Source organism: Lactuca virosa, chromosome 9 (genome assembly GCF_052849685.1).
Source record: "Lactuca virosa cultivar CGN04683 chromosome 9, Lactuca_virosa_CGN04683_v6, whole genome shotgun sequence".
Lineage (NCBI taxonomy): Eukaryota > Viridiplantae > Streptophyta > Magnoliopsida > Asterales > Asteraceae > Lactuca > Lactuca virosa.
In genome coordinates, this window is record NC_136434.1 from 151800091 (window position 1) to 151871834 (window position 71744).

Here is a 71744-nt window from a genome sequence, read left to right on the forward strand (position 1 = left end):
TGTTTACGGACTCTACCCTTCATTAGTTTTATTTTGAGTAATAAAACTACTTTTATATATATACTGATAGTATTCAGGGATTTCTAAACTGGCATCTCTACCTCTAGGACAGATAACATGTTTTCTAAAACTGATGGTTTATCATCTACTAATAGATACTCTTTCTAAACTACCTTTCATAAGAAAATATAGGATTTTCTTGACGAACACTCTTCAAAGGAATCAAAGAACAATTTTTCTCTAAAACTAAATGCTTATGAACTCACCAGCTTTATGCTGATATTTTTCAAACTGCTTGTATTCTCAGGGCAACGATAGACAGGTACCTTCGCTCACTTTTGGAAAAGCCGGAGCAATAAGAGCCATGTTTTCTATATTATACACACTTTTGATGTATTTAAAACAAGTTTCAAACTGATGTAAATACTTTTCATATTTGTATTCAATGTTTGGTTGTGTTTACTATGCTTGCTATACAAATGTTGTGATACTACGCATGACGTCCTCCACCCCGGAACAATTCCGCCATTATGGTTTCGGGGTGTGACAGCATAAAGCCTAAACTAGCATGCAATGCAACATTTGAATCATAAAACAGTTAGAGGATTACCTTGTGTAGTAGCTTGCTTGTCTTTGACCTTTAGGAGCCTAGCACCTCAAGTGTGATGCCTCAAATGTCTTATAACAAACCAAGAACAAGAGAATGGACTTGAGAGAGAAGCTTTGGAGCTCAAAATCGGCTAGCCACTACTTTAGCATGCATGAGTGCCGATTTTAGGTGTTAGGGTCTTCTTATATAGCTTAGGATTACAACCATGCAAAGCTTAATGACTCTTCATATTACATAAGCCTTTTGGGCTAAAACTTTCATGGACTTTCATGTAAGTTTAGTCCAACCCTAGTTAACATGAGTCATGAGTCCAACTAGAAGAATTACTGATTTACCTAATCAGTCCCTTTAACTTTAATTAGTTTCTTTCGATCACTAAATTAATACCAAATTAATTCTTGATCAATACTAATTAAATAATATGATTCCTCAATTAATATATTATACTTATAATATATTAATAAATCACAATAACCTCTTTCTCAAGTATCCATCCTATCAAATTGTTCCAGAGTGTTACAACCCAAATGGACCATGCTATCATCGGGTCAAGTACATACCAATTATAGTTATGGTCTTAGACACCTAATCCAACAGTCTCCCACTTGCATAAGTATAATAACTATAATTGCCAATGTAGCTTCAGAACCCAAGTAGCAATCGTAGCTCTCTAAAAGCCAATGTCGAATCCTGACGCGCCATTTAGATAAGGGATCATATAATCCTCTGTTCTTCAAGATATCATGCGGACAAATACATGGAACATAGTCATACTTATTGTCCAGCAGTTTGTTTCCCGATTTCTGATTTGTCTGACATAGAACTTAATTGAACACATCAATTTAGTCCTGAACGGGCCCGACACCTAAGCCAAAACAAAATCATCGAGGGGCCCAAGATATCACTTTTAATTCTCTTAGGATAAAAGGAACAGATAAACTTCGACTTATATGCTTGCACTAACTATTAGTTAAATCATACACAACAGCACGTTTTATAACATCGAGTTACTGATGCGTTTTCGCACTGTCAATGTACAACCAACTAATAATTGCCAACTCATATATCTTGGTTTCAATATTATACGATATTATTATCTCACAATCACTCGTGATAAATTCCATGAAGTGATTCATGTGAGTGTGGGTTGATCCAATACTCAAATCTTATTTCAAGAGTACTCATGAATGTTGTAGCAAACCTTTGCAATGTCTAACTCCTTAGACAATCTTACAAAACCCATTCATGACAGTCTACTTACATAACCTACTTCCAAAGTATGATCGACTGTGTATAGTTTGAATAATCTTATTATTATGGAAGTCAAAACATGCGAAATGAAACAATAGTAAATAAATGAAAGAAGATAGTAACTTTACTTATAAATAAAACTCCTTTTATTCAATCATCAAATGTCAATTACATTGTAGCTATTACAAGTGTCACACCCCCAAACCTGAACGGCGGAAACGTTCGGGGGCGGAGGACGTCATGTACAGTATCATAACAAATGAATAGTAAAGAAAGTACACACGACCATCATATACATAATTGAAAAGTTTACATGATTGTAGTATTACATGTTTGCAAAAGTCAATTACAATATGATATCCAAAAGATTAAACTAACGCCTGAGCGTAAGTCTTCAAAAGCAGTTGCTAACCTGGTTTAGCGATTTCCTGAGAATACAAGTTATTTCAAAGAAAAAGTGTCAACATTTAAGTTGGTGAGTTCATAAGTAGTGTTTTGATAAAATGTATGTCATTCGAAAGTTCGTGTATGTTTTCCAGAAAATCCGATATTTTCTTAATAAAGTGGGTTGTGAATCATTGTTGTATAAAGTGAATGTTTGAACCAGGAAAACCCTATATTTTCCTAAATGAGATGCAGTCTTAAATGACCAAGACTGTAACCTGTAAACAAATATGCCATGCTTAGATATGAAGATGTATAAAGTGAATGTTTGAACCAGGAAAATCCTATATTTTCCTAAATGAGATGCAGTCTTAAATGACCAAGACTGTAACCTGTAAGCAAATATGTCATGCTTAGAAATGAAGATGTATAGTTTTATTATTAAGTAAAACTAGTTGTGGAAGTGTTTATCCTGAATTCTGAACATGCTGATAATACCCTATAATATAGTTATTACCCCCCGAGCATGATTGAGTTATGTATTACTACGTGCATGAGTCATTGTTTCCGCGTGTTGTGAGTTCCTCATAACCATACTAGACGCAGTACCTATGTTGACATTTGTCACCCCGGGGACTGTAGCTAACAGTCAGGGTGTGGAGTCGCCAGCCCCGTATAGATCTATACACACTTGTCACGCTCTCCCTCCAAGAGACTCTGGTTATAGGTGGGGACTTTCGTTTGGTACAAACAAATCCATATGACATCACATGATTGCTAACAACAAGTTCACGAGTAATATGATGAAAAATCGTTTGTATGAAATGATTTCCTTTTCTACCGTGTTACAAAGCTGTAATGATGAGTTGAGTTTTCTTGTAAAAGCATCATGTTCTAGTTGAAAATGGTTACCCTTGATATGATGTAGTATGCAAACGTATAAATAAAACATATTATATCCCAAGAGGGTAAAGTTGTGTTGTGAGGTGTTTTGCATGATAACAACTTCATATGATAGTTAAAATAACAGTACGAAAAGTATATTAAAAGATTGGTGTTTCACACGATTTTAACCGTGTGTTTACTTGTATCCCCCCCCCCCCAATAAAAGTGTTTCAAAAGCATTTTAAAAGCATTTAAAGTGTGGTTGTAGGGGTATGAACTCACTTGTTAGGAGTGACGATTTGATGAAAATGAGGCTTTGCTTGGGCAGCACTTCGACTGGAAAGAAGTCGATTTCTCGGAAATCTCGGGACTTCGGGACTTGCGTCGTGTCTCGGGATGATACTGGGGCTTCGGGGGTTAAAATAGGACTTAGAGAGAGTATCGGGAGTGGGAGAGTAAGAGATGAGCAACCAAACTCGGCTGACCCTCGATTTCTATTTATAGGGTGAATTTTCTGAGTTCACCTCGTGAGTTTCTAATATTCACCTCGTGAACTGGCTCACCTCGTGAGTTTCTAATATTCACCTCGTGAGCTCGATACGTCATTGCGTTTCGTCATGGCCACTTGCCCTGGAAGACGTCCATCATCTGTTCACCTCGTGAGTCACTAATGCTCACCTCGTGAACTGACACAGCCTTGGGGTTTGCGCCCCGAACTTCAGAAATTCATATCTCTCGCATACGAGCTCTGATTTTGGCGTTCTTTATATGCACGCGTAGGTGAGATTATGCTCTACAACTTTCATTTAGACTTCATCGGCTAATTTTGACTTTATTTTTAATATTATATTTTTAACAGGTCGGGACAGGAAAAGTCCGTTAAAAATCCATAACTTCTTCATCCGATGTCCGTTTTCGTCAGACTTCTTACCGTTGTAATACCATTGATGAGATCTTCTATTCTCATTTAGGTCATGTTGGCAAAAAGTCGCTCGATCTCTATTTCGAGTTTTTAGCTGTCTACTACTACGTCCGGAACTTCGAAAAATCATAACTTCCTCATATGAAGTTAGATTTGGGCGTTCTCTTTATGTATGTTCACGGTTTTGGGATATCTACGACTTTCATTTAGATACCTAAGGTTGAAAAGTATTTTATTGAAATTTCTCGTTTTATGCTTAATAGTGTTTATCAGTATTGTCGCGTATCTTCGATCAGTCATAACTTCTTCGTTATAACTCGGATTTTAGTGTTCTTTATATTTTGGAAACCTAGTTACGATATCTACCACTTAGTATACTCAATTATGGTTTCTGAACAAATTTATTTTTGACCTAATTTTGCTGGTGTTACAACAAGTTTCTAAATATCTATCTAATCATTAAAACTAATATCGTCCTTTAGCCCAATACTCTTTGCATGCAGCAAGTGCTTTTCCCTGCTGAGTCCCTCTGTAAGGGGATCTGTTGGCTTCTTCTCTGACGATATCCTCTTCACTACGAGTAGTCCTTCTTCTACTTGATGTCTTATAAAGTGATATTTTATGTCAATGTGCCTGGATCTGCCATGATCCCTTGGTTCCCTGGATAAGGCAACTACACTTTCATTGTCACAAAAAATATCCATAGGCTCATTTACAGCTGGTACAACTCCAAGGTCTCTAATGAAGTTCTTCAGCCATATTGTCTCCTTTGCTGCTTCGCTTGTTGCTATGTACTCTGATCCACACGTTGAATCAGCCACAGTTTCCTGTTTGGAACTTTTCCAAGTTATTGCTCCTCCATTAAGGGTAAATACCCAGCCCGACTAAGAGCGGAAATTATCTATGTCGGTATGAAAGCTGGCGTCACTATACCCTGTTACTCTTAAGTCATCACTCCCACCGAGGGTAAGGACCCAGTCCTTATTCATCCGTAGGTACTTAAGAATGTTCTTTACCATAGTCCAGTGAGTTTTACTAGGGTTCCCTTGATATCTGCTGACCATGCTCAAAGCAAAGGCCACATCAGGGCGAGTACATGTCATAGCATACATGATCGAGCCTATTGCGGAAGCATATAGAACTCGACTCATTTCTGCTATCTCAGACTCTGTACTCGGACTCGGAGTCTTACTCAGTTTGGTATTGCTCTGGATTGGTAAGTCTCCTCTCTTGGAATTCTCCATGCTGAAACGTTTCAACACCTTATCCAAATAGGTTCTTTGACTAAGTCCTATTAGCCTTTTACTCCTGTTTCCCAATATCCTTATCCCTAGAATGTAAGCAGCTTCTTCGAGGTCCTTCATAGCGAAACACTTCCCAAGCCAGGACTTAACCTCCTGTAAGGTTGGAATGTCGTTTCCTATGAGCAGTATGTCATCCACATACAACACGAGAAAGCTAACTATACTCCCACTAGCTTTGACATATACACAGGACTCATCCTCGCTTCTTGAAAATCCAAACTCTTTGACTTTCTCATCGAAACAAAGATTCCATCTGAGAGATGATTGCTTCAATCCATAAATGGATTTCTCAAGCTTACACACTCTATTAGGTTACTTTGCATTGACAAAACCCTCTGACTAATTCATGAAAACATCTTCAGCCAACTTCATATTAAGGAAAGGGGTGTTGACATCCATTTGCCATATTTCATAATCATGAAATGCAGCTATGGCTAGCATAACCCTTATAGATTTAATCTTAGCCACTGGTGAGAAAGTCTCATCATAGTCAACTCCAGGAGTTTGAGTAAAGCCCTTCGCAACCAATCGTGCCTTATATGTGTGTACTTTCCCATCCATGTCGGTCTTCTTCTTGAAGATCCATTTGCAACCGACTGTCTTTCGACCCGGTACATTGTCAACCAAGTTCCAGACTTGATTGTCATACATGGACTGAATCTCGTTGTCCATCGCCTCTTTCCATTTTGCGGACTCGGGGCCTGCCATGGCTTCCTTGTAGTTGTTAGGTTCATCCAGATTTACCAGTGTACTATCACTGATAAATGTATCACCTTCAGTAGTAATATGGAAACCATAAAACTCAGGTGCCTGTCTAACTCTACAGGAACGCCTCAGAGGTAAGGACTCGTTAATCGGTTCAACAGGAGTTTCCTCCTCGGGTTGAGCGCTAGTGTTTGAGGTTCCTTCATCGCTTAACTCTTGAAGCTCTTCAAGGTCAATTTGCCTCCCACTGTCCTCTTGGCATATGAGTTCTCTCTCGCGAAAGACTCCTCTCCTCGCAACGAAGACAACATTGTCACTCGGTCTATAGAAGAGATATCCAAAGGATTTCTGTGGGTAGCCGATAAAAATACATCGCTCACTTCGAGGTTTGAGCTTGTTGTGAGTTTCTTTTCTCACAAAAGCCTCGCAACCCCAAACTTTGATGTGTGCCAACAAGGGAACCTTCCATGTCCACATCTCGTGAGGTGTTTTGGAAACCTTTTTAGTTGGGACTAGATTAAGGTTATGGGCGGCAGTCTCTAAGGCATACCCCCAGAATGAGATAGGTAACAAAGCTCGACTCATCATAGAACGAACCATGTCTAGCAAGGTTCGATTGCGCCTCTCAGCTACACCATTAAGTTGTGGTGTCCTAGGCGGCGTCAATTGTGAAATAATTACACATTCCTTAAGATAGTCGTGGAACTCAATACTAAGATACTCTCCTCCTCGATCGGATCGGAGCTTCTTTATCTTCCTGCCAAATTGATTCTCCACTTCTTGCTTAAACTCTTTGAACTTTTCAAAGGTTTCTGACTTTTGCTTGATTAAGTAGACATACCCATATCTACTATAATCATCAGTAAAAGTCACATAGAAGTGGTTAGCATCCCTTGTGTCGGTTCAGAAGGGTCCACACACATCGGTGTGTATGAGATCCAACAGACCCTCGCCCCTTACACAAGTGCCAGTGAAGGTTGACTTGGTCATCTTTCCAAGCATTCAAGATTCACAAGTGTCATCTGACTTTAAGTCAAATGACTCCAAAACTCCATCATTTTGGAGTTGGGCTATGCGCTTCTTGTTAACATGTCCAAGACGACAATGCCATAAGCATGCTTTATCCAAATCATTGGATGAATCAATATGCAATACATTATTTCCTAAGTTATCTACAGCCATCACAGTTTCATATATGCCATTACAAGGTAATGCTTCAAAATAAAATACACCATTATAATAAGCATTAATACTACCAATTTCATTATTAAAAGAAAAGGTAAAACCTTGTTCATACAAAATGTGAAAAGAAATAATATTCCTCGCCATATCAGACGAGCAGCAACAATTATTCAAATCTATTTTTAAACCATTATTAAGCAATAAATAATAAACTCCAATCTTGGTGACAGGCGACTTTCCCCTATTCCCCATGATTAAGTTCATCTTCCCGTGCTCCACATCCCTACTTCTTTTTAGACCTTGCAAATCAGAACAAATGTGTAAACCACATCCTGTATCAAGGACCTAAGAATTAGCATGTGATGAGTTATTAGACAGAATAGTATAAATACCTGCAAAGGAGGATTTGATCTTCCCATCCTTTATGTCCTGCAAGTATTTGGGGCAGCTTCGCTTCCATTGCCCTTTATCATGACAATGGAAGCACTCTGCTTCCCTTGGGTTTAAGGAGGGTGTAGAAGGACCACCTTGGGACCCACTAGAAGAGGATCCAACATGGGACTTTCCCTTGTGGCTCTTTCAGGAAGCTTTCCTCTTCTTTCCCTTCCTATGTCCAATTGCCAAGACAGTGGCAGTAGCAGTAAGAGTAGAAACAACAGATTTTCCTTTAAGACTACTTTCAGCAGTCCTTAAAAGACCTTGAAGCTTACTTAGAGTCACCTCCTCCTTGTTCATATGATAAGTCATACGAAACTGATCATAACAAGGAGGTAAAGAGTGTAGGATAATGTCAATTGCCAATTCTTCATCGAAATTGACATTCACCTTTAGCAAGCGGTCCACAAACCTTTGCATCTTTTGCAAGTGGGTCGTGATTGACTCTCCATCCTTCATTTTGGTAGTAATCATGGAGGCGATTATTTCATACCTTTCTTGTCTTGCACTTTGATGGTACCTTTCCATCAAGTCTTAGTGCATTTCATAAGGCCAAAAGTCCTCATAGGACTTCTGAAGCTCAGCAGTCATGGTAGCAATCATAATACACAACACTTTTCTCGTGTCCCTCTCATGGGTCTTGAACTCAGCAATCTGTTCGGGATTAGTGGTAGATTCATCAATCTCCTTAAGCTCTTTATCCAGGACATATTCTTTGTCCTCATAGCGAATGGCCATTCGGATGTTTCAAATCCAATCATTGAAGTTCGATCCATCAATTATGACCCTCCCATATAGGTTCATGAGGGAGAAAGAGCCAGAAGCAGTTGAGTATGAAGCAGTGTTGGAAGACATCTAAAAAGAAAGACAAATTTAGATTAGATAAGGATCCTTAATATAACACCCAAAATGAGATCTAAAGGCTAGGACCCAACACAATATTTTACAATTCGGAAGAGGGATGTCGTAATCCAATTGCAAAATATTTTAAGGTAGGTAAATGACGATTTACCAATTTCCACCATTAAAACAAAATTGATTATTAAGTTCTAAATGAATTGAAATTCCTAGATTCTTTTGAGATTCATTGAACTTTTTCAATGGCATGTTTAAATCTCGATTATGCCCTTCAAGTTTGTGACTGGGACGCCGAGGATCACAAACAAGGTGTGAGTAACCATGCAAATTAGCTTGGTACACTTAATGTTACAGATCATCCAATCAATGTGTCGGTTAACCACACACGCTCTATTGATCCATGATTAACATCAAGCTACCCTTTGCCACACATTGTCAGTCCCAAATTAGTGTGCCGGTTAACCACACACGCTCCACTAATGACTTAACAAGGTGCAAAGTGCAATTTCATGGAATAGCACCATTTTCACATTTTTCCTAAAGTAACTAAGATTGGGAATTTATAAAAGTTTAGTTACTTTAATAATTATCATTATACTTATTAATGAGAATTAATGTCTTATCCTACCCGTTCGGCTAACGACCCTCCACCAGTCAAGGAAGCGGTGGGTGAGAGTGGACACCCATTAAACCACCATTTTATAGGCAGTAACCTTATACCCCCCTTATAGACCGGCTTCGTGAATGAGGCCTACTAACGGTAAGACCGACTTGTCTTATACATATATATATAAGTATTAAACTTTAATATTATAATAGTATAAGGGTTGAATTCTAAACTTTTAAAATTCTAGGGTTTGGAATTAAAGTTTCATTAATGTAACTTTTCAAGTTCCAAAACTTGAGGGCAAGTTTTGTAACTTGTCAAAACTTTTGAAATTCATAACTTATGAACTTTTATGTTTCATGAATGAGACCTTTCCAATTCCAAACTTGTGTACAAGTTATGAAACCTTCCAAGACTCTTAGAATTCTATAACTTACACTAGTTAATGGTTTCATAAATAAAGACTTTTCATATTCCATAACTTGAGGACAAGTTATGGAACTTTTCAAGAACACATATGGATCAAATTAACTAGTCCAATTATGATATGATGATCATTTACCAATTTGACCTAATTTGATTCATATTCAAGATAGTTTCAAATTTTACAAATAACTAGTATTTCACAAAAATCAAGTAGTTATCTTAGAACTTGACAAACTTCATGTTTTTGGATGGGGATAAACATTATCATATCATTAAAATCAATCTTTATGAACCAAAACAGTTTGTGGTAATGATCCTAATCCAAAACATGCCAAAAACTTGAAAAATATGCCACCAGATGAGCCAACTCGTCGAGCCAGGCTTTTAACTCGTCGAGTTCATGGAAAAACTCATCCAACTCGTCGATTCCATATATGGGCTCGTCGATTTCATCAGACAGTGCCCAGAAAATTCATTTTTCCAACTTTGAAAATCACACATTTGCATCAATAAAATAGAAAACATCCTAGGCTCTGATACCATTGATGGGTTTTATGTACTCTAACAATCCTATGGTGCACATACAGACCTAATGCTTTGGATCTAATTTTTCTCTAATTATACATGCAACATTGTTTTTCCAAAGCATAAAGCCTAAACTAGCATGCAATGCAACATTTGAATCATAAAACAGTTAGAGGATTATTTTGTGTAGTGGCTTTCTTGTCTTTGACCTTTAGGAGCCTAGCACCTCAAGTGTGATGCCTCAAATGTCTTATAACAAATCAAGAACAAGAGAATAGACTTGAGATAGAAGCTTGGGAGCTCAAAATCGGCTAGCCGTTACTTTAGCATGCATGAGTGCCGATTTTAGGTGTTATGGTGTTCTTATATAGCTTAGGATTACAACCATGCAAACCCTAATGACTCTTCATATTACATAAGCCTTTTGGGCTAAACCTTTTATGGACTTTCATGTAAGTTTAGTCCAACCCTAGTTAACATGAGTCATGAGTCCAACTAGAAGAATTACTGATTTACCTAATCAGTCCCTTTAACTTTAATTAGTTTCTTTTGATCACTAAATTAATACCAAATTAATTCTTGATCAATACTAATTAAATAATGTGATTCCTCAATTAATATATTATACTTATAATATATTAATAAATCACAATAACCTCTTTCTCAAGTATCCATCCTATCAAATTGTTCCAGAGTGTTACAACCCAAATGGACCATGCTATCATCGGGTCAAGTACATACCAATTATAGTTATGGGCTTATACACCTAATCCAACACATACGACTTTGTGCCATTCTATCAACGCCCAATTCCTAAAATGCTCAAAGTTGCAATTGGTGTATAAGGTAAGTTTATCAATCATCCCTTTGCTACAGACATCATGTTGAACTTGAGATACGGATCGCTAACAATCTCATTAGTTGTATCTCAGGTGTTAAGGATACAAAGATAGTACATTTTAATCAAGTATCATTCATAATAACGATCCATGAGATGATCTTGATGCGGGTCAGTTCAATACTGGTTCTCTAACAAGTACCGATGAAACTTGGTTACAACCACTTGCCTACTTTCATCTAGTCAGAGTCAACCAATCCAATTCATATTAGTCTTACTTTATAATTGCTCCCACAATTTTAACCGACTATGAACCTTTAAAATAATAACATTATTCATGGATTAAACATGTTAATATAGAACATAACAAGTATTAATGTGATGACTATATCCCAATAAATCATAACATTATCTAATAGTTGTTGTTATAATGTTCCAATATCCAAATACTAAATCCAAATCAAAAACTCATTTCTAGAATAATAAAGTCTTATAGCTGAAGTGTGACCATTCATACTTAGCCAAACATAATGACTTTATCAATGGATCTAATAAAATTTAATTTGTGTGAATTATGTGAATACTATCATCTCCATACTTTAACTTTACTCTAAGTATAGTTAAATATCCTGGAGAATATGATTGGTGTTCTTTCGTGACATGTAGCATCTTAGCTTGATTAAGTATACTCTCGAAGTCACAAAGATTTCTATGTGATCCTTGAATGGCAGAGATCAACATAGTTTTTCAATGATCTCATTCATCCAATCATATTTGAATTCAACTTCTAAAGTAGTGTATTCTTATTATAATTCATTCCAAAAAGACTTACCCTTCATTCCATAATGAAGTCAAAATCCAATTAAGAATAAAGAACGGAGTAAGAGATAGAGAAGACACAGAATAAAGAAGAGGCTAAGAAAGAGTAAGAGAAGAGTATGAGAACTAGAGTAGAGGACAGAGAAAGAGTTAGATGAGATGAGAAAGAGTAGAAAGAAGGATTAGAGAAGAAAGATAAAAGAGACGAATGAAAGAAGTAAGAATAGTAGTGTATGCTAATAGAGAAAGATTGTAGATAATAGAGTATTAGAAAGAGAAACAAGAAGAAAGAAAAGAAAAGTTATAGAAACATTCGCTAAACACATAATGTCTGATGTTGTAGATATGTTTTATGTTTTGCTGGTCCAGATAGCAGCATCTGTGGTACCAGAAGAGAAGACAGAAGCACAAGGTCAAGACTCAGATAGTCAGTTGTTATTTATTGTATTCTTTGTTGTTCATGTAAATATATAGATTTTTATTGTAAATACATGATTTGTCCCGGGAAGTAAAGTGTTTTAATTTGAGTAGAATTCCGCAATTGTAGATAAAACTCTGATATTTCCCTTAAATTAGATGTTAGAAAATTCGGGTCGTTACAACTTGTATCAGAGTCATAGTTCAAGTGAATTAGGTTTGGTGTATCCATTCCTAGTCTTAAAGTCTTAAACTGTGGAAGATGGATGAGAAACATAAAGTATGAGTTGGTTTTGTGATAAACCATGTTAAGAGATCAAGGTACACGTTTGAAGATATGTGAAGATAAACCGATAAAGAACCTGAAAAGTATGAGTTTCGTAGATTGACCAACCTTGAAGGTTTTGGTCCAGAATGTTAGAATAGAAAAAAAAATTGTCATTTTGCGAAATGACAAGAAAGGGCCCTCTAGTTAAAGAGATGCCACGAGTATATAGAAAGAGTGATATTGCGGTATCATGAAAGAAAGATGTAGTAGAGATGATATGTCCTAGTAGATAGACAATGGATAGAGTATATGACCCAATAAAGAAACATACAAATGATTCAACCTATAACACTTTGAAAGTAGGTGATAAATAAAAAAGAAAGACTTACAGTATGAATTGTAAGAAATGTTTAAACTATTGATTTATCCCGCCTAAAGAAAGAAATTCTAACACGAGGAAGAAAGCCTACGGACAGCCTAATCTTCATCTCTAGAGGTTTGGAAGGAGATGTCTATGTAGTGACATACAAAAGATTCAACCTAGAACACTTTGATTGGGCATCATAAAGTAAGACTAATAGAGAAATATACAAAAGATTCAACCTAGCACCATATCAACGATTGCCATGTTAAGCATTCACTTGTGAATCATCAACAACAATGTATATATATACCACAAAAAGGATACATAAATTTCATCATTCACATATCAAGAGCTACACAAACAAACAACATCCCACAAATTACCTCCAATAATACACCACAAACAACATTCTTGTAATATTGTTCCTTCATAAAGTTGTTACTATCAAGAAGAATAAGAACACCACAACATTATTGCCAAAATTCACGATTCTTGATGATGTATCCACCTTTTTCGTGCTTTTGACTGCTCTTTTGGTAATCAAGAGTCCACTTTTCATATGTACAATCTATAAAGTTATAATAGCCACCATGTAGAGAAAGCAAACCTTTTGCCACTCGTTCTTCTACCCATGGGTATGTAAGCAAGTTCAATAGTGAATGATTGATTGATTCCTGAAAAGTTAAAGTTGTCAGACAATGTTTGGCATGTATTGGACTGGACAAATGACCAAATTACCCTTACATTCCAAAAAGAATCATAATACTAACGTAAGAGAAGTTGTAAGGAAAAAAGGAGGACAAATAGGTAAACTGGTAAAGGGTTAGTGTCTTAATACATTAAGCTATGTTTCTTTACTTAACTCATTAAGTCATTTTGTCCAGATTAAGAAGAAAATAAATAGTCATATATCAATGGGACAAAAATAGCAAAAAAAATCCACCCAAAAAGGTGGGACAAGGACTCACTCTTGATCTCTCGTCTGCACAAAAGACGAGAATACCCTCATCCTCATATCAAAATAGAAAGTTGGTAAAAAAAATGATAATCATAAGCACCTTTTCACAGTGTTTGCATTGCTGGTCAAAGCTGAGATTAGAAGTGATGGCTTTTGTGCTTGATCTTGCTGATTTTCCAACCACCACCCAATTCTTGATAAAGCTACTGAAAAATCAAGAAAAGCTATATGAGAAAAATATAACATGAAAAAACTTTAAAGAAAAAGATTTTGTAAGTCAAAAGTCAAAACCTTGAGTTTTCTTCATCCTCCATGCTCATTAGGGCACGGATGCCTCCACAACAGCTATGGCCAGTCACCAGTATATTTTCAACCTGCAATTAATTTTATTCTCATTATCATTAATTAGAATTACGGTTTTATATCCATCAGTAATAATAATTATTATTATTATCAGAAAGTAATACTTACTTCAAGTGCATTGACTGAAAATTCAAGTGCAGCATTTGTTTCACATGGTCCATTCTGCAAATGAAATCAAGAAGATGATAAAACTTGTACAAAAGAAGCATGAAACTCTCAAAATCAATATATTTTCAAATAACTTGTGCCTATTAATGAAAAATTTTATAATAATACCTCAAATGGTGGAACAAGATTAGCAATATTGCGGACTACAAAGGCTTCACCAGGTTGAAATCCTAGGATATAAGAGGGGCAAACTCGGGAATCTGCACAAGAAATCACCAGAAACTGTTCTTACAATTGTTAGTCAACCAAACAGTTCCCATTCTAACAAAAAACAATAAGGTTATGTTTCATTTTGCACTTGTGTCATTTACAGACCAAGGGTAAAATGGTCATTTGGTCATACCTTTGGGGCTTGAGCTTCAGCAAGTTCTTGATAGCACTCCAAGTTTCCCCTGTCCAAGAATAACAATGTCTCAGATTAATTAAGAATCTCCATTATTTGAAACTTTCAGGTGTGATACTCTTGTCACTTACAAGTATTTTTCTTTTTTAAAACGCAGGAATCTTTGCTTCATTTCAGTGAATGAATCACTTCCATCTTTTGATTTCTTTATAAGATTTGGTGGATCCACTTTAGTTTCTTGAACCAAAGCGACCCCCTCCATTGAGGCTTTCAATTTTAAAGCCAGATTGCTCCTGTAAATGAATGAGGTGGATAATTTTAGAAAAAATATATATAATATATTTTTTGTTATTGCAGCATTAGGCCATTAGCTAACATAAACCAAAATAAAGACATGCTTATCTCTTGGGTTCAATCCCGAAGGTTGCAATGATGTCTGTAATGTTAAATATATGTTTTTTTCCTATATAAATAAATCATCAAACGTAAGGATATATATATATATATATATATATATATATATATATATATATATATATATATATATATGGTGTCATATTGCAATCTGCACCAAATGGGAATCTTATTTTGGATAATAAAAAGATTTTGCGAGTAAGATATGATGAACACTTGAAACATACAGAGAATTTAAGAAAGAAGTTGTAAGCATAGCTTTAATAATATGAACTGAAAACTTTTACATGACCTACTTGGAAGAATTCAGAAATCCGAGGTGTGTCTGCTCAATTCCCAAAAACTTCAACTTGGAACCTGAGATCTGCCACGGAAATCAATACAAAAACAATAATCGGTCAAAAAAAACAGAAAAACATTTCATCGAACATCTTATCTGCATACGACATATACATCTAAATAGAGAGATAGAGAGAAGGGGGTTACTGTTGATGTTGATGCAGCCGATTTCGAACACTCGGATTTGTAGAGAGGAGAAGATCCAAGAATTGACTGCGCCATTTTCGGATTAATTAGAGGGTTTCCTGCTGGTTATATAGAATGCTAAATGCTAATTCTTTTTTATCAAACAAATTAGAGGCGATACATGCGAATATATATAGAGAAACGGGAAGTATACCAACTGGGTGTTGGTGGCGAGATCAAGAACAATCGTTTCATTCCAAGAAAGGCGGAGAAATCTATGTTGCCATTACTAAAAATAGGAAAGCTGTCTGCTCAGGCCAACTCATCAATCCAATTGGAATAACTAGGCTTCGACAGGTGTGAATGTGATGTAATAAATAGATAAGTCCAAATTCCCATTTTGGGATTTTCAGAAGAACAGTAGTTTCGTATTTTTCTAATTATAGTCATCAAACTCGTTTTATATCACTTTTTATAACATAAAGTAGTGTTTTCATTTTTATTGGTAATATTTATTTATTGTTATAAAGCCCTTCCATATCTAATAGATTAAAGATCTAATAGATTAAAGGTTTATTGGCAAAATTAGTCAAGATGTAGCTTTTATTTATGGAGAAATTTTTGACAAAAGTAGTTTATAGCTTTTATGTAAAATTAGTTAAAAACTAAAAATAAAAGCTATCAAAAACTACTTAAATAATTTTTGGATTCAAAGTTTTTTATTAAAAAGTAAAAACTTGTCAAACAAAAAAAATTCCAGTTTCTCAAAAGATCGGCTACTAAATACATTTTATAAATTTATAACATGAATTTCAGTTAATCTCGAATTTTGTGAGCTCGTCTAAAGTGTAATGTTTCACCAAAAGTCTTTTGATTTTGATATTTTTAAAAGTATTTTAATTACTTGATCATAAAAAAGTATATTTATATGTCAGAAGATTCATGTGATTCAAGCTCCAAAGTCCCAACCCAATGAAGAAGGAACTAGAATCAAGCATGACCAATTGAGCATTGGCGATGAATACGAAGAACAATATTTTAATTTCTAAATAAAAAATGAAAAAATTCACCCGTTTGGTGTGGTCTCAAATCCTCAATTATTTTGAGCCCAATCACTATTTTAATTATATATATATATATATATATATATATATATATATATATATATATATATATATATATATATATATATATATATAATTTCTAACATTGTTAATTGTTCTTTCTAGTAATTCGTAATTCGTTTAGCAAAGCTTGTCTACTAATGCCACAATTGTGTTTTTGAAAAGCTTGCCTACTAATGTCGTACTTGTGTTTTTGAAAAAATATATATATAAACATTTAAGTTTGTAATTATTACAAGTTAAGTACATATTGTTGAATTTGGTTAAAAAAAGTTAATTTTTATTTTTAAGAACGGTTAACTATGGTGATTGCTAATTTAAGTTAGATTTTGTTGAAAATGATTTGTTTATTTAGTAGTTAATATTTTGTTATAGATTGTTGAAATCGTTACAATTTAATTCTTATTTTTTGTTAATTGAAATTTTTATAGTAATTTGGATCGAGGATGCATGGTATATTGGTATGTCATTATATTTATATGGTTTGGGTCTGTAGCTGTCTGTGGGACCCCATTTTACTTCATCAAAAAGACTACCATGTTCTTTTAACATATTATGGTAGCAGTCTGGTCACCATTTGATTGTATTTTAATGAAAGATATTTTAGATTTACAGAAATAAAAAAAAATTAATAACATTAAGCTATATATTTAGTAAAGTTTTACATGTATTTTAATCCTTAATATTCTTGTCTACCATGGAAAGAAAATATGATAATTTTTGCTCGTTCATTTCGAAACAAATATAACGTTTAACATAACATTTAATTTTTGCTCATTCAATAAAGTTTTACATTTATTTTAATCGTTAATTTCAAGTCTACCAACAAAAAAAGGGACTGATGATTTTTGCTCCTTCACTTCGAAACAAATATAACTTTAACAGGTCATATAATTTAGTCAAAACAAAATTGATTATTGATAATATAAAATTAAAATTTATAAATTAACATATATTTAATATGTCAATAAAGTTTTTTTTAGATTCTTATTTCTATTATTAAAGTAGATTTCAATAGTTAAACTGATGTTGAATTAATTCATTTATATCTTTTCTTGAGTTCTGACTATAGTAATAGTTCATTTTTCAATTTCTACATCGACATTCATTTCTACAAAAAGTCCACAGACTTCTTCCATGTAATTACCCACGTCGACATCCCTAACAAACAAAATCGGAATCGGAGTTGTGATTATGATTATGATTGTATCGAAAAGAAGAAGTAGAAGAAGGGATGAAAATTAAACGGTTTTTGACTGAAGTTGTTGATCTTCCATAACTTTTTTCTCAATTTCGAGAGCAATTAATTGATATGCAAATGGTGAATTGATTGTGGGGTGAAGATTAAGTGGTTAGGGAGAAGATTAGATGATGTCTGTAAGCAACTCAATTTTGCCCTAATTAAACTATCTGCTTCATCAATGGCTTAAATAACAAGAACATCTCAGCAAGCAACTCAATTTTACCCTAATTCAACTATCTGCTTCATCCATGGCTTAAATCAGCTTCGTTTATCTCTCTCAGAAGGTACAATCATCTTCTTTTGCTAACCACATACACACACGATGATTGTTTTGATTCTTTTTTGCTCAAATATGATGTGTTTTGACATGATCATATTTCAATATTTCAAAAAATGGTGGAACAATAAATATTATTACATAAAAGTAACAAATTAAGAAATAGTATACTTACAACTCTGATAGAACGCAGAAATGGTCGTAACCCAACCCTCATCTGTTCATCAAGTGTACTACTGTGTAAGCACGATGTACAACCTCTGTTCTCTCTTTGCCTTCTAGAGTTCTAGTCTCTCCCAAAACTTTGGAAACCCCTTTTGTGAATCTCCTTATATGCTTTTCGAAAACAGTCTCTCTATTTTTCTTATACACGTAAAGTTATTATATTTTTTTAATTAAATTGTTTTTTAAATCTGTTTTTATATTCAACAATGCAATAATGCATGGGCATAATTTTATAATCACTTTAATTTATTAATGATATGGAATTTTGGCGACGAGTTTTTAAGTCCTTTTAGCAGCTTGAGTGTTTTTGTTTTTCTTTTCTAAATATGAATGAAAAAATATTTTTTGAAATTAGAATTTGAAACTTTTATTTTAGAATAAAAAACAATTATTTCAAAAACTATTTTCAGATAGAGTTTATACAAAAAGTTTTTGACTTTCTGGTATAACAAAATTACTATGTTACGTTAAAAAAATTCATATGTTTATTATTCAAATGTTATTTTATATATTTTTACATTTTTTAAAAAACTTATAACTATTTTTCTCAGAAAATGATACACAAATAAAAAATTTCAACTTTTAGGATTAAATAAAAGATACAAATTTTATCATCTAGATTCTATCTAACTATTTTTGTCAGTCATATTTTAAACAATAACTTTACTTTGAAATATCATCTTAAAATATATTCGTTTAAAAAATAAAAATCATGTAAATCGGTCTTGATAAGAATATTATTTTTCGATTTTTAAATAATATTTCACGAAATAAAAAATTGTGTGGATAGCGTGGAAGGTGGAATTATAATATTTGAATAATATTTATATAGTGGATTCAATTGGAAGAAAACTACTAAAAAGTCAAGAAAGGAAGGATAAAGACTATGAATTGGAAGATGAGCGCGATAAGCATTCCAACTCAAAACGATAGGGTATACAAATCATTAACCTTCATTTGATCATTTTGCCTTTTTTAGAAAAGAATTTTATCACTTAAATATAAATAAATAAATAAATATAATATTATAATACAATGAAATAAGGTAAATCATTAAAAAGTAAAGGTTGTTCGCATCTAGAATAGGTGCTAAACTTAATTTATATTTTTATATTTACTTCAGACATAAATATCATAATATCTTGTATTTATCTGTTAGATAACTTTATATTCATTACCTTTATTATTTTTAGAATGGCTAACACCAAATTAAGATATACATTTTCAAGCATATAATATAAAATACAAAATCTGAGTCTTTCTAGAAATAAAGATTTACCTCTAGTCACAGCAGATTATTATATTTATATTTTTTTCTTTCAAAAAATTTTGATTTAATATTTTTCATCATTAATAATTTTAAATTTAAATTATTGATATTTATACATTACGATTATTGTCCTTTAATTTGAACTTACGTTTTTAGTCCTTACATAACTTTTTATAGTTTCGTTTTTATTAATATTACTTTTTACTTAAACATTATAAATTTTTATGGTACTTGTTTAAGTTCTTATTTTATATTCCTAATTTATATAAACGTTATAGATTTGTTAGGTTTCCTTAGGTTTGGTCCCCTTGGTTTGATTTTTTTTTTTGGGTCCAAACCAAATTTAAGGCAACATAGACCAAACCGAAAATCGAATTACAATTCAACTTTGCTTGTTTTGAAAATTAAGGAAACCGGATTTTAAGGTTAAACAAAATCCAAAGTTTCAAACATCAAATATAATATTCCAAACCAAACATAAATAACCGGTTTAAAATATATAGTAAAACAGTTTATGGTAAATATTACTTAAAGAGAAATAGAATTAACAGAAGTATAAGCATACATGCACTTTAACGGTTCACACTTCAAACTTTAGAGATGGTGGGCAGAAGAAATTGGCAATGACCAACATAACATACGACAATCGCCACACAACAAAGTAAGGGAGAATGGGAAAAAGTGTATCACTTGCCATATATGCTTGAAAAGAAAGGAAGACAAGGAGAATGGATTCAAGGAGGGAACTTTTGAGGTTATAGAATTGAGAAGGTGATATGTTTGTGAAATATGAAATCTCAAAATATGTTTTCAGTTTGTTTGAAAACTATCAAGTTTTCACATCTTCAAAGTCAAAAAGAAGTAAGGACAATCCCTTGACCAATGAGAAATCCTCAAAATCGTTTGAAAATTATTATTCTCTACTCTCTAGTCTGTAAAATCTCTTTAACCTTTAATATAATCGGACTCTTTCAAACATCATAAATATTTAAAACAATCATACATTTAAGAATAGTTTAAATCTTTTAAACAGTCAACTCTTTAAATCATCTTATGTCTTAAAAATATTTTAAATCTTTAAACATCATTTAACCATAAAGCATCTTAAATATTTAGAACTCTAAGTAGCAATACCCTTAAGAACATTTATAGTATAAATACTCTTTCTATTCAAAACTCTTGAGTCTCTAATCTTTCGAACATCTTTAATTTTTGAAACGTCATTAATCCTAAAACATCTTAAATCATAAAACTTTTTATTGGATCTTATCCACAACATAACTCTTCATATCATAACTTTTACTCTTTTTTAAATAAAAAACTATTTGATAGATTACAATTATAAAATTTTCACAAATAAAAGATGTAAATGCATTATGTTTATATCCCCGATCCTCATTCATCTCCTAGTCCTTTCTTGTACATCTTGGTTCTCTTTTGTTCTCTTTGGTTCTCTTTATTCTATTTTGTTCTCTTTTGTTATGTATTGTTCTCTTTAATTCTCTTTTGTTATGTTTGGTTCTTTTTGGTTCTCTTTTATCAAGGACATATAGGACACACACCGGTCTTCCCCAACTTATATGAATACATAATCAATATAAGGAAAAACTTTTCAAACTTTGTCTTATACTCTTAACCATTACTCTTTAATAAAACTCATTTTCATGAATACACATAAAGGTACACATATAATATAACACAAAGCACACAAGTATAACACATTTATATAAATATAAGTCATGAAATCATCTTTAGTTTTGTATAGGGGACATGTATTCAGTCTTCCTCACATTGATGTATCGTTATGTCAATTCACATTCCTTCAATTCTCAAATGGTCTCTTAATCACCACCTAATCATATATTAATAGGTTACAAAATGGTCAAAATATCCTTGAGAGGGTCCCTAACTTTCTCGGTCTCATTCTGCTTGTTATGGCCCTATATATAAGTATTGTATAACATCCCATTGTCCATTATTAAATTCATCGTTGTGCTTTCTTTTATAAGCTTAAAAAAATAGGAATAATAATAAAAATAAAAAATAATTAAAAGTAATTACTTAACATACAAGAACTATGTTTTTAGGTGGGGGGCTAAAATGGTTAAAATTTGGTATCTTAAATTGTTAAGGCTTTTGACTATAAGGATTGTTTTTACCAAATCTGATCGTTAAGAGGACAAAGTAAAAAATTAGGAAAAAGGCCTTTGGCCTAGTGGGTAATAGGGGGTACACCCTATTGTCCATTGGGCCAAACCCTATCCCACCTAGGGTGCACCTGACCGGTTTAAGTAACAAACATGGAGGGTGTACGGTTTTGTGTACCTCTCGAGAACCCTTGTCGGATTCCACCTCCACCCGCAAGAGCAACTACCGCCAGATCTTCATCAGAGAAAAAGAAGAGAGAGAAGAGTAAGAGGGAGCTCATTTTGTTACTTGGAAGCATTGGGTGGTATATCTCTCATCTTAACTTGTTTTCTTTCTTCTTCTTATTCTCTAAAACACTTCACATAACCACCATCAACCACCACCGAAGAAGGTGGTGGCACCTACCGTAAAACCTCCCACAACCACCATAATGTCTTTTTGGTGGCGGTGAGGTCATTAGTGTATCAATTTCATGTCTATATTTTTACTTCAAGCATTTTCTTCATTTCACGTTGCTAGTTCATATCTCTTTGAAATTGTATTGTTATGTGGGTTTTGAGCATCCTTGGATCACCATAGCTCCACCTTGTCACCACCAATCCAGTGGGACTGATTAGTGTCTTAACTTTTAGATTATGTCTTTATCTATTAAGTGTTTAATCGATTTAGTTGAAGACCAAACCCCTAAATCTCTTCTTATGAGCTTAAAGTGAAAAAATAAAGTTATGTGTTCATTTTCTTGCCAAGTTCTTAACCCATTATGTGGTTTATTGCTTGATCATGGAAAACTTGGTTTAAGCTTTTCACTCTATTGAAATGAATATTTATGAACTTAACCATTAAGTACTTAATGAGTTTAGTGTGATGTAGGCTCAAACTTGTTGGTTTTGCAAAATTCTGAAATTGTTACGTCGTGACACATCTATTGTTACGTCGTGAAAAACATACTTTCATGTCGTGGTGGTCAAAATTTGACTTTCGTTGACTTTCTCAAAACAACAACGTATTTTCATCTAAACTTCAAACAACTATAACTTTCTCATACGACTCTATTTTCAGCAAATTTTATATCCACGAAATCCTTATCTCGCAAACTAAAACATTCCTCAACTATCTTATGTTAAATAACATTTATCAAATTAAAGCAACTCAAGGCTTTATCTCAACTGTTGATCTCACAACGATTTATATCTCTTAGGGTAGTGCATGTTTAAGAAAACAGGTATACATTATAGAGTGTTTCTTCTTTGGAGTTTAATGCATCACTTCATCAACTTCCATCTTTTGTGAGAATCAAAGTATTCAAAGGTTGTAACACTTTTCTTTTTTATGGTTGTTTTAATCTTTCCTAACTGTAGCACCTGGTTCCTGGTATGTATTTCATTTATGTAATTTTACATTTTTGGCCTGGGACTCGGCGAGTTGATGGCCCAACTCGTCGAGTAGAAGCGGGATAGAACGCGGGGTTTAAGTATGGGACTGTCGAGTCGGATCCTGGACTCGACGAGTAGGCTCTGTTTGGACAAAAACCCTAATCTGAGGGTTTGCACCATATTTAATCATCTCATTCAGCCCCCACTCGTCCCTATTGCTCCCAGAAACCCTCCCTAGCAAACCCTAAGTGTTTTGGTGCAAGATTCAAGGCTTTTGAGTGATTTTGTGGATTTTGATCACAAGGAAGAAGGAAGAGCATAGAAGGATCAAGAGGAGACTGAAGGATTCGAGTTTGGTGCATCATTTGTTGTTCTCAGAAGGTATAAAGTCTATACCTTGCTTGTTCTTTTGTTAGATCCCTTTTTGGGGAGATTTAGGGCTTTTATAAGTCATTCTTGGTAGCCAACCATGATTGCAAGCATGGTTGGGGGTTGAGGCTTCGGATCTAGGTCCATGGAAGGGTCACAAGGCAGTTAGGGGTTGCTTTTGCACCCATGGAAGGCCTCATGCATCTTAACAGCTTCTTTTTGGGCATTTTAGGCTCAAAGTCCCATGCATGCACGTAAAGTTTGTAACTTTACGTGCTAGATTGAGTTTAGGGACCTAGATCTATCATTTGGACAAGAGTTGCACTCCAGAAATCGAAGAAATAAGACTTGGACTGCATCGACTCGGCGAATCGTTCTTGGGACTCGGCGAGTCCAAGGTTAGACTCCCATTTTTCTGTTATGGTTAATGGGAACCAGTTGAGTGAAAGAAAGGTTTTAGAGGGTCCAAGGGAGTGACCCAAACGTATTGGGATAAGCCATAGTCCTGGAGTTCATAGGACTCGACGAGTGCACGAGCAGACTCGGCGAGTCCAAGACAATCTCCCAACTCTTGAATATGAACTCGACGAGTTGTTCATACAACTCGGCGAGTCGAGGACAGGACGTGTTCTTAGGATGAAGATGGACTCGACGAGTGTTCATACCGCTCGGCGAGTCGGATGAAGGTTCATCCGAGGTTGTGTTAGAAGGAGAACTCGTCGAGTCGTTGATAAACTCGACGAGTAGGGACGTGGATGAGGACAGTTAAAGAGATAGGGACTCGACGAGTTGACGACCCAACTCGGCGAGTCGGGTCAACTGGAAGTTGACTTTGACTTTGACTTGGACTTGGTCTGGGGTAAAATAGTCATTTTACCCTAAGGGTAGATATCAGATTCTGATTAAGTGTTTTGTGGGGATTATAGCCGGAGGATTTCCGGAGCAGCAGCAGTCAGAGATTCCCCGCACAGATTATCAGCAGCTACTCGTTTGAGGTGAGTTACCTTTCAGTAGCGGTGGGTCTACGGCCACAATGTTGGCCCACCAGTAGGAGTTGTATGTTAGATGATTGTCTTTGTGACATTCATCTAGGTTTGTTACTACCTGATATGTTTATGTGCTAGCATGATATGTTATATGTTATATGTGATAGTGGTAGTAGGGGGAGAATAGTCCCCAAGTTCGGTCGTTAGGACCGAAGGGTAGGTCGGGCACCCCATAATTGCCTGACAGTATGTTCATGCTATGATATTATGTGGTAGTAGTAGGAGGTGAAATAGTCCTCGGATGATAAGGACCGACGAGTAAGTCAAGCACCCCAGAATGGCTTGACCAGGGTAGTCAGGCACCCCAGAATTGCCTGGCAGTATATGTGTGTTATGTGGTAGTGGTAGGGGGTGAAATAGTCCCTGATAGTCGGGTGAAACAGACCGACAGGTAAGTCAAGCACCCTAGAATGGCTTGGCCTGGGTACGTCAAGCACCCCAGAATGGCTTGACCTGGGTAAGTCAAGCACCCCAGAATGGCTTGACCTGGGTAGTCAGGCACCCTAGAACTGCCTGACAGTATGTATTGTATATGTGTGGTACGATGGGGGAACTCACTAAGCTTCGTGCTTACAGTTTACAGTTTTGGTTTCAGGTACCTCTTCAACGAAGGGGAAAGAGCCGGCGCGGTAGCGACACATCATACACACACGCATTGATTTTCCGCACTTGAGATATTCTGGGATTGTACTCTGACATGTTGCTATTATATGTTTTGGGTTTTCAGACATGATACATTGATTCACAAAATGATATATTGTTACGCAGTTTTCTTATGAATGTTTTATAATCCGTTAATTAAAATGAAATTTTTGGACTCGAAATTTGGGATGTTACACTAGCTTTGCAAAATGATCATTGGTAGGTAAAATGATTTTAGTTTATTCAAATATAAAATTGCTTCTGTTGCTAAACTCGTAGTTTTGACTATTTATTTTAGACTATTTTTGAATAAAACCCAACAAAAACATATGCCTCTAAAGTTCTTTGAGTACACTCAAGAGCTTATAAAAACTATCAAGTTGAGATAAAATATGTTCAAGCCAACAGCAATGCAACATGCCTTTTTACGAAGGCACTTCTTACTGCAATCTTCAAGAGACGTGTCTATGGAATTGGAATGAGACATGTGTATACCATATAATGTAATAAATGTTTAAACGAATGGGGGTCAACTATACACTATACTATTGTTCCTTTCGCTAAAGTTTTTTTCCCACTAAGTTTTCTTTAGCAACGTTTTTAATGAGGCAATACTTCAAAGTTGAAATGCGATCTGAAATGATGTCATCCAAGGGGGAGTGTTGTAAATAATTGGATGAAAATATTTTCTACCCAAATGTCAAATATGTGTAAGAGTTCTTTTCAACTCTAATGACAAATATGTCAAATATGTGTAAGAGTTATTTTCACCTCTAATGACAAATATATCAAATATGTGTAAGAGTTTATTAATTATGTCTAGTGATTGTACTAGTATAAATAACATCATTGTAAATGTAAAGATATACCAATTTAAATACAACTTACTAGTGATCAAGTTATCTTCAAGTCTCTCTTCTTCTTTCATAAAGTTTTAATTTAGGTTAATTAATCTTATTTTAATTATGTCGAAATGAATATATATATATATATATATATATATATATATATATATATATATATATATAATAAAAACTAGTAAAATATCAAATAAATGGTAAGACAGTAATTAGATAAACAAAATTTGTAACAAAAAGAAATTATAGGAAACAATGATGCAAACATTAAAACAATAGGGACCATTTTCATAAATCAGGAGGACCGTTTATGTAATATTGTCATTATTCAATTTCTGTGATTGGCTGCCACAATTGTTCCATCCTTCCGTAAACTGTTTTGCTCCCCTGCTCCACCGTGCGCCACCGTACTGCCTCTCTTATCCTTGCACTTTTCTGCATCCCCATCGTCTACACTCGAACCTCTTTTCTGTCACTTCTCTTCAATGGCGTCTATATCTCCCCCAACCTTCCCTTCCTCCACTCGCAACTTCGATCCAACTCTCCACAAACACACGTACGCAACCCCTAAATTCAACACCACCTCTCATTTGAACCACCGATCAACCAATTCGTCGACTCTCTTCGCGCAATCTCTCTCCATCGGTTTTCATTCTAAGAGCATCTGTCGCTGCCAAAAAAATAACGATGAAGGCAACACCAGAGATAACGAAAGCCCTCGCCGTTGGGACTCGGCGTTTCACGACTACTTTAAAAATGTGATTAAGTGGTTCGATGATTACATGGATGGCTATCATATTAATCAACCGGAAAACGACAAAGGGCAAACGGATGATTCTGGTGGTGGTGCTGTGATCGTTGGAGATGGAGGTAGTGATGAAGATTGGGATTGGGAACGGTGGAAGAAGCATTTCAGTGAGGTGGATAAGCAGGAGATTATCGTTTCTATCTTGGAGGTATTGTGTTTGACTGTTTGAGTATTCTCTTTTCTACTCTAGACTATTGTAATGACATTCTGACATGTATGTCATTACAGAATCAACTACACCTTGCTGTTGTTAAAGAGGACTACGAAGAAGCTGCTAGGATTAAAGTGGCAATTGCAGCAGCTGCAACTAATGACACTGTTGGCAGAGTGATGTCTCAGCTGAATGTAAGAGAATAATGTGCTTTGTTATTAGTGGGGAGCATCACAATCACATCTACAATTACAATACCTGTAGTACTTATCTATTTTCATGATGTTGCAGAAAGCCATAAAGGAAGAACGTTTCAAGGATGCAGCCTTTGTACGAGATCATGCTAGTGCAGGTTTGGTGAGTTGCTACAACCATTCTCTCTTGAACTCTGAGAACTATATGCAATCTTTTTCTGTATTTTTTCACATATGGTTTACTTTATGTTGTTCATATGACATTTCAGGTAGGGTGGTGGGCTGGATTTTCAGATGATAGCCAAGATCCATATGGTCGTATTATCCAGATAAGTGCAGAATATGGAAGATACCTTGCAAGAAGTTATACTCCCAGGTTTAGTAACTAATTCTTGTGCATAATTTTCAACATTTTACTCTTTGAATCTGAGAAAATGACTATCTTACCCTTCTGTATATGTACATTTGGTTGATTCTAAAGATGCATTGTTGTTCAGGCAGCTTGCTGAGGCTGCAGATGGTGTCCCTTTGTTTGAGGTTTTTATCACAATGAATGAGAAAGGAGAATACAAACATCAGGTAGCTTTCTTTATCTATCATTCTATCTCAATTTCTGTTAACTTCTGTCATGTGATCCTTCACTTATTTCACCATGGGATTGAATTTGCATAACCAGACTGTATACTTGAAACAAAGTGAGAATTCTAGAAACTTTTCAATCGATTCCGCCACATCATCAAGTCTTATCAATGCTTTGAATTCCCTGGACTCCATGGATGAGGAAACTGATCTATCTGCAAATGACAATGAAGACACGAATGCTGGTTTTGAGAGTATTTTAAGAGATATAATTCCTGGTGCAAAAGATGTGAAAATTAAGGTGATGAATCTCACACCACTTGGAAAAATAGACATGAGTTTAATCTCAAAGGTGGTTGAACAAATAATGGAGGAAGAAGATGAAGAAGAAGAAAGAGAGAGTGATACAGAGTTGGATAGTGATACAGAGCAATATGAGATTGATTTTGATGTTGGGAATACAATAGTTGATAATGAAGGTAATAGTCAAACTGCAGTCAAGATTATGGTTAGTGATTTGGCACAAGAAGCTTCTTCTGACAAATCTTGTAAAGATATAATTCGAACACCTGCCAAATTAGAAAATAAAAATATTTCATCTTTCACTTTCAAAATAGACAAAGAGAATCCACAAGATTCTTTAGGCAATAATGGTGGAATTGAAGGTAGTAAAAGTCAGAGCACAGACAATGTTATTCTTGATCTTGCAAGGTCTATTGTAAGAGGGGAGATGCCCATGAAGGTTAGATTTGTCATTTGTCATTTGGGTACCATTTTTTTTTTGTTGTTTAGAAAATAAGTCTTCAAGTTCTTGATGATATATTTCCAATTCTCAGGTGCTTGACAATGTGGATGAGTTGATAAATCTCACCATTAATCAGGGGCAAAATTGTCAATCTTTATCTGGATCTACAACATTCAACCGAATTGAGCTTCCGTTAACTGGAGACCCTTTAAATGGTAATCTTTTTGTATGTAACAAAATAAAATCTTTCTTTTCTTTATATTTTGTTAATTTCAAGATAAATTTGATGCAGGACTTTATGTTGGACATGGGAATTACACTTCTGAAATCATTCAATTAAAGCGTAAATTTGGTCAGTGGAAAGAAGATGGAAACAAGGAGTTTACAAATCTTGAGTTTTATGAGTATGTAGAAGCAGTAAAAATCACAGGGGACCCACAGGTGCCAGCTGGACAGGTGTGTTATTCTTTTCACATTTCTAAAATCATATCTTACAACTATTTTCATCTTTTTTAACATATAATTTTTTTTTTACTCCAAAAGGTTGCATTCCGTGCAAAAGTTGGAACAAAATATCAGCTTCCTCATAGAGGGATCATTCCAGAAGAATTTGGAGTGGCAAGTCCTGACATACTTTTTATTAGAGTAAATTACAAAAATGGTCCCTATGCTTTCTGATTTTTGCATGTTTAGTCCAGAATTGAACCTTTTTTCAGTTTTGGTCCTTATTCCAAGGCTTCATATCAGTTTTGGTGACTGGAATCTTGAAATAAGGACCAAAATCAATATAAAGCTTTGAATAAAGGCCAAAACTGATATGAAACATTAAATTAAGAACCAAAATTGAAACTTTTTTGAGTTTCAGTCCTTTTTGTAAGGTTTCATATCAATTATGGTCCACAGAATCTTGAAATAAGGACCAAAATTGTAACTTTATTCAGTTTTGGTCTTTATTTAAGGTTTCATATCAGTTTTGGTCTCTAGAACCTTTTAATAAGGACCAAAATCATAAAATCTTAGTCACCAAAAAAACTATATGAAACCTTGAAATGAGGACCAAAATTGGGACCTTTTACAGTTTTGGTCCTTATTTCAAGGTTCCATATCAATTTTGGTCCCAAGAACCTTGAAATAAGGACAAAGATCGTTATGAAACCCTGAAATAAGGATCAAATTTGTAACCCTTTTCAACTTTGGTCATTATTTTAATGTTTCATATCAATTTTGGTCCTTAAAACCTTGACTTAAGGATCAAAATCAATATGAAACTCTGAAATAAGGACTAAAATCGATGTGAAATCTGATAATATTTGAAAAAAGCTTCATTTTTGGACTAAACACAGTAAAAATCAGAAAACACAGGGACCAATTTTGTAATTTTTAAAAAATGTGAGCTTGTTTGAGATTATTTTTGGCAATTCAGATTGCTCGATATCAAGGACAAGGGAGGCTTGCAGAGGCAGGATTTCAAAATCCTAGATGGGTCGATGGCGAACTTGTAATTCTTGATGGAAAGGTTTCCCATTTTTGTTTCTTTGCCTTTGATTTCTTAATTAATTTATTTTTTATTGACGAAATAATAATTTCTACTTTTTGCAGCACATTAATGGAGGTCCAGTTGTTGGATTTGTATATCGGTCACCTGAGAACCATTTTTGGCTCTTCTTTAATCAGTTAAGGCTCCAGGAATAGATGCTTTTTTGTACATCAACAGCAAATCTCTCTCTTCACTCTTCTACCTAATTAGGCTTTTTGTAAGTAACCTCTTCACCAGTGATAGAAAATGTATCCATAGTATTATTTTAGAAATTCACATGATAAGAAATAGCACATCATGGGTTTCTAGAGACAAACTTTTAACATATTAATATATCCATTACTATTTTTGCTTTTTTAGTGAACCAAAAGACACATGTTTTGCTATTTTTGCTCCTCTTCCTTTAGCCATGTAAAGACCAATGTGGTGTACTTAAAATCCCTATTATTATTATTTGCAACATTTGTTTCTTCCTATTACAACAACATTGTACATTGAAAAATCTATACTGTCATATCCATCCAATTTTCACAAATACAAAGCAATTTTCACTGTTGTAATTAGGTAAAATTTTCAAATTGCAATGCCTAAATGAACATATGATGCTATTGTTAGATGTGTTTCCCGAGGTAGAATAAAATAATTGTAAGTACAATGTTGTGATAGAAAAGAAGTTGGTGGCTATAATAAACATATAAATGGAATTTAGTTGCTTTTCTTTTGGGAATTTAGCCTGGTTTTTATTTACATAAATAAAACATGAAACATAATAAAAGCTCGTCAAACCCAAATAAGATTATAATTTTTTTTTAAAAAGCACTATGATCTATTAGAAGGGGTTCATTAATCGGATCTTTCTAAGTCCTTTTCAAGTCAATATATCAAGGAAACAATGAATCTAATGATTTAGATAATTAATTATATATCAAATAATATAGTATCTGTATCTTATAGTATCTTATATCTTTATATAATTTGAAAGTAATAAAATTTTATACCTCGGGATGAGCTAAGGCATCATGAACCATTTATTGTCAAATGATTTCAACATCTTAATGGTTCACAGAAGGTAGGGTTCCTTATATCGTTCAAAAGTTGTATCAAATATGATGAATGCGCATTCAAAGGTTATTAAACAACCCCCAACTAAAAGCGTCATTTAAATCGAACTTGATAAATTGACTACAACCTACTCCCGATTACTTATAAACTTATTCCCATAATCATCAAATCTAACTAAAACATATTAACATAATAACCAAATGTAGCTAAATGTGTCATTTCAAATGTACTTGTATAAAAGAATATTGTACATGTTCAGATATTGACAAATTTAAGTGAAACAAAGTAGGTTTTCTTTGATTATAAACACTAAAGCCTGAAATGATTTGGAGAAATAAAATTGTAAAATCGGAGGTTGTTCATATGCTATGTAAAGTAGTATTTAAATGTATCGATCATACAGTGGTAATGCTAATGTCAACTTAGGCAGTTCAAACTTGTAACTTGGGCATTATTTTAGAAATTAACATAATAAGAAAAAGCACATCATGTCTTTCTAGAGACAAACTTTAACATACGCAACATATAATTACTTTTTTAGTCCACCAAAAGAGACATGTTTTGCTATTTTTGCTCCTCTTCCTTTAGCCATGTAAAGACCCATATGGTGCATTATCTCCTGCCATAAAAGAAATGGATTATTGTCCCAAAAATCGTTGCTTAAAGCTAATTAAGGGCCTGTTTAGTTCGATGAAATGATGGAATAAGCTAGGTGAGGGAATGAGACATTACATCCCACAAACATGTTTGGTTGGCATGATTTTTTTTTTTTTTTGGTATTATATGTAAATACAATGTATAATTTTAAGTCTACTATTTACATTATTTAATTATAGTTGATGGATTATTTTATTGGGTTAAATGCTATAGTTAGATACGTTTCTCAAAGTAGAATTGTCCTAGTAAGAAAATAATTGTAACTTGTACGTATAATGTTGTAAATAAAAAAATAGAAGTAGATGGCTATAATAAAAATATATGTGGAAACAAATAATCTATGATCAGGGTGGAGCTTCAACATATAATTTGGGGGGCCAAAAATATAATATGGTTAAAAATCAGTGAAAAGGGGGGGGGGGGGGGGCACAGCCAAACTTTTATATTTTTAGGTCTAATATGTGTAAAATTAAAGTATAAGGGGCTATTTGTAACAAAAAAAAATCAGGGGAGCCACAACCCCTGGTCCTAATAAAGCTCCGCCCATGTCTCTGATCGTCAAGTAATTGTATGAATTAATATAGTATCTAAATCTTATATCGTATATCTTTATATAATCTAAAAATAATAAAATTTTGTACCTGAGGATGAGCTAAGGCATCTTTAGTGCCCCTTGCATCCGATTCTGGGAAATCAAAGGTAGCACAACCATGGGAATACACCACCACATCTTCCAATGGTGCTAGAAAACCACGATTTCTTGCTGATAATGTTGAACAAACAAAATCCAGCACACATATATCTGTGCATATTCCTGCCACCAATAACTTAAACAAACATAATGTATAGAATTATTAGTTTGATCTTGTTTGATTTAGTGCTATCTTTATTTTCTACTTAACAGACTTAATATAGACAGACCTTAAATAAATATACACCATTTATTTCGTCAGCGTCACTTGCAAACAAAAGGGTAAAATTGTCCTTTACTCTTGTTAAGACAATTCCAATACATTCGGTTCAAACGAGAAACAGTCTTTGTCCACACAATATTCACTCCAAACATTTATTTATTCGTAGCCACAACGGTAATATGGTTTATTTTAGTCCAAAAAAAACATTTGTTCATACAACATTTACCAAATAAACATAACTTAATTATTCAACATGACAACATCACTCGCACAAGGGTACAATAGTCATTTAGTATTGTTTAGAAAGTTCGTTCGGTCCAACAAAATAGTCTTTGTCCATACAATACTTACTCCTATACAAACATCATTTATTTAATTGGTAAAATTGTCATCTGTTATTATGTCCAAAAAGGAAACAAATTTTTATTTGTGGAACAAATATTCATATTCTAATAAATGAATAGTTTTAATCTCCTTTTGTCAAATGTCACTTTAATACAACTCATCATTAATATCATGTCATGTGTCATGTAGATATATTTGACAACTCATTTCAAAATTCAAATTTACATTTTCTAATTATATGTTAAATTTGAAGTTATAATAACTTTAAAATTTTGATATATATCTTAATTAATAATTTATTTAAAATGACTTATTTAAAATAACTAATTAATAATTATAACATTTTATTATAAAATTTTAATTAATTTTATAACCGTGGTTTCCACGGGTTATAAACTAGTAATTCATAAATACTTACTAGTTGGATGTCGTTGGTTTTGACCCAATCCGCAAAAGCATTTGAACCATCTTCTTGAATAGAACCAATATATCCATCGTAACAATCCTTGCGCCTAATTGTTACATTCGGCTCTTTCTCCAACCACTCTAGAGCTATATATAAAATGAAATTTATATAAAATATAATTTGAAAAAAAAATGAAAAATTAATGTTATAAACTTAATAAAGAAATACAAGAAAAGATAAAATAATACCAGGAACCAAATTGGATTCATGAGAGTCAGCAAGACAGTGAGAAGGATAAGGGTGTTCGAGTTTTCCAGGTTGATGTGTATCTAAAAACGCAAGAACTGGCCATTTGTTCTCACAAAAAATTCTTGAAAGTTTTACCGACTCATCGACCATTTCGGATATTTGGTGGTTTGGCTCTCTTGGTGCCTTTTTTTATATAAAAAAATCAATTGTCAATACGTAAACTTTAGAGTAAATTACATTTTTGTGTTGTAAGTATAGCTTACTTTTGTAATTTTGATCCCAAAAAGTTCTTTTGCTTTGTTGATTCTTATTTTCAGGTTCTTGTAACGTTCTTTTTTTTTTAATTATTTTAAGTAAAATTACTATTTTTAATCTTTGAATGTAGCTGATTTTTTTCAATTGTAGTATTGAAAATATAGTCATTTTACGTAGAGCTTGGACCAAAACGTTGTCAAATCTCAAATAAGGACCAAAATTGAAATACCTAAAGATTAACAATATAGTTTACCCTAAACTTAATTGATGGAGCATCAAACTATGAACCAGGCTAGACAAGCTAATTTTATAGCTATGTTTGATGATGTAGATGAAAAGGGAATTTACATATTTTGTACACGATCAAAATCAAATCTTTTATCAGTGTGAAAAAAATTACAGTTTTTGTCTCATTGACATCAAGATTGTCAAGTTTCTAGTTTTACATGGCAGACATGATGTTTATGAACTCACCAGGTTTCCAGCTCCAATGGTGCAGAAGCCATTGATGATGTCAACAAGAACGAGTCCGGTTTTGATATCTTCCGATATGCAAAGTGATTCCTCTTCTAGTGGTACTTCTTTCTTCAAGAGTTCAAGTGTGTGTAGCACCATTTTTGGTTCTCTTGAGCTTCAATAATGGCCTGAATACTTAAGAAAAAAGTATGGTTCATATCTTTGAAGTTATATTGTTGTCTTGTAGAATCTGGAATGATCCTACGTCTTGTATTGGTAGACGACAAAATATGATTCTTTTGCATTTGATAGATGACAAAATGATCACCTCTTCTTTTTATACTTTTGAAAACCACTTTGGATATGGTTTGAAAATGTTGTTACGTTGGGTCCCATGTAATAATTTATTAAGCATTTTCATATGTCACAACTTTCGTTTACCTGTTGCTTGATTTAAGTATAACGTTTTTTTAGAAACTATTTGCATATGTCTAGCTGTATTGTTTGGTTCAGTAGTTTTTAAAAATCAAATCACACAGTTAATGTATGGAAAAGGAAACACGAATCGTAAGCGAAATTTACATGAGTGATATTTGCGTTACGTTGATTTTAGCTGCTTTCATGTGGTGGAACTTTTATTTTATTAATTATTCAATTAAACTACTACAAAATAAACAAGTCAAACATGTCAACTATGTAGTTTTCTACTTCTTCTTTTATGCAAGGTGGACAACCATATATGACCCATGTCATAGAGGAGACCCAATTTTACATACGGTTCACTTCGTTGTCCATCAATCTAGTAATCCAAACTCCAAAGACAAAATACCATGTTTTGTTTCAATTCCAGTAGCTCATGCTAAAGTATTATACTAGGGATGAGCATCGGAATCGGCCCGAACCGGAACCGGCCCGGGAACCTAACTTGGTGGAAAATAGGAAGCGAACCGGACCACCGGTTCTATCGGTTCCGGTTCCTACCGGTTCTTGCCGAGTCTTCAATGTTGGAACCGATCCTTGAGAAATAGCAACATATTTTGAGAAATATTTCGGTTACGGTTTTGGCCGGTTCTACCGGTTCCCGGTTCCAAAAATCCACAAAAATATCGTCCCGGTCCCGGCCCCGGCCCGATCACTTCTATCCGGTTCCGTTTCCGGTTCCGGTTCCGGCCGGTTCCCCGGTCCAAATGTTCATCCCTATATTATACACTGTGAACTCGATCAACAAAAATTTACAATCAAATGATATGCTTATCGTGTTGCTATTAAAGAAGTGAGTATGTTGATTGAGTTCTTCGAGGAGTTTAGAGAACATGGTTCTCTAAGAGGATTGATGATGCTAATGAACTTTCGTTTGATTTTTTGTTTTTTGAAATGACAAATCTAATCTCATCCTAAACTATTCTTTAAATCCACCTATGTCCACAATGGAACTTAAACCCTCAGCCTCAAGGAGAAAAGAGAACACCGGATATCGCTGGGCTAGAATCCCTTTGGTACTTTCGTTTGAAATGAATATTGATCCGGTATTCCCTCAAAAACGTACCGTTAATAGAAAAAACAATTTGATGACAATTCAAGTAATAAAGATGTCATATTTTCACTCGAGGAGAATTTAAAGTTAATTGTTTTTTATATAATGTAATCAAGGGAGATCTTCTCTTCAAACAAGATTTGAACACTTCTTATCAAATGAAACTACCAACCCTACCGATGTTTTAAAACATATGAAAAAAGTCCATTGTTTTCTTAATGCAATTATTACATATAGAGTCTTGCTGGTTATTCCAGTAATGACGTCTATAGAAAAAAGTTTTTTAAACTGAAGTTGTTAAAGTCCTTCATACATTACACAATGTCATAAGAAAGACTTAATGAATTGACAATGATAGTTACTGAAAACGTTATATTGGAGAGTGTTGATTATGAAGAGTTGATGACCAAATTTGCTTCAAAGATTGTTAGGATAGTCTTGCTCTTATTTTTGGTCGCACACCTCAAAACGCACACCCAAAGCGCATAAGGGGGAAAGTGGGGAGGGGGGTGTTCACTATGTCATATAAGCCGCGACTCATTCTTATCGCACTCTATTCTATATAGCCTAAGGGTGTCCATAATGCATGATTCATGGATTATCTAATTAGACTTTTTTTAATTGACATTTATTAATTAAAATAATAATAATAATAAGGTATCAAGTTGACATTCAATTTACTTAAAGTTTAATAAACATCGAGTCTTTAATGGAAAAACAAGCTTTTAATTTTTTTAATATGTTTAATAAACTTTATAAAATTCAATAGATCTTATAAAAATTATGTTTAATTAAACTTTTAAATTATAAAAATTAAATTGTAAAATTGTATTGAAAAAAATAAAATACTGACATAAATGTTCATTTGTAAGTTGTAACTCAAGAATAAACCAATTTCCCAACTTCAATTACATCAAAATAAATCAATCCCGAAGATGTTCCCTTTTCAATTCCACCCATCACCCCAAAACGCCACAGCCATAGAATGCAATCACCCACCACCACAATCACAGCCGCAATACAAAATCTCAATCTCACCCCCAATTTCCTACCAAAATTCCCGCCAAACCCACTTCGCTTCCGCCCGGATTTTTCCAACCGCCGTAGTACTGCAAGTATGGCTTCCTCTTTCGGTAGGTTTAAGGTTAATTCAAAATTGGATAACAGTTCCGGTGAGTTTCTTACTATTACCGAGTACGCCGGCAAGGGAGGCGCGAACGTAGGTGACGATCTGGTGGTGTTGTTTAGTCACTTGGAGTATGCGTTCAAGAGAATTGCAGCTCTCGTTGCTTCTCCGGTCAATTCCAGCCTCGGAAAAAGCTCCGGTGGTGGCCAAGATGTGGACTCCGGTAGAGATAAACCTAAGCCACTCGACATTGTTTCTGTACGTATGCTAATCATTTCGATCTCTTATGTGCAAATTATTAGTGGGTTTCGTATTCTTAAAATCCCCTTCTTTGATGATATGAATTTGGGAGAACAATTCAAAGCCAAAATCTAGTAAATTTGATGTGTTCTCTAGTTCTTTTTTAGGGTTAATGGTTTGTTTATATTTCCCAGAATGAAATCATCTTGTCTTCTTTGAAAAACTCCGGAAAAGTTGCAGTTATGGCTTCCGAAGAAGACGATGCTCCCGTTTGGATAACCGATAACGCCCCATTTGTGGTGGTAACAGATCCCCTCGATGGTTCTCGTAACATCGACGCTTCAATCCCCACCGGAACCATTTTCGGGATCTACAATCGCTTAATAGAACTCGATAATCTTCCAACGGAGGAGAAGGCGTTGCTTAATTCGTTACAGAGCGGCAATCGCCTCGTCGCCGCCGGCTATGTTCTTTACTCCTCCGCCACCATACTCTGCACCACCTTCGGTTCCGGCGCACACGCCTTTACTCTCGATCATTCCACTGGAGACTTCGTTCTCACACACCCAGACATTAAAATCCCTCCTCGAGGTCAGATCTATTCAGTAAACGATGCACGATACTTTGATTGGCCGGAGGGTTTGAGGCGATACATCGATACAATCAGACAAGGGAAAGGGAAGTTTCCGAAGAAGTATTCTGCGCGTTATATTTGTTCGTTGGTTGCTGATTTTCATAGAACTTTGATGTATGGTGGAGTGGCGATGAACCCTAGAGACCATCTTCGGCTTGTTTATGAGGCGAATCCGCTGAGTTTTGTGGCGGAGCAAGCAGGCGGGAAAGGGTCGGACGGGAAGAATAGGATTCTGTCGATTCAACCGGTGAAGCTGCATCAGAGACTTCCGTTGTTCTTGGGAAGTCCAGAGGATATTGATGAGTTGGAGAGTTATGGTGATGTTCAACAAACTGTAAATCCTGGTTATGATGTTTGAATGCATGATCGATACCTTTCGTTTTGTGTTATAGTATCAATGTCGTCTGTAAATTACTACTATGATTGTTGTAACATCCTATAGAAGATGAATTTTAATAGAATTGAAAGTCGAATGGTTAATGTCCTTAAACTAGTTTAAACGGTCACAAGATGAATCCGTTATGAAACTAGGCTAATATTTAACTATATTATTAACATATATTCCATTTCTTTATAGAAAATAAAAGTCATGTAAATATTGTAATTCAAGTGACTTTACCGTAAAAATAATTAAAACTTTCATAACACTAAACAATTATTAACAAAAAAAAAAAGTTAAAATGCTTTGACACGGTTCTATATATATGTTGAAATATGGGCGAGAAGAAAAGAGAATAATGGTAATCAAAGGTTCGTGGAAGATCACTTTCTTTGTTGATATTTTTCCATTACATTGATTGAGTTACAGAATAATTCAACTTTGGATAACTGTGAAAGGGGATGAGCAAAGGAACCGATCCGGCTGGAACCGGTCCGACCCGGACCCGACCCGGAAACCGAAGTCGGCTGAAATTAAGAACCGAACTGGACCGCCGGTTCTACCGATTCCTACCGTTTCTTGCCGTGTCTTCAATGTTGGAACCGGTCCTCGAGAAATAGCAACATACGGTTCCTATCGGTTCCCGGTTCCAAAAATCCACAACAATATCGTTCCGGTCCCGGTCCGACCGGTTCCATCGGGTTTCGTATCCAGTACCGGTTACGGTTCTGATACCGGTTCCGGCCGGTTCCCCGGTCCATATGCTCATCCCTAACCGTGAAGATCACTCAAACATAGAGTTTGTTTCTCTAAAAATATATGTAATATTAATTTTGTAAGAGTTCCAAAATAGTGAAATATGAGTGTGTATTTAATGTACTCATTTATCTAAAATCTGGATGAGGACAACGAAATTTGTGAATTTGGTGGTTATATAACTATTTTATGGAAGGAAAAATAACTTAAAAAGGTAATAATGTTCCAAAAACGTACAAAAAACATCATTATTTTTTTTTAGTGAAAAAAATACCATTAAAATGGAAATTTTGTACAAAAAACACCAACAAAATACAAATAACCCTTTATAGTGACCTGAGGTAACCGATTACCTCAGGTCAAAGATTAAACGTGCTTTAATAACCTTCAACCACCAAATTAGGGTTCACTCTCCATCTTCATCCCCCTTCTTCATCTCCTTATGCCCTTCACATTAAAAATGGCTCCTATGGCATCTTCAAGTTCATCAAGTTATTCTAAGTCAAATTCGAACATTTCCAAGAGTAGGAGTACAATTGATTATGCTCACCCTTGTCACTGTGAGAAGCCCTCCCAAGTTTGGACCTCAACTACGGCTAATAATCCGGGTAGAAATTCAGAGTATGTCGTAACTCACTAGTAAGTGGTTGTATCATCTATCATCTACTTCTCTTACATAATTAATTTCTTATCTGAATTTTATTATGTATATTGAAGGATAAGAAGAAGAATAAATGTGATTTCTGGGAATGGGTCGATCAAGATGAAGAAGTAATAAAACAAGACAACACTGAAGTCAAGATATCAATTTTGGAAAATAATTTTTGCTCATAAGGTGAAGGCAGATAAAGAATCAATGAGTTTCAGAAAAGACTTGGATAAATTAAATAGGAAATATTGGAATCTCAAATGTTGTATGTTGTTGTTCTTTGTTATGTTTTTTATGTATGTTATACTGTAATGAAATGAAATTTGTAATGTAATGACTTTGGTAATGTATTTTGAAAGTTTGGTTAATTAAAAGTCTTGTATTGGAATGGAATCAATGTTTTATGGAATTAATGACTTTGGTAGTGCTCACACTGGAATGGAATCAGTTTGTTTAATTAAAAGTCTTGTATTGGAATGGAATGTTGTTTTATGAAAATTGTAATGTAATGACTTTGGTGGTGCTCATACTGGAATGGAATCAGTGATTCCTGGAATGAAATCAGTTTGGTTAATTAAAAGTCTTGTATTGGAATGGAATTAATGATTTATGGTTAATATTGATTATGTACATTGAAATGGGATTAATGATTCGTTTCAAATAACAATGGGACCACATACATTACAAAAGTTGGACCACATATTGGAATGGAATTAATAAGTCCATCAATAATTCAGTCTTCAAATAACAAAATGACACATACATTACCAAAGTGGGACCACATACATTACATGCCAATATTTGTATAAATGAAAGGATCATCAGATGGTTGTATTTGTATCACTTCATCATCAGGTTCATGCTCCACAAACTCATTATCTGAAAGCTCAGAGTCTACATCATCATCATCATCTGTATTACCATCTATCGATCCATCTTCAACTATCTCTTCTTCAATCCACTCCATAACCGTCTCTTGACTGTGATCAATGTACAAATTGATCATACCCCCATTCTCATATCCAGCATCAAGAAAACGAACATAATTATTTTCATCTTCCAAGGCTCTCAACCCATCTCTTAGGGAACGTTGTGGAAGACAATAGTACACACTGATTCTTCCATCCTTGACCAACTTCTTCACATAGGAGATGAACTCCATGAAACTCATGCTTCTGAAATCGACATTGCTAACAACCACTTTTACTGGATTGAAATACACAATCGGTTTGGGGACAAAAGAACCTGAATGATTTACTTCGATTGTCAAGTTGGAATCCATTGTGGAAAGGATGAACGAACGAAGGAGAAGGAAAGGAACCCTTGATTTTGGGGGAAATAATGAAGGGTAAGGGCACATATATTCCCATAAATATTTTAACCGGCTAACCTATAATACCTGGTAAAATGGTATTTTTTTCACTAAAAAAAGAATAATGGTGTTTTTTGTACGTTTTTAGAACATTGTTACCTTTTTAAGTCATTTTCCCTTTATGGAATAGTGAATGTAACCATTTGAGCTAAAGATGCCACGTACAACTTGGATAATGTTAGTGTTGGAATATGATGGTTTTTACAAAACAAAGAACAAAACTTTTACCATATATTGCACCAGGATCACCTAAATGCAACAAAACCTATAACCAGAGAGAGAGTAAAATGGTATATCTTTCTTGTTGAAATGGTTCCTTGCGTTTTTTTGGATGATTGGAGAGCCCAAAACAGAACTCATCTAACGTGGAAGCACCCCAAAACAATGACCAAGCAAAAGACAACAACTGTTCTTTTTCTTGATGCCAAACCGAGCCTAGAAAATTTTGTTATCGCAAACATAAGCAAACTTTTTGGAGCATACATAGTTGATCTCGACAATCCAATTGTACATAATGTTGGTATGGATGTTATGAAACATTTGTCCAAAAATCAAGACATTCCGATCGTTGGATCCCCAAAAAATGGACAAACAATATATTTAGATCTTCAAAATTAGGATCGAAGAGAAAGCCGAGAGGGAGAGAGGGAAAAAAAGGAAGTGAGGTCGGCTCTATGGTGAGCATTGGTTAGGGTTTTGTATGACAATTATCTCTTATATATAGGTATATTTATCCCTTTATTTATGAGATAAATACTTATTAATTTGAATTAATGATAATTACACTTAAAACCCTCAGTTCTTATTAGTTTATAGTTACATCATCGTCTCATGATAAAATAACAAACTAGTCCTTTTAATCTCTTTTGTCATCTTAAGCTTAAATCACATCTTGTATGTAACCTAAAATGACTATGTTATTTATAAAAATATCACTAACCTTTTGTGATCATGGACATATTTCCAACAGTTAGCAATTTCGATTGGTAGACTGCCTTGAGCGTCGCCTTTAAGAATACCCGAAGTTTACTTGTTTCTTCGATGTTCATCTCGAGCATGTTTTCCAATGCATTTTATGTAACACTAGTCAAAATAGGTCAATAACAATCACATGTGATTATACCAATCATGTAATGTGATTTTGTTAAAACTAGTAATGTAGTAAACTTACTATGTATTTCATGATAATTCTAATATAAATATGAACTTTCATACATATTTTATGATATAACTCAAAGTATACATCCATACGATTCAAAAAATATAGAGAACATCTAAATCTGACTTCGCGTGAAGAAGTTATGATAAACCGAACACTATAAAATCTCTATAATAAGAGGAATTTAAAATAGACTAAGAATTATCTATTGGATTCTAAAAGAAATTCGTAGTACTCGGAATTAGCTACGCGTGCATATAAAGAACGTTAAAAACGGAGTTCGTATGCAAAAGTTATGACCTTCCGAAGATGCAGCTGTCTTAGAGCATGACACGTGGCAAGAAACCCTAGCCGCCATGGTTCACGACGTGGACATTAATTTCACGACGTGAAACGTGTCAGGGACACTAATCGGAGCTAGAAAACACGTGTTAAAGCTACGGGGTGACTCATGGAAGTCCACGACGTGGCCATATGTATTCCACGACGTGGAATGGCCCAAAACAGCCTATAAATAGCAGGTCCGACCTTGACACTTCCTTACACCATTTCCTTTTCTCCTCTCTCCTGTGCTGAAGCCATCTTGCATCCCGAGCCCCGACGACCTCGTACCGCTGATCGTTTCTGCTTAGATTACATAAAATCACGCTACTAAGGTGAGTTTCACGGCCCCACTTTCTAATATTTCGGAGGAAAACGCATGATAAATATGTTGGATTAGGTGTCTAAGCCCATAACTATAATTGGTATGTACTTGAATTGATAGCAGCACAGTCCTTTTGGGTTGCCCTCAACCTAGCAACTGGACAAGGAAATTATGAAAGGAGAGATATTAATTTATAAGATTAATAAATTAATATATAAATGATTTATTAATATGTTAGTGGATTAATATATTAATTAGAAATCATTATGTTTAATTAATAGTTAGCCAGAAATTAATCAGAATTAGTTTTGGGGTTAAAAGAATTAATTATAAAGTGCAGGGACTAGTTTGCAATTAACTAATAGTTGAGTGGAAGGATCCAGAACCTCCTTGGAAGGAGGTGGACGAAATCCATAGGGGAAACCCTAGAGATTTCGTCCAAGGGGTTCTAGATAAGGCCCTTGGGCTTTACTTAGGCCTTAAGCAAGGAGCATTAGGGTTTTCCCAAAACCCTAGATCCCTCAGCTATTTAAGGAGCCTCCTGGCTCGCATTTTCGACCACTTTGTTCTTTGGAAGAAACCCTAGGCCGAATTGCATACTCCCTTACTCTCTCTCTTCTTCTATTTTCCTTCTTGCTAGTTCTTGGGTGTGATTCCATTAGAGGCATTACACTTGTGGTGCTAAGCTTCCAAGAAGATCAAGATCAAGATCAAGGGAATTATCAATTGTTTGCTATAACAATTGAAAGGTATGTAACTCTTAAACCCTAGTTTACTATTTTCGAAAATAGCCTCCTCGTCTAGGGTTCTTGTTTTGCAATTCAAAGTTGTATGTTCAATAGTTAAAACATAGATCCAAAGTAGGTTGCATGTGAACTTAGGAATTGTTTTCTGGTTTATTTGTTTTACCTAAAACCCATCAGCGGTATCAGAGCCATTGTTTGTTTTAAATTGAATTGCTATAATTGTTGAATTGCAAATTAGGGTTTATAGCTATTAAACCCTAAAGGCCAAATTTTCGAAATTAGGGTTTTGGATAAAAGGGTTTTCGAAAACCCTAGCCTCCAAAGAACCCTAATCGAAATTAGGGTTAGGGTTTTGAAAACCCTAGCCTCCTCCCTTGTAAATTTCGAAATATGCTAGAAGTTTTAGGGTTTCTTGTTTTGGATAATTGTTACTTGATTAGATTAATTGGATAATTATCCTTACCCTAATTTTCGAAATTTAGAGGGATAAGGATTAGGATTAAATTAATTGATTAATTTAATTAGATAATCCTTACAAGATTTAATAAATTGATTAAAAGTTAATTAATAGATAAATATTAAATCTAGTAATTTGGTTAATTTTAAATTTAAATTAATAGTTTAATTTTCGAAATTTATATAAACCTTAAAGTTTTAAAAGGTTTAAAACATACCTTATATATGTATTATGATTAAATGTTTAATATTATATATGTATAAGAATATGGTCAGTCAAATCGCTAGTATGCCTCATTCACGAAGCTAGTCTATAAGGGGGGTATAAGGAAACTGCCTATAAAATGGTAGTTGAATGGGTGTCCACTCTCACCCACCGCTTCCTTGATTAGTGGAGGGTCGTTAGCAGAACGGATTTGATAGGACAACTACTTCTCATTAAAAGTATAATGCTATTAAATAAAGTACTAGAACATTATTTTACAAAATCCCAACTCTAGTTACTTTAGGAAAAATGTGAAAAGTATGCTAATCCATGAAATTGCACATTATGCTTTATTGGTCGTTAGTGGAGCGTGTGTGGTTAACCAGCACACTAAAAGGCACTAATAAAGAGTAGTAATGGGTATCTCATAATTGTCATTTTGATGGAGCGTGTGTGGTTTACCAGCACATCAATAGTTAATGATAAAGACAATGAGGTTACCAAGCACATTTGCATGGTTATTCACATCTTGTTTGTGATCCTCGGCATCCCAGTCACAAATAGAAGAGCATAATCTGAGATTAAAACATGCCATTGAATAGTTTCAATGTATCTCAAAAGAATTAGGAATTTCACTTCGTTTGTTTCGTCTAATGGTGGAATTGGTGAATCGTCATTCACCTACCTTTATGAAATTTGCACTTGGATCTCGGCATCCCATTTCTAAGTTGTGAATCTTCATAGTTGGATCCTAACCTTGATATTTTATCTTTGGGTTATTATATTGGGGTATCTTGAAATCTAACTAAAACTTTCTTTCTTTTCAGATGTCTACTCCTGGAAACACTTCTGCTTCATCCTCCTCCAACCAAAACTTCTCTTTGCTCAATATCTGCTCCAAAGTCGTTATGGATGGCTCTAACTATAACGATTGGATGCGCAACATCAAGATGGCGCTTCGTTTTGAGAACAAAGAATATGTTCTTGAAAAGGAGCTCAAAGAGCTTGATGAGTCTGAAGCTACTCCTGAAGAATATGTTGCCTACAAGAAACATTATGATGGTGCTACCAAAGTGGCATGCATCATGGTGGCAACTATGTCCCCAGAATTGCAGAGGTACTATGAGGACTACTGGCCTTTTGAGATGAACAAGGACCTTATGGAAAAATACCATAAGCGAGCTCGTCAAGAAAAGTTTGAAGTAGTCAAGTCACTCATGGCTTGCAAGATGAAAGAAGGGGAGTCGGTTGTGTCACATGTGCAAAGAATGCAACGCTACATAGAGCGTTTGGTCAAGCTCAACATTCACTTTGATGAGGAATTGGCCATTGACATGGTCTTGAACTCACTTCCTGATTGTTATGGTCAGTTTATTCTAACTTACCATTTGAACAACACTGAGCAGACTCTGGCCCAATTGCACAACTTGTTACAGACAGCTGAAGCAGGGATGAAGGGTAAAAGTATACCCTCCACACCTGCAAGTGCCCCTGTCTTGGCTATTGGACAGGGAAAGGGGAAAAAGAGGAAAGGTCCTCCCAAACAAAACTGGAAGTGCAAGGCTCAAGCTGGGTCATCTAGCAATGGCCCAAAGGCTAAGCCCAATGGTTCCACTCCCCATGTTTCTGATCCAAAAGAGGCCATTTGCTTTTACTGCAATCAAAAGGGGCATTGGAAGAGATCTTGCCCACAATATCTGCAAGATATCAAGGATGGCAAAGTGAAGCCATCTTCGGCAGGTATTTACACTATTTCTGCTAATAACTCATTATCTTCTCGTTCATGGGTCCTTGATACAGAATGTGGTTTTCATATCTGTTCTAATATGCAGGGGCTAAAGGAAAGTGAGGAAATAGAGCGAGGAAGGATAAACTTGATCATAGGAAACAGAAAGTCTTCACCAGTAACCAAGATCGGAGTTTATCAGCTTTTGCTTAGTAATGATGTTAGATTAGATTTGATAAATTGTTGCTATTCGTCTGAAATGACGAGAAACATTATTTCATTTCATGCATTGTTCAGACAAGGTTTTAAATATTCTTTTAATGATTTGAATGGTTCAATTTCTGTTTATAAGAATAGTGTTTTTATGTTTGAAGCTTTACCTTGTGATGGTGTGTATGAAACAGTGACTTGTGTTGATAGCTTAGGAAATAGTGTACTTAATATTGACTTGTCTAATAGTGTAGACAAGGCATGCTTGTGGCATTGTCGTCTTGGACACATTAACAAGAAACGCATAGCCCAACTCCAAAAGGATGGAGTGTTGGAATCATTTGACCTAAAATCAGATGATATGTGTGAATCTTGTCTTTTGGGAAAGATGACAAAATCACCATTCACAGGGTCTTGTGAAAGAGGTGAAGGTCTGTTGGATCTCATACACACAGATGTGTGTGGGCCCTTCAGATCAACTACAAGAGATGCTAATCGATTCTATGTGACTTTCACTGACGATTATAGCAGATATGGTTATATCTACTTGATCAAGCATAAGTCAGAAACCTTTGAAAAGTTCAAAGAGTTTAAGCATGAGGTCGAAAATCAATTGGGCAGGAAGATAAAGATACTTAGATCCGATAGAGGCGGGGAGTATCTTAGTATCGAGTTTAACGACTATCTGAAAGAATGTGGGATAGTCTCACAATTGACTCCTCCTAGGACACCACAATTAAATGGTGTAGCTGAGAGGCGTAATCGGACCTTGTTAGACATGGTTCGTTCTATGATGAGTCGTGCTTCACTTCCTATTCACTTCAGGGGGTATGCCTTAGAGACAGCCGCCCACATCCTCAATCTTATCCCTACAAAGAAGGTTGCCAAAACACCTCACGAAATGTGGACCGGGAAAGTTCCCTCATTGGCACATATTAAAGTCTGGGGTTGTGAAGCTTTCGTAAGACGAGAGACTCATGACAAGCTAGCAGCTAGAAGTGAGAAATGTGTTTTCATTGGTTACCCAAAGCAGTCTTTTGGATATTTGTTCTACAGACCTAGTGAAAACGTGGTCTTTGTAGCACGAAGATGAGTCTTTCTAGAAAGGGAGCTCATATTCAAAGAGGACAATGGGAGCACCATTGAACTTGAAGAAATTCAAGAGTTAGCCAATGAAGGAACCTTAGATGACACTAGCACTCAACCAGAGGAAACAGTTCCTGTTGAACCAGTTGATAACTCATTACCTCTTCGAAGGTCCACTAGGGTGAGTGTGCCACCTGAGTTGTATGGTTTTCATATTACTTCAGATGGTGACACATTCATAAGTGACAGAACACTGGTAAACTTAGATGAACCAGTCACTTATAAGGAAGCAATGGCAGGCCCATAGGCTTCCAGGTGGAAAGAGGCAATGGACAGCGAGATTAAGTCCATGTATGACAACCAAGTTTGGAATTTGGTTGATAGTGCACCAAGTCGTAAGACAGTTGGATGCAAATGGATCTTCAAGAAGAAGACAGACATGGATGGGAATGTGCACACATTCAAGGCTTGACTGGTTGCAAAAGGTTTCACTCAAACCCCATGGGTTGACTATGATGAGACCTTTTCGCCAGTAGCTAAGATTAAATCTATTAGGATATTGCTCGCCATAGCTGCCTTTCATGACTATGAAATCTGGCGGATGGATGTCAAGACTGCTTTCCTTAATGGGAAGTTGGCTGAGGATGTTTACATGAATCAGCCAGAGGGTTTTGTTGATGCAAAGTTTCCCAATAGAGTGTGCAAGCTTGAGAAATCCATTTATGGATTGAAACAAGCATCTCGCAGCTGGAATCTTTGCTTCCATGAGAAAGTCAAAGAGTTTGGTTTCTCTAGAAGTGAAGATGAGTTTTGTGTGTATACCAAGGCTAGTGGGAGTATAGTAACTTTTCTGGTGTTATATGTCGATGACATATTACTCATTGGTAACGACGTTCCAACCTTGAGAGATGTTAAGTCTTGGCTTGGAAAGTGTTTTGCCATGAAAGATCTTGGAGAAGCTGCCTATATTCTTGGGATTAGAATATTGAGAGATAGAAAGAAGAGACTAATTGGACTTAGTCAGAGCACATACTTGGATAAGGTACTAAAGAGGTTTAGTATGGAAAATTCCAAGAAGGGAGAGCTACCTATCCAGAGCAATACCAAATTGAGTAAGACTCAATGCCCAAGTACAGATGAGGAAATAGATGACATGAGTCGTGTGCCTTATGCTTCCGCTGTCGGATCGATCATGTACGCTATGACATGTACTCGCCCTGATGTGGCATTTGCTTTGAGCATGGTCAGTCGTTATCAGGGAAACCCAGGTAGAGCTCATTGGATAGTGGTTAAGAATATACTCAAGTATTTGCGAAGGACAAAGGACTGGGTCCTTGTACTTGGTGGCAATGATACTTTGAGAGTAGATGGTTATAGTGATGCCAGCTTTCAAACGGATAGAGATAACTTCCGTTCTCAATCAGGCTGGGTATTTTTACTGAATGGAGGAGCAGTTACTTGGAAAAGTTCCAAGCAAGATACGGTGGCTGATTCTACTTGTGAATCAGAGTACATAGCAGCGAGTGAAGCGTCAAAAGAAGCAGCTTGGTTGAGGAACTTCATCGGAGATCTCGGAGTTGTTCCAACCATCCAGGAGCCTATGGAACTGTTCTGCGATAATGAAGGAGCGGTTGCCTTGACTAAGGAACCAAGAGATCATGGTAAAACCAGACATATCGACAGAAAGTACCATTTTATCAGACATAGAGTAGAAGAAGGCCATCTTGTAGTAAAGAGGGTACCATCTGAAGATAACCCAGCAGACCCCCTCACAAAGGGTCTGAGTAGGGCTAAGCATATTCAGTATGCTCGGAGCATAGGACTGAAAGATGATATTAGTTTTAGTAGTTAGATTAGTTTTGTTCTGAAACTTGTAACAAAGTAAATGTAATTGACTTTTGGTGATTAAATAATAAAGTATTATTTATAAGTTTGGTTACTGCCTTTTGTCGATTGGTTGTTATTGTGTTTCATATTTTGCATGTTTTACTTCCCGAATAATTTAATTATTCAAACTCCACAGTCGCTCGTACTTTTGGAAGTAAGTAGTGAATTAAGACTGTCATGAACTAGATTGTAGATTGTCTGAGGATAGACATGGCAATAGAATTGCTGCAATGTTCATGAGTACTCAGAAATTGAGATTTGAGTATTGGATAATCCCTCGCTCAGAGTATCACTTCATGGAATTCATCACGAGTAATACTGAGACGATAATATCTTATAATCTTGAAACGAAGATATATGAGTTGTAATTTACAAAGTCGATTATACATTGATGATACGAAAACGTATCAGTAACTTGGTGTTATAAAACGTATTGTCATGTATAATTTGATGAGTAAAAGATACAAGCATATGAGTCAACGTTTATTCGTTCCTTTTTCCCTAACCGGAAAAGCGATATCTGCGGGCCCCTCGATGATTTGGTGTTGACTTATGTGCTGGGCCCAGCCAGGACTAAATTGATGTGTTCAATTAGAAGTCCTACATCATCACAAATTAGAAATCGGGAAACATAGATTCTGGACAAAGAGATTGATTACGTTCCATGTCTTATGTCTGGGGATATCATGCAGAACGAAGGATTATATGATCACTTATCTTAGGACACGTAACTGACCGGGTCAGAGTTCGGCGGCAGCTTTTTGGAAGCTACAATTTGCTGGTCAAATTTAGAAGGCATACTAGCAATTATAGTTACAGACTTATCCAAGTGGGAGACTGTTGGATTAGGTGTCTAAGCCCATAACTATAATTAGTATGTACTTGAATTGATAGCAGCACAGTCCTTTTGGGTTGCCCTCAACCTAGCAACTGGACAAGGAAATTATGAAAGGAGAGATATTAATTTATAAGATTAATAAATTAATATATAAATGATTTATTAATATGTTAGTGGATTAATATATTAATTAGAAATCATTATGTTTAATTAATAGTTAGCCAGAAATTAATCAGAATTAGTTTTGGGGTTAAAAGAATTAATTATAAAGTGCAGGGACTAGTTTGCAATTAACTAATAGTTGAGTGGAAGGATCCAGAACCTCCTTGGAAGGAGGTGGACGAAATCCATAGGGGAAACCCTAGAGATTTCGTCCAAGGGGTTCTAGATAAGGCCCTTGGGCTTTACTTAGGCCTTAAGCAAGGAGCATTAGGGTTTTCCCAAAACCCTAGATCCCTCAGCTATTTAAGGAGCCTCCTGGCTCGCATTTTCGACCACTTTGTTCTTTGGAAGAAACCCTAGGCCGAATTGCATACTCCCTTACTCTCTCTCTTCTTCTATTTTCCTTCTTGCTAGTTCTTGGGTGTGATTCCATTAGAGGCATTACACTTGTGGTGCTAAGCTTCCAAGAAGATCAAGATCAAGATCAAGGGAATTATCAATTGTTTGCTATAACAATTGAAAGGTATGTAACTCTTAAACCCTAGTTTACTATTTTCGAAAATAGCCTCCTCGTCTAGGGTTCTTGTTTTGCAATTCAAAGTTGTATGTTCAATAGTTAAAACATAGATCCAAAGTAGGTTGCATGTGAACTTAGGAATTGTTTTCTGGTTTATTTGTTTTACCTAAAACCCATCAAAATATTGTATATACGTTATTATTATGTCTATATGATAGTATATTAGTGTCAACATAGATAGTTATAATAACCGGGATATAGTTATTTCGTATCTGAAAATATACAACTATCGTAAAGTTGTTAGCATGTTATTGTTATAGTAGTATACTAATGTAGATCTTGAGTTATACTTAGGATTCTATATATATTATGTGTGCGATATAGTTCCAGAGTTATACTCGGAAGTTCTATATGTTAATTGATAAAATATGTTGTTATTGTTGGTTTTATGTCAAGATAAAACCAGGTATGTTATATGTTGTTGTTATTGGTTTTATGTCAAGATAAAACCTGGTTTTAATTCTAATTATAGCTGTTGTACTGCCTAAGTATTATAAATATTAGGAGTAATGTTAAAAGCATAGTCTAATAACTTAGGGTTTTAGACACGAATATGATTTTACTACTAGAACTAACGGAACTCGACAAGTCTACATGAGCTATTGTATTCATCAACTAAGATTGGAAATCTTAGGGAAAATCCTCTGACCTGTAACCGTTAATCCTGTGTGAGTGAGGAAGTCGTGTATGAATAAGATAGGGGTTGACAACCCCACTCGTGGTTGCTAGCTACAACACAACGGTGTGCGAGTGACGTACTGTCCTTTTGTTTGTTTATTGTTCCGACGTTGATGAAGCGTGTGGAAGTTATCTTAAGATGCGAAACTTGTAGCATCAAGCAGAGGTTTGAAACTAGTCATATAGCCGCGGTTACGGACTCATGGTAGCAAATTGTAGAAGCATTATACTTTGTCGTTATACAAGTATTAATGTTAAGTATAAGTTTCCCAAACACTTATACTCTAGGTACAAGAAACTTGTAGGTATACTACTTGTATATTAAGTAGATAATTATACCTAACACACATACTCGTATAGAATTGAAATAGATTTATACGTAGCGGTTTTACTCGTATAGAATTGAAATAGATTTATACGTAGCGGTTTTACTCGTATAGAATTGAAATAAGATTTATACGTAGCAACTTTCATTTGTATGGAATTACAAACACTTATATTCATAGTATATGAGACTTATAGGTAAACTACTTATTTGGTAAGTAAACTTTTATACCTAGGATATATATACTAAACGTTGGAGAGTCAAAATGATACTTTCAAAACTATACTTTTGAGCTTGGAAAATGTATTATTTTTATATGGAGTCAAAACCTGTGGACTCACCAACTTTATGTTGACGTATTTTAAATTGCATGTGTTTTCAGGAAGTTGATAACTATGGTACAAGAAATGACGTTACACTGCCCGGTGTTTCCGCCGACGGCCGGGGTGTGACATTTTAGGTCCAAAATTATATAGAGCTTTTAGGGTGTTTCCCACACTGTGAGGGGTCTGCCCCTTCCCTCGGACCTATATTTTAGGACCACCGCTAATGGCTTTATCTGACCTCACAAGTAGGCTTGACCCTGTCTTTCGCTGTGTGATCAAACTCATATCTACTCTAATAAATGAAAATCTTTTTGCCACATGTCATACCTCATTGATTTGGTTACATGTCATTTTGTGGTTATTTTCAATTAAATTTTTTCCACATGGTATTTTGTGGTTTTTTTCATTTTATTAAATTTCACATAATATTTAAATGTAATAATTGCAATAAATGTAATAATAAATGCATATCAATTTTAATAATTGACTTTCCTTCTAATTTCAACATTTCTAAATTAAAACTTCATTAGTTTCCTTTGTTTATTTATTTAAATTATTTGTTTAAATTTAAAAGATAAAAAATCACTTTAGTTTTAATAATTCAATATTTTTTTAATTTTTCTTATAAATTTAAACTTTTTCAAATGTTTCAAATGTTTATATTTATTTTTCTTTTAAATAAACTCATGTAATACATGAGTCTTACACCTATATATATATATATATATAGGGCTAGGTTATTTTGTTTCTTACATTTATTGTGTGCTAGAATGCACCAATAGGAATTTAGTAAATTAAATAATTATTTAATTAAATAAATATAGATATTAAATGATTTCCATAATTATATATATATTAAATGATATCCATAATTATAATTCTCTTTTTATGGAAACTAATTAAATCTGTCATTAATGTCAGCAATAACATTCTTTCAGAATGAATTCGCATCTAGGTTTTTATATATGAGTTCGTATTTTGTTTCAGGACCCACTCACTTAAAATACAATAAAGTTGCATGAAATATGAAGAACGAGAGTGTATTCTAGTAGAATACACTCTCATTCTGCTGTAATACACTCTTATTCTTCTAGATATGAATTCATTCTGAAAGAATATTATTGTTGACATTAATGACGAATTTAATTAGTTTCCAAAAAAATGAGTTATAAGTATGGATAGCATTTAATATACATATAATTAATACTAAATTCCTATTAGTGCATTCTAGTACATGATAATAGAATATGATTCTGATTATTCGTCTGAATCTGAAGAAATTGAATGTAATTGTGATAATTTAGAACAATGTTCATGTAACATAGACCATCAATTATACCTAATACAGTCTCAATTCAAAGAAGAATTAACCATAAATGTAATTAGTAATGATATTGCAAACTTATTAAAAGAAATTAATGATCCAGAAATAAGGCAAAAAATAATAGAAAATCTAAATACTAAGGAACAAAGTACACAAGAAGAAGGGATATATTCCATGAAGAACGTTCATAAAATAGTAATAAGCAGGTGATTAAAAATCAGTTAATAGATGAATATGAAGTCCCAAAAAATTTAGACCTTCTTAATAAATGGATAATTCCTAGTATCAACCCTAAATTTATATATGAATTAGGAACTTTTGAAGAATTAGGTTTTATCCAAACTGTTAAAACTACAGAAGAAAATTTAACTATGAATGAAGATGACATGACAGTTCAAGATATTAATAGATATAAACATATTTATAATTATTTGCATATTGGTTTGGTGCAAATTGCTTTTAAACCATTAACATTACAGGGATTACCTGAAAGTTTTTTAGCAGTTCTTAGGGATGCTAGAAATAAAAATTGGAAACAATCTTTAATGGGTATAATAAAATCTAGCTTGTCTCATGAACCGGTATATTTTAATGTCTACCCAAATTTACAGCTTTCTTTATCTGATAAAAATATTTTTCAAGCCTTAACATTAAATGTCAAAACTCATGGTTATAATTACTTACCAGGATCAGAAGTAATATGTATATGTTATCGTATATATTTTAAACCATTAAAAACTATGAATCCTAAATGTAAGATAGTTAATAAACCTATAAATGAAACAATTTTAATAGAAAGTAATTTTGATGTGTCAAAAATTACAACTAGAAAAGCTATAAAATGGGAGGAAATAAAATTTCCCCAACACTGGATTTTAGAAAATAATATACCACCTACACCTTTAATAAATAATAATATAGAAAGTATTATACAAACTTCTGATGGCGTTGTTACTATTGAGTTTAACAAAGAATTAGAGTATAATAACGACCTAATAAAACGAACAAGATCTGCAAGATCTTCACATTCATACATATCACCACTAGATTATAACGTAGAAATTCCCTCTACTCGTGCTTCTGTTGATAATAAAAAGATAAACAATTTAAATATACATGATGATATTGTGTATGAGGCGGAGGCATCTACTCCTTCTGAAATGAATTTTACAGTTTAATGGATTTAAAAGAAAAAATAGATTTTAGTCCTGGTTCTCAGGCAAGAAAAATTATTTCAGAAGAATTTTATTCAAATAAATGGACATTTTTTAAAGAATGGTTATTTAAAAATTATTCTAAAGAAGAGTTACAAGAAATACAAAATAAATTTTATGAATATTTATCCTCTATAAATCAAATTATACATTTTATTCCTTGGTTTGCTTATATTTTTTTACATAATATTCACAACATAGAAAGAGATTATACTCTATCGGGAGACAAAATAATAACAAGTATATTTCCACCCCAAGTCCCTTTTACTATTACAAATAACTGGAATGACTTGATCATTTCTTCTTTAGTTAGATTAACTTTTTGAGGGGTTGAGGAGGTCACTTCTGTTGAGGAGGCTATTTCCGAAAAAAGTTTCTGGTCTTGGTATTTCTTAATCTGTTGATTGATATGATCAATTGTTTCCTGAGCATTAAGGATTTTTGTTTCTGGATTCTTGTGAAGCATTTTAGGCCAAAATTTGGTAAAGTATGACCTTTTTAGGGAAGGAAATTTGGAGGGAGTATAATCCACATATGGGGACCATTTCCAGATCCAAGGAATAGAAAATTCCATGAAAAAATGCATAGAAGATATTGCTTCCAGTCCTTCTGATTTCAAGGGTATAACTTGGTCTCGGTATCTTGGAGAGACAGGTAACCATTCCCCATATAATTTCCTGAATGGTTCCTCAGGGAGGATATCTATACTTGGGCCATATGAGATCCACCAATTAGTAAACCAATTTGGTATATCTCTGTTTTGGTTATAAACCTTTTTACATACTTTAAAAAACCAAGTATGCTTTCTTTGACGATTTTCATATAAAAAGGCTTTATGAAAGCTTTCAATATAATCCCAATATGTAAATTTCATTGGTATTTTAGAAGGAGGGATTAAAAATTCCTTTTCCTTGAGGGTACTTAAACCCCATTCATAAAGAGGCAAGATCATAAGCAGATAACAAATTTTTTAAAACTTTGAAAAATAAAAACAAAAAAGAGTTGGGTGAGATAGGCGAGTCAATGAGTAAAATGCCCTAAAACGGCACTGTGGCCACAAAAGCGGGCTAAAACACGACTTTGCCTTTTTCCATTCCAGACTCTCTTTTTTTTGTTTTTTTTGTTTTTTTTTATGATTTTCCGATCATGATACTGCTTCCATGATAATACTATGTGATATTATCAAGTTAGCCTTGCATTAGGCTTGAAAATAAAATTAAGTTTAAGAAAGTAAACTGACCAGAAAGGTGAATCCAAAATTGCTGTACCGTAATAAAACTTTGCTACTCCAAATATATTTCAGACTTTTATTGCAGAAATGTTTTTTACAGAGGAGGGATTACAAGAGAGAAAGAGGAAAAAATGGCTTTTTTCTGCCTACATAAACATAAGATAGAGGCTCCTTAAATAGATCAGGAGGACTCAAAAACAAACAAAACCTAAATTATTACATTTAGCATTGGCAGACAGCTTTAAGAAAAGTAGAAATGACTTTTTGTTTGATTCTTCTGGCTTTAATAATGTCTGACTAATATTTTCCTCTGTCTTCAATAATTCTTGAAGAATATTTTCTTCTTTTATTTTGGTCCATCCACCTGTCACCTTTAGTCTATTGTGGTGGTGTCTTTTTGTTTTTTGAAAGATTCTTTCTCTGCGTGATTGACTCCTCAATCATGTCAATTATACAATCAATTGTGAGTTCTCCATCTGGAACTTCTTCATCATCTGGCTGGGATTCCCCTGCTAAGCATGGTGATTGGCCTTGGCTTTGGTTATCAACTGACATATTATCTTGAGTATCTTCATTTGAACCTTCATCTGTATCATGTTTTGAATTTTTTTAAGATTTTCTTTTAATTCAGAACAATATAACCGGAATGACTTGATCATTTCTTCTTTAGTTAGATTAACTTTTTGAGGGGTTGAGGAGGTCACTTCTGTTGAGGAGGCTATTTCCGAAAAAAGTTTCTGGTCTTGGTATTTCTTAATCTGTTGATTGATATGATCAATTGTTTCCTGAGCATTAAGGATTTTTGTTTCTAGATTCTTGTGAAGCATTTTAGGCCAAAATTTGGTAAAGTGTGACCTTTTTAGGGAAGGAAATTTGGAGGGAGTATAATCCACATATGGGGACCATTTCCAGATCCAAGGAATAGAAAATTCCATGAAAAAATGCATAGAAGATATTGCTTCCAGTCCTTCTGATTTCAAGGGTATAACTTGGTCTCGGTATCTTGGAGAGACATGTAACCATTCCCCATATAATTTCCTGAATGGTTCCTCAGGGAGGATATCTATACTTGGGCCATATGAGATCCACCAATTAGTAAACCAATTTGGTATATCTCTGTTTTGGTTATAAACCTTTTCACATACTTTAAAAAACCAAGTATGCTTTCTTTGAGGATTTTCATATAAAAAGGCTTTATGAAAGCTTTCAATATAATCCCAATATGTAAATTTCATTAGTATTTTTGAAGGAGGGATTAAAAATTCCTTTTCCTTGAGGGTACTTAAACCCCATTCCTCAGGTGATATGATCTTTTTGATAATGGCTTTACTAAAATTGTAAACATTGATATTACCTCCGGACGTAAAATGAGAAAATTCAACTGATCCGGTTATTTTCAAAATATTCTCATAATATAATCTTTGTTTGTAAGAATATCCAGCGTATGTCGCTGTATCCAAGTATCTGGTCATCAAAAACCATGGATCGTCATTATTCTCAAAATAAAGCATTATATCTTTATGCTCCAAAATAATAATATTATCTTTATGAGATGATTCCTTATATTCAAAATTATCGTTGATGGTTTCACCATCTGTGATCATTTGAGCGAGAGTGGGAGTATTTTCCCTTTTTTATTCTAAAAATGCTTTAAACTCCTCATATAATGGGCTTCCAAGAACTGGAAGAGATTGATCATTTGTTTGTGATGAATTTCCAGTTCTATAAGAACTGCTTGAAGCCGTAGGATTTCCCCGACCTCTATGATAACCACCTCTATATGAAGGATGGCCTCTTCCGCGATTAGGATTCATCCTGTAAATGGAAATGTCAATTTAAGAGTAATATAAGTTTGTTTTCAAGATTCTTGAGCTGAATCCTTAATCCTATCAATCTTAAATTAATTCCTCTCTTATTAAAATATGGTTCATTTGCTAAGTTGGCCAGCTCAACTTCTGCCTCATTAATTAAATTTTTTATATTAGTAATATCATGGGATAATTGTCTTAGCTGGTGATAACTCATTTAGAAATTCTCTAGTTAAAAAATCGGGAAGACTATTGTCACTTCCTTTTTTATATTGAATTTCAAAATCAAAACATGCTAATGTAGCTTGCCACCTAGTAAACATTTGTTTAGAAACATCATGTTTAAAGTCTTTATTAAACATGAACTTAGCTGCCTGACAATCTGTTTTGATAATAAAATGTTGATTATATAAATCATCTTGAAATTTGAGAATACATTTTACCAGCGCCAAGATTTCTTTAGCAATAGTAGAATAATTCTTCTGACTAGGAGTCCATTTTCCAGAATGAAATCTGACTAAGAAGAGCCATGGAATACTATGTGATATTACCTCATTTATTCTACTCTTCATGAGTATATTCAGTAGATTCAAAAATAGTAATAAGCAGGTGATTAAAAATCAGTTAATTGAAGAATATGAAGTCCCAAAAAATTTAGACCTTCTTAATAAATGGACAATTCCTAGTATCAACCCTAAATTTATATATGAATTAGGAACTTTTGAAGAATTAGGTTTTATCCAAACTGTTAAAACTACAGAAGAAAATTTAACTATGAATGAAGATGACATGACAGTTCAGTTAATAACTCCACAAGATATTAATAGATATAAACATATTTATAATTATTTGCATATTGGTTTGGTGCAAATTGCTTTTAAACCATTAACATTACAGGGATTACCTGAAAGTTTTTTAGCAGTTCTTAGGGATGCTAGAAATAAAAATTGGAAACAATCTTTAATGGGTATAATAAAATCTAGCTTGTCTCATGAACCGGTATATTTTAATGTCTACCCAAATTTACAGCTTTCTTTATCTGATAAAAATATTTTTCAAGCCTTAACATTAAATGTCAAAACTCATGGTTATAATTACTTACCAGGATCAGAAGTAATATGTATATGTTATCGTATATATTTTAAACCATTAAAAACTATGAATCCTAAATGTAAGATAGTTAATAAACCTATAAATGAAACAATTTTAATAGAAAGTAATTTTGATGTGTCAAAAATTACAACTAGAAAAGCTATAAAATGGGAGGAAATAAAATTTCCCCAACACTGGATTTTAGAAAATAATATACCACCTACACCTTTAATAAATAATAATATAGAAAGTATTATACAAACTTCTGATGGCGTTGTTACTATTGAGTTTAACAAAGAATTAGAGTATAATAACGACCTAATAAAACGAACAAGATCTGCAAGATCTTCACATTCATACATATCACCACTAGATTATAACGTAGAAATTCCCTCTACTCGTGCTTCTGTTGATAATAAAAAGATAAACAATTTAAATATACATGATGATATTGTGTATGAGGCGGAGGCATCTACTCCTTCTGAAATGAATTTTACAGTTTAATGGATTTAAAAGAAAAAATAGATTTTAGTCCTGGTTCTCAGGCAAGAAAAATTATTTCAGAAGAATTTTATTCAAATAAATGGACATTTTTTAAAGAATGGTTATTTAAAAATTATTCTAAAGAAGAGTTACAAGAAATACAAAATAAATTTTATGAATATTTATCCTCTATAAATCAAATTATACATTTTATTCCTTGGTTTGCTTATATTTTTTTACATAATATTCACAACATAGAAAGAGATTATACTCTATCGGGAGACAAAATAATAACAAGTATATTTCCACCCCAAGTCCATTTTACTATTAACAATGTTACTATAAAATTTTCGGCTTACCAAAAACTTTTTGAAGAAAAGACTCTTACAATAGATATCAATCATATTAATAGTATGATTCAACAATTAAATTTCCATAATTTATATTCCATAATATTAGGAGAACAGTCAATGGACTTACATAAAAAATTAGAAAATATAAATTCACCCATTAACAATAAAGATATAATAATACAGAAAAAAGATAAAAAACAACAAATAAATGCTACCATTCAACCCCCACCAAATATTACTGGTTATAAACTTAAAAATTATGATTTGCTAGATATTCTGCAAGAACAAATGAAAAAATTACAAATTAATACTATAAATAGAGACTGAGATGATGATCCAGATATCGATAATATTCAAATAAACAAAATTAACAATTATGATAGTAAATTTGCTAGAAAACCTGTTCAAAGATTATATTATTATCCAAGACCGAGCCCCCAAGATGTCCTACATGAGGAACAAGAATATGAAATTAATAATAGTTATAATGGTAAAAATTATATATACTCTACACCTCTTAAACTGTATTATATAACAATTTAAATCCTTATTTGACACTTCTGTTAATTCAAATTACAAAAATGACTTAATCATCAAAATATAAATAAATAAATAAATAAATAAAAGAATAAATTGGAATGTACATGGATAGTCGTAAAATCAATACTAGTATACTACGATGTAAAATACCTATTTTTGATTTCTATATTTCCATTACATTTTAAACCCTAAAATTTGATAAGCCCTCTTTCATCGGTCTACTCTTTTCCTCATTCCGCTCACATTTCGATTTGCCACCTGCTGTTCTCTCGCACTAGGTAAATCACTACCGATTTAATTTCCAATTTTCTATATTCTTCAGCTCGATTCGACTTTGCTTCTTTCAGATCCCCGTTAAGGTCAGTCCTCAATTTCCTCTCTATTTTTATTTATGAATCCAATTAATTGAACATTGTTTATGATTTGCTTGCCGATTATGGAGTCTGGAGAATTTAATTGGAACGATGAATTTATTCTAAGTTCAACCACGATTAATTTATTAGTTTAATGCGGTAGTTTAACTTCCACCCAACACCTTTCTCTACGATTTTTTGAAGGGTATCTGGAAATTGAATCTGTGATTTTTAGAATGTAGGTGTAGTCTTATTTGTAGTCGGCCAAGATTGGATTGTGTTATCTGCTATAAGTTTTCTTTGATTTGGCTTTCGAGTTTATAGCAAACAAGAATTGCACTTGATGTTCTCTGAATTATCAGAAAATTTAGAAAGCAACTCTTATGTATGCACAAATCATGATGAATGTGAGATAAAATGGAACATAAATAAAAATCATTTTACCTATAAATAATCCTTCTCCTTCCAATTCAATGTAAAAAAATAGATACTTTTTATGCTTGCTTAAAGGGTATCATGCATTTTCTTCCATGTTCTTTCCTTGCTGCTGTTATTATCTTGTTTCAAGGATGCTGTATACATTTTCTCATTTGCTTGCATTATATAAATAGAAATAATAAGTTCTATTGGGAATGAACCAAAATAATGACAAAATTCCATTTTATTGACACCCAACAGATCTAAATCGGTGATCAATCAATCATGCTTTTTGGGGCAATAAGATCCATAATCCGACCTGTGTCAAGAACCCTAATTTTATCTCGCTCTATCACAACCACTTCATCCCCTTTAACTAAACCATTGTTTTCTGCTGCATACACCAATGAGCTGCACCCCCTTTTTGGGTCAATCCACAGGAGCCACCTGTTTTGGGGGCCCACATCAGTAAGGGCAATCCAGAGTCTAACAGATACCCGTTTCCCAAAAAGAAGGCCTGTTGATAAGCCTCGTAGGAAAAGGGCTAGCTTGAAGCCTAAAGGTATGGTGTAAGTTTAATGACTCTATACATTGTATTTACATATAAAAGTTAAAAAGTTCATTAACTATGATTAGTTTAATGACTCTATACATTGTATTTACATATAAATAAGAAATTGAATTCAAATTGGATTGATTTTATTGATCATTTATGGAAATGTAGGGCCTTATGCTTGGGTTAAACATGTTCCTGGTGAACCAATTCCTGCAAATCAACCAAACGAAGGAAGTTTCAAACGTAGAAACGAAAAAAAACGAATAAAACAACGCCATGCCTTCATATTGGTATCATATATTTTACACATTTATTTATTAATAAAAACCCGTAAGGTTAATAAAAAAGAAGAAGCTAAATTTGGGTTTTTTTTTTTGATGATAAAAAGTCGGAAAAGAAGAAACGAAAGGTGCAAATGCAAGAAGCCAACAGAAAGAAAAAGATTGGGAGGATAGAGAGAAAGATGGCTGCAGTTGCAAGGGACAGGGCATGGGCTGAAAGACTGGCTGAATTGGAACAGATTGAGGAAGACAAGAAAAAGGCGGCTATGACTACGACGGCTTGACGGCTTGATTTGAATGCTTGGAAGTTTCTAGATACTTTGGTGATGAGGTGGACCATTAGGATCTAGAAGTGTAGCCTTTTTTACTTAATTTTCTAAAGATTTTGTTTGGTTCATATCAAATTGTTCATTTCTATCTTCATTTCGGAGAATAAGTTCACCTACTTCCAGGTTTCCGTATTTACTTTTTTTTTTAATAAAAAAACGGCTAACTCATACACCCAATATTCTACTCCTAAATCTATACATTTTGTCCAAAGTCGGACTTGAACACTAAAAAACTTTGGCTGAGGGACATCTTTCTGTCAACTATGTCAAACTATGTCAACTACTGGTGCTTTGGTTCATTATTTACTTTATCTGATCATTTTGCCAACTACGTCCATGGGATATGTGTGTTTGTATCTCCACACACTTAGTGGTGTGCGAATGCTCTTCGTTGGGGGAGATTGTGGTTATGGAGTATGATTCACCATTTGACCATATAGTTGCTAGACAAACCAATGAAGAAAATTTTCATGCTTGTGCATGGCATCCCCTTGAGCCTCAGGCTCATGTGATCCCCTTGTGCACGGTAGTGGTGGAGGTAATGGTGGCAAGGGGGGGGGGGGGGGGGGGGAGTGGTGGTGTAGGCACAGGGGGTGGAGGTGGTTGTGGTGTTGGTGGTGGCATAGAGGTGATGGTGGCTGATGTGTCTAATATGTTGCATGTCTATAAGAAAATTACGATCATCGATAAGCGTCCATGCAAATAGTATGCATATCTACCAGAGACTAAAGCTCACCAACATTAATATACAACATGTGTGACTCATTAATCGGTCTCAATCTTTCACGTGCTAAAGTTTAATCTCTAATTAGTGTCACTCGAAATATAAGATGATGTGTGTCTATCGGATACTGAAATTCAATCCATGAGAAGTGTTGTTCTAAATAGTATCTGGGGCATATTCATCGGTCTTTGATTTATGGTAGCAAGAACTCATTGATAATATTAGATACTATAATTTAGTTATTTACAAGTGTCCTTACAAATCTAAATTGAGGCATGCCGATTGGAGACTGCAATTTAGTCCCTAATAAATATCCCTCTGACTAGTATTCGTGATTAATATATCAATCATCGATGCATGTCAATCATCGATGCATGGTATATTCATGACATGTTAATTAGTGTCGGAGACAAAAAATTTAGTCCATGATAAGTGTCCATTTGAATGTAAAGTAATACATGTTTATTAGAGACTAAAATTTTGTCTCTAATAAGTTTCCCTCAAAAATCGTAATTGGTACAAATCTATTAGAAACTGAAATTCAGCCTCTAATAAGCTTCTTCAAAAATGAAAACCAACACAAGTCTATTAAGGACTGGAATTCAGTCCCTAATAGATTTCCCTCCAATATAAAAATTAAGTATTTATATTCGAGACTAAAATTCAGTCTCCAATAAGTTACCCTCCAATGTAATTTCGCATAAATATAACTGAGACTGAGTTTCAGTCTCCAATAGGTTTGTTCAGTCTCTAATGATTAACACATTGAAATAAGTCCCACATAGTATCGAGGGCTGATTAATCAATCTCTAAATTTTTAGTCACAGATGCCCATTTTTCTTGTAGTGAATGCTATCTTGAACTTTTGCATGATTTTGGTATGCTTTGATGCAAACATGTTAAAACACCTTTAGAAGCTAACATTGTAGTAAAACTAGATGGTTTAGATAAAAGTGATGATTTGCTAGTAAATGTCACCGAGTTTCAGAAACTCATACGAAAACTATAACATCCCAAAATCATGATATTTTTTTTTCATTTTTAATTAAGTAAAATCATTGTTTTCAAACAAAACCCAAGTAAAAAACCAAGTATCAATGTTAGGTGCAATTTGTGCACCTTTTTGCACACTTTTTAGTCCCATTTCATGCATCTATTTAGCATAATTGTTCTTCTTTTTTCTTGCATTTCATCATATTCATGTTAGTCTCTAGAACAACCTTATTTGCACACTTTCGTGTCTTTTTCAGGTAAACCGGAGCTTGGAATGCGCTTTGGGAGGTGCCGGGAAGCATTGGTGAAGATTTCGGGATGATCGGGCGAAGAACGAAAAAGTTGGAAAAATCAAGTTTGGATTCGGAGTCAGAGGGGTACACGGGCCGTGTTGGATTTACACTGCAAAATCAACACGGGCCGTGTTGACCAAAATGGGAGCTGTTGACCATGCTGAACACGTGCCGTGTCAGTTTAGTGCAAATCAACACGGGCCGTGTTGGCTGCTGAACACGGGCCGTGTCAGTTTAGCCTATTTTAACACGCGCCGTGTTCGACCCAAAAACCAACTTTTGGCAGTTTTTCCTATCTTTCATATTACAGGTTGAGGGCCATTTTGAGATACACATAACATATCAGAGCATATTTTGAGAGGGGATTTCGAAGGTTTTTGCAAGGATTTGATCATTTATCATTTGGAAACATTATTTCTCTTATTTGTAAGTTGTAATTGCACATTATTTCCATCTTTTGTTCTTGTTAATTGTTCGTAGCCATGTGTGGCTAAGAAACCCTAGTTTCTAGTTCTTGTTCAAAACATGTTGATTGCTTGACTTGAAGCATATGATTTGATGTTTGATTTGTGATTCTATTCTAATGATTATGTTCTTGTTTAAACTAGAATCCTTAAATTTGATTTGTGCTTAATTGGCCACTTTCATGAATTGAATTTTTGTGTAGTTAATTAACTTTTAGGGCACCTAATCGTTCTATAAAGTTAATGTTTGGTAACAAACAATAGGGTTTCTTATTGTAGAACATTTATCACATGTTGTCACACTTCCGAGCATATGAGAAGAAATGAACATTGTTGGGAAGATTGTACAAAACTTAATGCAGCTTTTCAATGCAATCTAAGAGCGTGTTTAGGTTGATTTAGTAAAGCTAGATCTAGTCAAAGAGCGTGTTTTGGTTAGATAATTTGGCAAGCGAGAGGTATTAGAGCGTGTTAATATCTTTCAGTACCAACTTAGAATAGTAATCACAAATTACATCAAGTCATAATCAGGTTAAATGACAACATTGAGAACTAGAACTGGAAGCACTTTTACAACTTGTTTACAAATCTATTTCATTTTCTGCATGTTTCAAAGTTGATTGTTATTTTCATTATTTGACTTTTGCAAACAAATCCCCCTTTGTGACCAAAGTACCTTGCGCAAAGAGGTATAGACTTTTATCCCGTGTCTCTGTGGTTCGACCCTGCTTGCCTTGTACTACCTTTTTAGTGCAATATAGCAGTGTATTTGGAGTCTGTTGTACCCCTATTATTTGTTGGGTTTGACACGCCTAACAAATTGGCGCCGTTGCCGGGGACACGGTGTTACTAATTGTTTATGCTTAGATTTTTGTGAGCAGGTACATCTCTATAAAAAAATCGAAAAACAAAAAAAAACAAAAAGTGTCGCTCAAAAATGAATACTCCTTAGATTGAAGACCAACTTTCTGAGCTAGCTCGGTTAGTTATGATGATTGGAAATGGCCAAAGTGCGCAACCCACACCTATTCCTTGCGATTTTTGCACTCAAAATGGACATCATACCGATATGTGTCCATATTTACAAGAAGAATGGGAAGAAGTGAAAGAAACGGAAAGCTACGACTGGCCAAACCAATGGAGTTATGATCAACCTCAACATGATCAATGGTGGGACAACAACCAAGTTTGGGGAAACAACCATTACCAAGCTTGGGGATATGACCAATACCAACCAACTCCATAGTTCCAACAACCATATCCTCCACCTCCTCAAGAAACTGAAATGTTGAGCATGTCCTTGGAAGACATTGTGAAAAGCATTGCCACTGCTACCCAAATCTTTCAGGAAACAACCAAAGCTTGCCTCAAAAGCTTAGAGCAACAAATTACACAACTTACTCAATCTGTGAGTATATTGGAAACTCAAGGCAAACAACCATCACAAACTGAAGTGGACCCAAGCCATACCGTATCTACCATCTCCTTGAATGATGGGGAAAACTTTGATGGCCCAAGACTGCAATTAGAAGACGGGGAAGAGGATGAAGAAGTAGAAGTAGAGAAGGTTGTCGTGGAAGAAGTAGAAATTAAGAATGCTGACATGGAAGTTGTAGAGGAGGTGTTGGAGGTTGACAAAAAAGAGGTTGAGCAACCCACTACCAATGAGAAACTCCTTTCACCGGTAGACCAACCACAAGATCCGAAAATGATAAATTTGCTGGACCCTTCAAAGGATATGTACCCCGAGAAGGAAGACACCTAACCGGTCATCAAATCGACCGCCTTATCAAATAAGGAAGATTTGACCATCTTATTGGACAAATACAAGAAACGAGTCAGCTGGATGATTGTTGTCATTAAGGGTCTAAGTCCAACATGGTTCCCACTCAAAAAGAAAGTCAAGTACAAGATAAGTGCTCCATTGAAGGAGGTGGCGAAAAGTTTACTAAGTTGGAGAGCCCCACATACTTAGATCGATGCATACTCAGGGGTCATGTCGAGCCAACAAATTTCAAAAAGGGCGGCTTACCGGGAGGCAACCTGGGGGTATTTTTGTCCTTTTTTTAAACTTTTTAGTCTTTGGTAAATTTCAAAATTTTAATGTCCCAAATGATTTTAAAATTGTTTTTTATGCCTAGAAAATGAATCTCGGGCTCCAAAAATATTTCACGGATAGCTTGGGGAAGATGAAGAGAAGGTTCTCACCACAATTGCTAGGCTCCAAGAACGATTTGGTAAATTCTTTCCATATCTTTAATCGTTCATATTTTGTTTAAAAATCCAATTGGTATGCATTTGTGACTATGTTGGACCCATTCCCAACACGGCTACTATCCTCTTCCTCATCCTCAATAGGTTGTTCCACCCTCTCCGAGCATCGGGGACGATGCTTATCTTTAAGCTTGGGGAGGGGTAGAGTTGTACACTAGGTTCATTCATGCATTTTCAAAAAAAAAAAAGAAGATTTTTATTCCATGTTTGTTTTGATCCAACCCAAGACACCCTAATCTTCTAAAAACAGTTGAATTGGTAAGTGAGTCGTATGCCTTGAGATTAGACTTGTTCTTTTTATTGAAAAATCTCAAAGCAAGCTAATTGCACATGAACACACCTCCCGAAGCTACTCGTGAAAAACAGAAAATGTAAAGGTTGTCAACACCGGAGCATAACGACAAGTATGAGTCAATCTTTGGGACACGTGGCCGGTCTTATGAGTAGTAAGTGCTCAATTGGTTCCAAAATGCCAAATTCAAGAAAACATAAAAAGAATATAAAATCTCAGTGTCCCGAACCTTCCAGCGCTCTAAAAAGTCCTTTCTACTAATTCCCTTTTATATACCTTGCTTGGGGACATAGTTTCCAACTACACTTACGCGTCTTTGCATGTTGACTTCAGTCCCCCGAAAAATGTCTTAGAAGCCCCTCACGGTAATAGACCGTGAGATGTCCCCATAATAGAAAAGTCAAGGACGGAAATATAAAGAAATAAGCCTAGAAAAAAATAAATAAATAAATAAATAAAATAAAATAAAAATTTAAGTTAATTTGTGACCTTTGGAACTCGAATAAGTAAAATCCGAGGGGTGTTCTACATCTAATCGCCTAAAGCTGAATTGTTTGGGATGATTGGGTTGAAAGTTCGGTACACGAGTTCCATAGAAAGTCATGAACTTAATAATAACAAAAAAAAAGATATGTATAGGTATCCAAATAAAGCTAATTTGTAGCCTTTGAGGTTCGGGCGAATAAACCCGCGGGATCTCTTTAAATCTAGCACACTAAGGTCATATGGTCTGGATGTGTTGGTTGAAAGTCCGTTACATGGATTTCAAAGAAAGCCATGAGCTTTATTTGTAGGAAAAACATAATTAGATAGTTTGTATATATTTATTTTTATAGTTTAATTGAATAATATATTTAGGAAAAATGTTTGGCTGCAAAAAAAAAAAAATTCCCTTGGACTTGGACTTGAACTTATAACATTGGGACTGACTGTTAATTACTTTGACTAGTGTAAGTGGTTTGAAATTTGTAACCAATCTGGGTAAATTTTAGGGAATTCTTAGAAAATATTTTTTAGAAAAGGATTGTTGTTAATCAACAAATAGCTGGAGTCGGTCATTGTTACATTTTGTAAAACAAAGATGATTGAGCATATTTTTGTCACATACATTTTCACGAGAGTAAGACCATAATATGTTCCATGAATTGACTTGATGTTATTGAAAGGGAACAAGTGTTGTGATCTTTTATTATGTTGAGTTGCGTTAGGGAGTGGCCAAAGTCTTATTTCTATTGTCATATAATATTTTGAGACCAATGCCAAGTTGAATCAAGGCACGACAGATACATTCTCAACTATGCTACAAAAACGAGGTTAATTGGGTTGAATTTTTTTCATGACTGTTTTGATTTTTGCATTAAGTTTCGAAAGGTTCTTGATTTTGATTTTTGTTTCTTTTCTTTTCTTTTATTTTCCCCGGTCTAGATCTTTCTTCTTCTTTCTTGAGGACAAGAAAGGTCTAAGCTTGGGGAGATTTGTTAGGTGCAATTTTTGCACCTTTTTGCACACCTTTTAGTCCCATTTCATGCTTCTATTTAGCATAATTGTTCTTCCTTTTTCTTGCATTTCATCATATTCATGTTAGTCTTTAGAACAACCTTATTTGCACACTTTCATGTCTTTTTCAGGTAAACCGGAGCTTGGAATACGCTTTGGGAGGTGCCGGGAAGCATTGGTGAAGATTTCGGGATGATCGGGCGAAGAACGAAAAAGTTGGAAAAATCAAGTTTGGATTCGGAGTCAGAGGGGTACACGGGCCGTGTTGGATTTACACTGCAAAATCAACACGGGCCGTGTTGACCAAAATGGGAGCTGTTGACCATGCTGAACACGTGCCGTGTCAGTTTAGTGCAAATCAACACGGGCCGTGTTGGCTGCTGAACACGGGCCGTGTCAGTTTAGCCTATTTTAACACGCGCCGTGTTCGACCCAAAAACCAACTTTTGGCAGTTTTTCCTATCTTTCATATTACAGGTTGAGGGCCATTTTGAGATACACATAACATATCAGAGCATATTTTGAGAGGGGATTTCGAAGGTTTTTGCAAGGATTTGATCATTTATCATTTGGAAACATTATTTCTCTTATTTGTAAGTTGTAATTGCACATTATTTCCATCTTTTGTTCTTGTTAATTGTTCGTAGCCATGTGTGGCTAAGAAACCCTAGTTTCTAGTTCTTGTTCAAAACATGTTGATTGCTTGACTTGAAGCATATGATTTGATGTTTGATTTGTGATTCTATTCTAATGATTATGTTCTTGTTTAAACTAGAATCCTTAAATTTGATTTGTGCTTAATTGGCCACTTTCATGAATTGAATTTTTGTGTAGTTAATTAACTTTTAGGGCACCTAATCGTTCTATAAAGTTAATGTTTGGTAACAAACAATAGGGTTTCTTATTGTAGAACATTTATCACATGTTGTCACACTTCCGAGCATATGAGAAGAAATGAACATTGTTGGGAAGATTGTACAAAACTTAATGCAGCTTTTCAATGCAATCTAAGAGCGTGTTTAGGTTGAATTAGTAAAGCTAGATCTAGTCAAAGAGCGTGTTTTGGTTAGATAATTTGGCAAGCGAGAGCTATTAGAGCGTGTTAATATCTTTCAGTAGCAACTTAGAATAGTAATCACAAATTACATCAAGTCATAATCAGGTTAAATGACAACATTGAGAACTAGAACTGGAAGCACTTTTACAACTTGTTTACAAATCTATTTCATTTTCTGCATGTTTCAAAGTTGATTGTTATTTTCATTATTTGACTTTTGCAAACAAATCCCCCTTTGTGACCAAAGTACCTTGCGCAAAGAGGTATAGACTTTTATCCCGTGTCTCTGTGGTTCGACCCTGCTTGCCTTGTACTACCTTTTTAGTGCAATATAGCAGTGTATTTGGAGTCTGTTGTACCCCTATTATTTGTTGAGTTTGACACGCCTAACAAATTGGCGTCGTTGCCGGGGACACAGTGTTACTAATTGTTTATGCCTAGATTTTTGTGAGCAGGTACATCTCTATAAAAAAATAAAAAAACAAAACAAAACAAAAAGTGTCGCTCAGAAATGAATACTCCTTACATTGAAGACCAACTTTCTGAGCTAGCTCGGTTAGTTATGATGATTGGAAATGACCAAAGTGCGCAACCCACACCTATTCCTTGCGATTTTTGCACTCAAAATGGACATCATACCGATATGTGTCCATATTTACAAGAAGAATGGGAAGAAGTGAAAGAAACGGAAAGCTACGACTGGCCAAACCAATGGAGTTATGATCAACCTCAACATGATCAATGGTGGGACAACAACCAAGTTTGGGGAAACAACCATTACCAAGCTTGGGGATATGACCAATACCAACCAACTCCATAGTTCCAACAACCATATCCTCCACCTCCTCAAGAAACTGAAATGTTGAGCATGTCCTTGGAAGACATTGTGAAAAGCATTGCCACTGCTACCCAAATCTTTCAGGAAACAACCAAAGCTTGCCTCAAAAGCTTAGAGCAACAAATTACACAACTTACTCAATCTGTGAGTATATTGGAAACTCAAGGCAAACAACCATCACAGACTGAAGTAGACCCAATCCATACCGTATCTACCATCTCCTTGAATGATGGGGAAAACTTTGATGGCCCAAGACTGCAATTAGAAGACGGGGAAGAGGATGAAGAAGTAGAAGTAGAGAAGGTTGTCATGGAAGAAGTAGAAATTAAGAATGCTGACATGGAAGTTGTAGAGGAGGTGTTGGAGGTTGACAAAAAAGAGGCCGAGCAACCCACTACCAATGAGAAACTCCTTTCACCGGTAGACCAACCACAAGATCCGAAAATGATAAATTTGCTGGACCCTTCAAAGGATATGTACCCCGAGAAGGAAGACACCTAACCGGTCATCAAATCGACCGCCTTATCAAATAAGGAAGATTTGACCATCTTATTGGACAAATACAAGAAACGAGTCAGCTGGACGATTGTTGTCATTAAGGGTCTAAGTCCAACATGGTTCCCACTCAAAAAGAAAGTCAAGTACAAGATAAGTGTTCCATTGAAGGAGGTGGCGAAAAGTTTACTAAGTTGGAGAGCCCCACATACTTAGATCGATGCATACTCAGGGGTCATGTCGAGCCAACGACTTTAAAAAAGGGCGGCTTACCGGGAGGCAACCCGGGGGTATTTTTGTCCTTTTTTAAAACTTTTTAGTCTTTGGTAAATTTCAAAATTTTAATGTCCCAAATGGTATTAAACTTGTTTTTTATGCCTAGAAAATGAATCTCGGGCTCCAAAAATATTTCACGGATAGCTTGGGGAAGATGAAGAGAAGGTTCTCACCACAATTGGTAGGCTCCAAGAACGATTTGGTAAATTATTTCCATATCTTTAATCGTTCATATTTTGTTTAGAAATCCAATTGGTATGCATTTGTGACTATTTTGGACCCATTCCCAACCCGGCTACTATCCTCTTCCTCATCCTCAATAGGTTGTTCCACCCTCTCCGAGCATCGGGGACGATGCTTATCTTTAAGCTTGGGGAGGGGTAGAGTTGTACACTAGGTT

The 71744-nt window shown here is 34.6% G+C and overlaps 5 protein-coding genes across 13 annotated transcripts; 3 read left to right on the plus strand and 2 right to left on the minus strand.

Annotated features, from left to right (window-relative positions):
• Positions 1–13077: 13077 nt before the first annotated feature.
• On the minus strand, positions 13078–18491 carry BCA5 (beta carbonic anhydrase 5). 7 transcript variants are annotated; one of them, XM_079070858.1, is made up of 10 exons: positions 18331–18491; positions 15533–15598; positions 15343–15410; positions 14764–14925; positions 14633–14681; positions 14398–14511; positions 14230–14283; positions 14050–14132; positions 13859–13964; positions 13078–13474 (listed from the first exon to the last, which is right to left on the minus strand). In XM_079070858.1, exons 1-10 carry the CDS (start codon positions 18370–18372, stop codon positions 13271–13273), a joined length of 948 nt encoding a protein of 315 aa, XP_078926984.1. In that variant the 5' UTR covers positions 18373–18491; the 3' UTR covers positions 13078–13270. The 7 variants fall into 7 exon arrangements, with proteins under 7 accessions (XP_078926984.1, XP_078926988.1, XP_078926986.1 ...); XM_079070862.1 differs by having other exon boundaries at positions 15533–15630; positions 18331–18487; XM_079070860.1 differs by lacking the exon at positions 18331–18491 and adding an exon at positions 15726–15916 and having other exon boundaries at positions 15533–15630.
• A 7913-nt stretch (positions 18492–26404) lies between these two features.
• Positions 26405–30469, plus strand: LOC145137849 (protein EXECUTER 1, chloroplastic-like). Of its 2 annotated transcripts, XM_079071990.1 has the most exons (12): positions 26405–27041; positions 27122–27238; positions 27336–27401; positions 27508–27614; positions 27736–27817; positions 27915–28296; positions 28435–28559; positions 28654–28777; positions 28855–29018; positions 29106–29180; positions 29986–30078; positions 30162–30469. In XM_079071990.1, exons 1-12 carry the CDS (start codon positions 26571–26573, stop codon positions 30252–30254), a joined length of 1899 nt encoding a protein of 632 aa, XP_078928116.1. In that variant the 5' UTR covers positions 26405–26570; the 3' UTR covers positions 30255–30469. The 2 variants fall into 2 exon arrangements, with proteins under 2 accessions (XP_078928116.1, XP_078928115.1); XM_079071989.1 differs by having other exon boundaries at positions 27915–28559.
• Positions 30470–31501: 1032 nt separating this feature from the next.
• On the minus strand, positions 31502–34655 carry LOC145141017 (nicotinamidase 1-like). The gene is made up of 5 exons (XM_079074378.1): positions 34462–34655; positions 33732–33915; positions 33496–33629; positions 32460–32645; positions 31502–31780 (listed from the first exon to the last, which is right to left on the minus strand). Exons 1-5 carry the CDS (start codon positions 34600–34602, stop codon positions 31691–31693), a joined length of 735 nt encoding a protein of 244 aa, XP_078930504.1. The 5' UTR covers positions 34603–34655; the 3' UTR covers positions 31502–31690.
• A 2224-nt stretch (positions 34656–36879) lies between these two features.
• On the plus strand, positions 36880–38467 carry LOC145140852 (Inositol monophosphatase family protein). The gene is made up of 2 exons (XM_079074233.1): positions 36880–37361; positions 37538–38467. The coding sequence occupies exons 1-2, from the start codon at positions 36963–36965 to the stop codon at positions 38333–38335; spliced, it is 1197 nt and encodes a 398-aa protein (XP_078930359.1). The 5' UTR covers positions 36880–36962; the 3' UTR covers positions 38336–38467.
• Positions 38468–60378: 21911 nt separating this feature from the next.
• On the plus strand, positions 60379–62257 carry LOC145141450 (protein translocase subunit). 2 transcript variants are annotated; one of them, XM_079074739.1, is made up of 4 exons: positions 60379–60483; positions 61237–61537; positions 61700–61821; positions 61920–62257. In XM_079074739.1, the coding sequence occupies exons 2-4, from the start codon at positions 61261–61263 to the stop codon at positions 62094–62096; spliced, it is 576 nt and encodes a 191-aa protein (XP_078930865.1). In that variant the 5' UTR covers positions 60379–60483; positions 61237–61260; the 3' UTR covers positions 62097–62257. The 2 variants fall into 2 exon arrangements, with proteins under 2 accessions (XP_078930865.1, XP_078930864.1); XM_079074738.1 differs by having other exon boundaries at positions 60383–60564.
• The last annotated feature ends 9487 nt before the right edge of the window (positions 62258–71744 follow it).

What these genes read in the sequence shown, in the direction of transcription:
- LOC145137849 (XM_079071989.1), top strand. Translation starts at nt 26,571, where the DNA reads ATGGCGTCTATATCTCCCCCAACCTTCCCTTCCTCCACTCGCAACTTC. An exon ending in TTATCGTTTCTATCTTGGAG is followed by an intron (nt 27,042 to 27,121) that starts GTATTGTGTTTG and finishes ATGTCATTACAG; the next exon opens with AATCAACTACACCTTGCTGT. An exon ending in GAGGGGAGATGCCCATGAAG is followed by an intron (nt 28,560 to 28,653) that starts GTTAGATTTGTC and finishes TCCAATTCTCAG; the next exon opens with GTGCTTGACAATGTGGATGA.
- BCA5 (XM_079070858.1), bottom strand. Translation starts at nt 18,372, where the DNA reads ATGAGGGTTGGGTTACGACCATTTCTGCGTTCTATCAGAGTT. An exon ending in TTCTGCGTTCTATCAGAGTT is followed by an intron (nt 15,599 to 18,330) that starts GTAAGTATACTA and finishes AAAATGGCGCAG; the next exon opens with TCAATTCTTGGATCTTCTCC. An exon ending in AATGCAAACACTGTGAAAAG is followed by an intron (nt 13,475 to 13,858) that starts GTGCTTATGATT and finishes TTAACTTTTCAG; the next exon opens with GAATCAATCAATCATTCACT.
- LOC145141017 (XM_079074378.1), bottom strand. Translation starts at nt 34,602, where the DNA reads ATGGTGCTACACACACTTGAACTCTTGAAGAAAGAAGTACCACTAGAA. An exon ending in CCATTGGAGCTGGAAACCTG is followed by an intron (nt 33,916 to 34,461) that starts GTGAGTTCATAA and finishes ATATAAAAAAAG; the next exon opens with GCACCAAGAGAGCCAAACCA. An exon ending in ATGCCTTAGCTCATCCTCAG is followed by an intron (nt 31,781 to 32,459) that starts GTACAAAATTTT and finishes CTTTTATGGCAG; the next exon opens with GAGATAATGCACCATATGGG.
- LOC145141450 (XM_079074739.1), top strand. Translation starts at nt 61,261, where the DNA reads ATGCTTTTTGGGGCAATAAGATCCATAATCCGACCTGTGTCAAGAACC. An exon ending in GGCTAGCTTGAAGCCTAAAG is followed by an intron (nt 61,538 to 61,699) that starts GTATGGTGTAAG and finishes ATGGAAATGTAG; the next exon opens with GGCCTTATGCTTGGGTTAAA. An exon ending in AACGCCATGCCTTCATATTG is followed by an intron (nt 61,822 to 61,919) that starts GTATCATATATT and finishes GATGATAAAAAG; the next exon opens with TCGGAAAAGAAGAAACGAAA.
- LOC145140852 (XM_079074233.1), top strand. Translation starts at nt 36,963, where the DNA reads ATGCAATCACCCACCACCACAATCACAGCCGCAATACAAAATCTCAAT. An exon ending in AGCCACTCGACATTGTTTCT is followed by an intron (nt 37,362 to 37,537) that starts GTACGTATGCTA and finishes TATATTTCCCAG; the next exon opens with AATGAAATCATCTTGTCTTC.